Source organism: Haliotis rubra, unplaced genomic scaffold (genome assembly GCF_003918875.1).
Source record: "Haliotis rubra isolate DU_JTF1 unplaced genomic scaffold, ASM391887v1 Scf1706, whole genome shotgun sequence".
NCBI lineage: Eukaryota > Metazoa > Mollusca > Gastropoda > Lepetellida > Haliotidae > Haliotis > Haliotis rubra.
The window spans coordinates 58,145-123,884 of record NW_025765677.1 but is presented as its reverse complement, the minus strand read 5'-3'; the positions used below and the strand labels follow the sequence as shown (position 1 = coordinate 123,884).

General features: G+C 43.1%; 2 protein-coding genes across 2 annotated transcripts; one reads left to right on the top strand and one right to left on the bottom strand.

Moving 5' to 3' along the window:
• Window positions 1-16,436: 16,436 nt before the first annotated feature.
• Window positions 16,437-18,086, bottom strand: LOC124272583 (iduronate 2-sulfatase-like). Its single transcript, XM_046707786.1, has one exon. It carries the CDS (start codon window positions 18,046-18,048, stop codon window positions 16,498-16,500), a length of 1,551 nt encoding a protein of 516 aa, XP_046563742.1. The 5' UTR covers window positions 18,049-18,086; the 3' UTR covers window positions 16,437-16,497.
• Window positions 18,087-32,534: 14,448 nt separating this feature from the next.
• On the top strand, window positions 32,535-52,375 carry LOC124272582. Its single transcript, XM_046707785.1, has 5 exons — window positions 32,535-32,754; window positions 45,441-45,525; window positions 49,340-49,639; window positions 50,652-50,951; window positions 51,984-52,375. Exons 1-5 carry the CDS (start codon window positions 32,707-32,709, stop codon window positions 52,253-52,255), a joined length of 1,005 nt encoding a protein of 334 aa, XP_046563741.1. The 5' UTR covers window positions 32,535-32,706; the 3' UTR covers window positions 52,256-52,375.
• Window positions 52,376-65,740: the final 13,365 nt, after the last annotated feature.

The window sequence follows — 65,740 nt, the reverse complement described above, 5'->3', positions numbered from 1 at the left end:
GAAATTGCAATCTAAAATTTCGCGGGTCAAACACGAGCGCAATATTACCTTCTTAGAAGCGAAAAGACTGTTCTGCACAAGAACAGTCAGGTCTGACTTATGCTACCACCGTCTCTGCTTCTACTAAAACCTCTAAACCAAAACAAGTTCAATGTAATTCAGCTGATGCCAGACAGATTATACCTTGGGCTTCCACTCTGCTCCCACGCTGTTGTCTACTAAAATCCAGGTGAAGCCTTCACAAGTGACGTCCTGTTCCCAAACCATGTCTTCTCCAAAAGTACTATCATTCATTCCAAAGCATCTGAGATGGATACATCTGCATCTCTGAATCAATCATCTAAATCAGGGGACAACCGTGAAAAGTAAGTCAAAACCAAACACTGAACAGTCTAGAAGGAATCAGTGGTAGAGCCCCCAAAAGGTAAGAAAACCCTGATCCAAATCTTTAATAAGTTTGGATCCCTTTGACAACATGGATGTGTCCGAACAAGGCCATGGTAGGACACATAGCTTGTAGCCTTCAAGGAAGGTGAGGGGGTAGATCCCCAGTCCATCCTTTGAAGACATAATGTCCTCACACATAATACAATGGAATTGTAGAGGACTGAGGACTAATTTAGCCGATGTACAGTTACTTGTCCAAGAGTTTAAGCCGTCAGCGTTTTGCATACAAGAAACCCATCCGAAACAGACAGTTACTTTTGACCTCCGTCAATTCAATGCATATCACTGTTTTTCTCCTCCGGGTGATAGAGCTTCTGGTGGATCATCCATCCTGGTGAGGAACACTGTCATCCATAGCTCAGTTCCACTTAAAACAAATCTTCAAGTCGTTGCAGTTCGATTCACATTACAGGTTGCTTTTACTTTATGCCCTTTTAACATTCCGCCATCATCAGCTGTTCAACTAACAGATCTGCAAGCTCTTTATGATCAACTACCTAAACCCTGTATAATCATGGGGATTTAAATGGCCACAACCCACTCTGGGGTTGCACTTAATACAAACACCAAAGGTAAATTACTGGAGGATTTTATTTCAAATAATGATTTATGCATTTATAATGACGGTTCACAGACATATTTACATCCTGGCACAGGAACATATTCAGCTCTTGCTTGTCTATTACTGACTCTAACCTACTGAATGAATTTGAATGGTCGGTCCATGACAACCTCTGTGGAAGTGACCATTTCCCAACAATACTAAAATCCGTGAATCCATCAGATGTTCCTCCATCATCAAGATGGAATTTTAAAAAGGCTAACTGGCCTTTATATGAAGCTCTCTGTGCTGACAAACTCAAGCCTGAACTTTTTCATGATATTCCTGATGCCATAAAATGTTTTTCAGATGAACTAAATAACATAGCTGACCCGTGTATCCCAAAGTCCTCTGCAGTTCCTCACGTCCGAAAACCATGGTTTAACGATGATTGCAAACAGGCTAGTAGGCAGAGAAGAAAGCCGAACATTATTTCCGTCGCCATCCCATGGTCCACAATTTAGACAAATTTGAAAATTTGAACGCTAAAGCAAGGCGTACTTTCGAAGCAAAGTAAACGCCACTCTTGGCGAAATTATGTATCAAAATTAATTCGCGCACGCCCATATCAAAGGTGTGGAATATGATCCAGAAAATCAAGGGTAAGGGCTCTAAATATAGCATTCAACATCTAAAGATGGGAACCAATTATTGACTAGTAAATCAGGTATTGCAAATAAACTTGGTGAGACGTTGGCCAAGCATTCTTCCTCATCTAATTATGTACCTGAATTCCAAAAATTTCAAAAACAGCAAGAAAAGAAATCTATTAATTTCAAATCAGATAATGGGGAAGACTACAATGAAACCTTTTCGATACATGAGCTTCATACTGCTCTTGATCAGGCTCACGATACTGCTTCTGGAGCTGATGGCATACATTATCAACTCCTGAAGCACTTGCCAGAGTCATGTTTGGAGACACTCTTACAAATTTTTGATGACATTTGGACAACTGGAAAATTCCCTTCGTCGTGGCGTGATGCTATAATTGTTCCCATCCCTAAACCTGGACGTGATCATACTGATCCTTCCAATTATAGGCCCATTTCACTAACTAGCTGCGTTTGTAAGACAATGGAACGCATGATAAATAATCGACTTGTTTGGTACTTGGAAACTAATAACTTAATAACGGATATACAATGTGGTTTCCGTAAAAACAGAAGTACTCTCGATCATTTAGTGCGTTTGGAATCTTTTGTTAAGAATGCCATAATTAGTAGATAAACAACATGCAGTGTCGATCTTTTTTGATTTAGAAAAAGCATACGACACGACATGGAAACATGGAACTTTAAAAGATTTACATGACGTTGGATTACGAGGCCGTTTGCCTCAATTTATATCCAACTTTTTAAGTAACAGGCAGTTTCAAGTCCGAGTGGGTTCTACCCTGTCTGGTCATTACAATCAGGATCAGGGTGTCCCGCAAGGCAGTATTTTGTCTGTCACATTGTTTAGTATCAAGATCAACAGTTTATCCAAGGTTTTAAATGATTCAATCGATGGATCACTTTTTGTGGATGATTTTAATATTTCTTGTCGTGGTAAATATATGCATACAATTGAACGGCAACTGCAGTTGTGTTTAAACAAAATAAATAAATGGTGTCTTGAAAACGGCTTTAAATTTTCTAAATCAAAATCAAATTGCATACATTTCTGCCGTAAATATAAACCACATAAAGACCCTGAACTATCTCTAAATGGCACACCCATCACAGTTGTGAAGGAGGCCAAGTTTTTGGTGTTATTTTCGACTCACATTTAACCTTTCTCCCACATATTAAACCCCTTAAAGCTAAATGCCTGAAGGCACTGGATCTGTTAAAAGTTGTTTCCAACTCAAAGTGGGGAGGGGACTAAACTACCCTCCTTCACTTATACGGATCACTCATCCGTTCTGAACTAGATTACGCTTCCATCATATATGGTGGAGCTTGTAAAAGCAACCTAAAACTATTAGATCCTGGCCACCACCAAGGTCTAAGACTTTGTCTTGGGTCTTTCAGAACTTCTCCTATTGACAGTCTCTACGTCGAGGTTGATGAGCCATTTCTTAACCAACGACGTATCAAATTATCTTTACAGTATCTATCGGTTACACCTACTTGGGTTGCCGGTCCAGATTTGAAGAGGTCATCCTACGACGATTCCGTATTGGCCATTCTCGATACACACATGAGTATTTACTTAAAGGTGAGGATCCTCCATCTTGCATCCCTTGTGATGAGGGAATCACAGTCAAGCAGGACATGTATTGAATTTTCCATCACAAGGGATAAATATTTCAGTGTCAAAACAATGAAGGATCTTTTTAATAATGTACATTCTCATTTAATTATCGAAATTTTAAAAGAAATTGAATTATTGGATAAATTTTGAACAATATGTTTTGTAAATAGTTAATGTCATTTTATTATCAATGGTAGTATAAATTAGCAAACTGCGATTGTTAGTGGCTGTATAAATCTCCATTTTTCCCTGGATGCATCTTCGGCTCGGCCCGATGATTTTATTACCTCCCTTGGCTGGCTTTTTATCCAATCAGGTGTCATCTCTGGGAAGTTGAGCGTACCAATCACAACTCGCTTTCGCTTCTTAAATTATCTATCCGATTAAACTTGGCAACACAACTGATGCAGAGGTACTCTGAAAGAGGTAGAAGGAGTTGCATATATTTTTTAAAAGTGTCAATCTGTATGATTTTCCCCAAAATCTGAGTGGCACTGCGAACAAACCTTCGCGGCTGCGACCGCTATCTTTGTTGACACTGGCAAGCTCGGTTGTAACGGCGGCTTAGCTGATTGGCTACTGTGAGAATGCGGAGGTAATAAAAGTATCGTTCCGAGCCATATATGCATCCAGGATATTGTTGAGATGTATTAAAACGTAAACCTGGAGATTATCGAGGATGATATGAAATATGGTTAATAAAGTGTTTTCTTATCTGATATCTGCAATAATGTACATCTCCTTCATACTCGTCACCTGTCTGCAATGCATCAGATCGTGTTTTGTCATATTCAGACGTTTGTATATTAATACATCGGCTTCAAACCCAGCTTTTAACGTTTTTACAGTCCGTTTCATTTCATTTGAGACCGATGAATTGCTCTCCAACACAAATCTAATAAGTGCAACAAAACCAAAAACAGTCACATGAAACCGACAGACCAACTCTGATGATTTGTCTTATACATTTGGACACCCAAATAAAAATGTTGTTTAACAGACCATCATTATTTTGTTGTCACTTTTCGCTATGTCTTACGAGGGGGGACCACTTGCTGGTAGAACGGTTTATCCTCACTGTGAAAAAAGGAATGTCGTTTTTAATCCTAACAAAACTGAAAGCATATTATTTTCACGTAAAAGAACACCCACTAGACTTCCTGATCTTCACTTGAATAATATCAATATTAAAGTAGTTTCTCATCATAAACATCTTGGTTTAACATTGTAAAGCAACTGTAATTGGCATGAGCACATTAGCGACATAATCAAGAAAGTATCCCAGATGATCAACTGATTTAGGTCCTTGAAATATAGATTATCACGTAAGAGCCTAGCCACTATTTACAAACAATTTATTCTTCCTCTCTTTGACTACTGTTCTCATATCTGGGACTGAAATTTATGATAAATTCAAGTAAATTATATCGTAAGTATCTCCTCAGGACACATGCTAATGATGGAAGAAGTATATTTTTTCGAAGGATGTATCGGATAAACTTTAGAGACGTCTGCTCTCCTTCTCACACAGCTAGCGCCATGAAGTCACACATGCGCAGGGCAATATCATGGGACTTCCTCATCACGTGACTGACGGGATATAAACACCACACAAACCAACTACTGTCAACACCACACACAACTACAAATACGGCAATAGACCAGACCAACATAGAACATGGGTTTTGTGGGTTTGTTATTACATAAATGTCACCCGTGAAGATCCTGGTTAGAATTGATCTTCAGTAACCCAAATCTTGTCGTAAGAGGCAACTAACGGCATCGGGCGGTCAGGCTCGCAGGCTCATTGACACATGTCATCGGTTCCTAATTACGTAGATCGATGCTCAAGATGCTGATCAAATAACCTTTTATATCTCGAAAAGAGCTTGAACAGTGCAGCTGGTTAAAGGCCGTGTTGACCTCAGACGCGTCTATTAGGAAGAGCTCCTCTCCAGCCCAGCTGAAATTACCCCCATACTGCCGGAAGTAAGGTCCGATGCACCAGATGTGGCTTTTGTGCCAGGGTTAGGTCTGCTGGTGAGGACGGCTGTCCTGCTCGGATTGCATAAAGCCACTGAGACATAAGCTCGCTTGAGTAACAGGGATCTGGCAGGAAGCGCATCAAGATTCGGAGTGTGCATCTTTGGATGAACAGGAAATGGCATATCTCAGGTAGGCCCCAACATTGGGTATCATATCATCTGAAACCAGCAAGAAATCATTCTTCTTTGCATGAACACTTCCTAGGAATACCAAGTGCCAGAGCAATATCTTCATCATACTTCTCGATGACTGCCTCACGTACACTGAAACAAGCTTAAATCCTAATCAAGGACCCACTGAGCTGTTTGATTTTTATAGACTACATTCTGTGGTAGGGCTTGTTTATCTTTCTAAAGCAGTTGAGCTGATTAAATATCATTGGGTTGTTTTGATGGTGTTGGTCTTTATGATTCTAATTCATGTGGGTAAACGAATTTTAATTTTGACCATTGTTAAACGAAACTGTATGATTAGATTTTGCAAACCATACGCCAAGCAGATCAGCAAGCTATTGGTGCCTATGGGCATGTCTTCCATTTACCTAGATGCCCCAGCAAAAGAGTGATTCATGATTTTGTGAATGATTTTCAGATTTCGGTGGCTTGTTGCGTATGGTCCTTGTTTTAACTGACATAAGCTATACTGTTCTGTATATTGTGTCCTTGTTGTAACTGACATAAGCTATACTGTTCTGTGTATGATGTCCTTGTTTTAACTGACATAAGCTATACTGTTCTGTATATTGTGTCCTTGTTTTAACTGACATAAGCTATACTGTTCTGTATATTGTGTCCTTGTTGTAACTGACATAAGCTATACTGTTCTGTATATTGTGTCCTTGTTTTAACTGACATAAGATATACTGTTCTGTATATTGTGTCCTTGTTTTAACTGACATACGCTATACTGTTCTGTATATTGTGTCCTTGTTTTAACTGACATAAGCTATACTGTTCTGTATATTGTGTCCTTGTTGTAACTGACATAAGCTATACTGTTCTGTATATTGTGTCCTTGTTTTAACTGACATAAGATATACTGTTCTGTATATTGTGTCCTTGTTTTAACTGACATACGCTATACTGTTCTGTATATTGTGTCGTATTTTGATCATATTTTTTCTGATCATGTTTATATTTATCCTAGTACCTATGGGCATGTCTTCCATTTACCTAGATGCCCCAGCAAAAGAGTGATTCATGATTTTGTGTATGATTTTCAGAATTCGGTGGTTTGTGGCGTATGGTCCTTGTTTTAACTGACATAAGCTATACTGTTCTGTATATATTGTCCTTGTTTTAACTGACATAAGCTATACTGTTTTGTATATTATGTCCTTGTTTTAACTGACATAAGCTATACTGTTCTGTATATTGTGTCCTTGTTTTAACTGACATAAGCTATACTGTTCTGTATATATTGTCCTTGTTTTAACTGACATAAGCTATACTGTTTTGTATATTGTGTCCTTGTTGTAAATGACATAAGCTATACTGTTCTGTATCTTGTGCCGTATTTTGATCATAAGTTTTCTGATCAATTTTATATTTATCCTAGTCATTTTGCTCACCCACTTACTCTGTCACTACAATCATATCTTGGGACATTTTTCCGTCCTTCATGTAATGGTTATTAAGTAATTTCTCTTTATGTTATGTACTTTGGTCGAATATATCTCCTCTGTACATACATCTGAATGCAATACACCAATCATTTGTCTCTTTCAAATAATAATATCTTAAAATTGTATTCATTCAGACATTTGTTAATCAATATTTTGACACCTGAAAACAACTTTAAACATTTCTCAACTTTGAAGGGAATGTGAGAAAGTCAGTATCACTTTACACAACTTTTTTTTCGATATGAAGGCAAGAGTCTCTAGACATGGATGTTACACACACGTTCGTTTTTCACTCCTTTGCACCTGGTTAATGAACTATGTGTTTGTGATGTGTTTCAGTGTATGACAGTACGAACATCCCATGTACAAAATGTGAGCGAATATGTCTCCTGTGTTCAGTAACTGTGTCTCAAGCACAACAGCAGGACATTTCATTCTTAGAGTTGAAATGACAATGGTTCTCTTTACTATTTTTTATGGTTTTGTTATGACAAAAATAAAAGATTCAATGTTGTTGCAGACGTTCTAAGCACACTTCATGTAGAGTTTTTAAACCACTGATATTCAAAAAGCATCAAGAAGATGGTTGAATATTTTCTCATTACTTATAGGTTATCTTAAGAAGTAGAAAACTTAAGAAATCTGTTGAAAAATTAGAGATTCCAGATGACGAAGAAATTATGTACCTGACTTTGAAACTTTTCCATTTATGTGTTTAACGGTGGTGAGAAAAGGGAGGGTTTACCTTTCGTTAAGTGTCCTAGGGAGATGGAATGTTGATGAGTGGAAACTGTCTAAGGAGATGTGGACATACCTAAACGAACAGAAAGTCGATGATTAGCATCAGGATGTTTGCGATGATTATTGCCCAACTTCTTGGATTTTAGGGAGGAATTTACCGGGTTATGGATCATGAAAGGAACGTTTATCACCCTACTCTCCAGGTGTAAGATTTCCAAATCTGGTACTATGTTTGTTGAGAAAACAGTTCTACTCGTGGTGTTTTTTTTATGATTCGGCTGATTTAAAATCTTTGCTTAAAGGATTGCATATTGCCACTTTCAGATGCTATATCAGAGTGGTTTTTTGTTGTACTGGTGCGAATCTTCAGTTTGTGAATTTGAAGACGAGTTTTGTTTCTGGATTGGATCAGGTGGGTTTTCCGAAAATCTCTTTTTAAAGCGTATATTTGCTTGTTTTGAATTCTATGGCGGCGGGAAAATGTTTGGCTGCTCATTTTGTTTGTTAAGAACCCGACAATTCGTAAACTACTGAACATCCTGAAAAGGAAACTCCACGAATGTTTCAGTTACTTGTGTACTGTCTGTACAAATGTCTTCAGAAATGTTTTAAATTATGATTGGGCTAAACATTTTGTAGCTAATTACAAGACCTGTCCAAACTTTCAATAGAGTGTTCAACATACTGGCAATTTGGTTGTTGTGAAACCAGTTTTAGGTTGGTTAGTGTAGTTTCAGGGTAATAAACATAATTTCTCAAGGATACTGTTTTGATTAGGAAACAGAGTTGCCGAATAATCTTGCTGTTAATGAGTGGAAGGTGTTCATCAAATTGCTCTTCCAAGAACATATGAAAAATACTATTCAATACGTCATTAAACAAATTAAGTCTGGTACATATTGTAACACCCTTTGGGTGCTCGAGTGAAGACAAATAACAAAAGGAAATGAAGAAGTAGGGAAAGCTAAGTTTGTAATGATGAATGCCATGTCAAAATGAAAGCATAGATACTTAAAAAGTACCTTCCATTTACTGATGGCATAGCTGAATACGTTAGTCCGTAGTCAAACAATTCTGAAGTTTTTGCTAACTTCGATGTAAGTTATAGGCAAGATGCCATTTGAGATGATTTCAGCAAATGTCTCTTGGTGCTTCTTAAGTAATGTTCATGTGTAATCTTAGTGAGCTATTATGATATGCTTAATGAGTTAGCTAGCTGATCTATCAAAATAATATGTGTGTGGACGGGATGGAATTATATAATTAGTGATCTGTGATGGTTTGTTCACTGAGTTATGAGTGAGTGAGTGTCATGTAAAGCTGAGTAAGCTGTGATGATAAACGTAGTTAGTGAACTGAAATGCCATTATCCTCATTCAGCTGTGGTGATACGCTCAGTGAACCTTGGCACTGAAATGTTGCTTCCAGAAACGTGGTTGCGTGCCTTTCACTACCACCAGCCTCAGTACTGAGGGCTATAACAGTAATGTGATAGTATAATTTCTCATAATATCATGTTTCGTTTTTGAAAATTCACATTATTGGTTGTCAGATTATCGTTTTCTGCAGGTCCACTCAATACCAACAGTACTAGAATGTAAATGTATACAAAGAATATTGTCTTTAACGTAAAGTATTAGTCAGATCAAAACCGACTTTGAAACATTTGGACTTTTTGGTTGTTGGTTTGCTGTTTCGTACATTTAAACTATGATAAACAGATTAGGTAGCCGCATTTACCAGATGAACAGAAATTCACACTTAATTGTAAATGAAAACAACATAAGGAAAAATACATCTTTTCACAAGAATCATTTATATCTCGAGTCTTAAGTTTTGAACAGAAAAAGCAATTCTAGTTGGTGTGGATGACTTTTTCAATGGCGTCTATTAGGAAGCGCTCCTCTCCAGCCCAGCCTCAGGTTTCTAGACAGCTCAACGATGACGTCTTTGTAGGATGGATCATCTGCTCGGTTATAGTTCTCCTCTGGGTCTTTCGTATGATCATAGAGTTCAACTCCAAGCTGCTCGTCCCACATTGGTTGATAGAATGGCCTGCTCTTGAAGTTAACCCACTCTGTGTATCGATACTCTTCTGTCCTCATGGTGTATCCCATAACTGTCTCACCTATCAGTCAATTGCCTATTCTGGCATACTCAGAGAATGCTGCAGTTTTCCAATTGTCCGACGTCGGGTTTGTCATAAGTGGCACCATGCTTGTACCCTCTGTACACAGACTGACATTTTGAGAGTTTGGTGGACACAGGCCTACTTTAGGAAGTCCTGCAGCTTCAACGAGCGTAGGATACAGATCAACGAATTCTGTAAGTTTCTCAGTGACAACACCATGATCAGTAACTCCGGGAACATGAATCATCATAGGAGCATGGGTAGCATCTTCAAAGTTCGTCATCTTTGCCATTCACCATTTTCCCCAAATGCCATCCATGGTCACCCCAGAAGGATATTATGGTATTATTAGTCAGACCCTGGTTATCGAGCTCTGCAATGACCCTTCCAAGTTCATAATCTATGTAGCTTATGCAGCTGTAATAGGCTTGTCGCATCTCAAGAGTGAGTTGATCGGGAAATGTATAATTAATGCCACCAGCATCAACGTGGTAGGGTAGCATATCTTTATACCTTGTCAGATTATTGAAATTGTGCCAAGCAATTTCTGGCATTCCTACAGGAGCATAGTAATTTGGTGGTAGCCTCAGACTTTCCAGAGGGTAGTACTCCTTAAAGCGGGCAGGGAAGTTCCAAGTAACATGGGGTTTACGAAATCCAACAGCCAGAAAGAAAGGCTGCTCACCTGACTTAGCTTTTGGGGCCACCTCCTTCAGAGCCTGAATTGCATACTCGGCCAGAAGTTGATCCTGAAGTGGTTGAGCTTTAGCTCTTTCCTCTGAGACTGGTTCTATAAGGAGGTTGTCAGCTTTGAGGTAATCATCAGGAGCATGGGCGTATGTATCTGTCCATGAAACAGGATCGTCACCTCCGGAGGAATTTCCTGGATGAAATATTTTCCCCATTCCGATGGTCCTGTAACCATTTTGTTTAAAATACTCGGGCAGTGTAGTGAAATTACCCCCATACTGCCGGAAGTAAGGTCCAATGTCCCAAATGTGGCTTGTTCCAGGGCGCCTGCTGGTAAGGAGGGCCGTCCGGCTTGGATTGCATAAAGCCACTGAGACGTAAGCTCGCTTGAGGAGGAGGGATCTGGCAGCAAGCGCATCAAGATTCGGAGTGTGCATCTTTGGATGAACTGGAGATGGGTAATCTGGTCCGTCGTAGGCACCAATATTGGGTCTCATATCATCCGAAACCAAAACAAAACATTCTTCCTTGCATGAACTATTCCCAGGCACAACAAGACCCAGAGTTTCATCATGCTTCTCGATGAATACCTGAAGTACATGGATACTACGTGAAATCTTCAATGAGGACACATGCGATGTTTAATATTTATATGCTAGTTTCTATCTAACTAGAACTGGGTGTGCTTCTTTATCTTTCTGAAGCAAACATGTGCCTATTTTATCAGTCGTCTGTTAGTCAAGAAGTGACACCTGGCATTTTCCAAATATTTCAGATTGTATCACATTTTTCTTTATTCTGTTTCTGAGATTAACCTTTTCATGTAAACAGTGTTTAAATTTCTTCATTGGCATTTTGTCACATCCTTCAACTGAGTAGCCACCCGCGCCGTTTGATGTAAAGACAAACAAACAAACAAACAAACAAACAAACACAGGAACTTATAGTCCAAGTCAAAGTAGGGAATTGCATCAGGTATCATTTTCTTATGGACGACAATTTTAGAAACTTTTAAAAGCTTGACTGATGAAACATTGTTTAGTAAACATATTTTACATGACATTGTATGAAATGTGCCAACAAAGTGATATGATAGCTATGATAGGGTGTGCATTTTGACTCTAAAATGTGTTGTTGCTGGAATATCTTTTGACGAAAGTTCTTATCACTTTGAAAATGTGAGCCTTATTTTTCTTATTGAGTAGACATATATTCAAGTATATATTGTATGTTGATGAGTTTCGTTTTTGATCATTTTTTCTTATTGGTGTCACAGGTTGATGTGACAGATTTGCACATGTAGCACAGCGCCCCTGGCTCATTTCACAATTATTTTTGTCCCCAGCAGGCTGCCATACTGATGAGCTGACTGCCAGCAGGTACATCCTGGGCTCTGACACATTCTGCTTCTGTAGTCTGTGAAGCAGACAGACGATGGCTGTCAGGTTCATACAATTTATATATTACAAGTATGCAGTTGTTGAATGAAGTGTTAATATTTAAAATAGTTTCTAGTATATTTACTAGTCAGGTGTAACCCTGTATATTCATATAGTAAATATATTTAATATTACAAGTTAGGCTAAGTAACCATGAGCTTTGATAATCATGTAAACATGTATTAAATGTCAAAATGACAGTTTCACTGTAAACCTGCCATGTTGGCAATGACAGCCGGTTTTATGTGAGTTCCATATTATAGGTTAATGGCACAATAAGAGTTGTAACAGCAGACGAGTGGTCGAGTTTAAATCCTGCGACATTAATTCTGAAACAGTTATGGTTAAAGCAGGGACCTTGCTGCTGCTTCTGTTGTTGTTCCTATCAGGGTATTGAATTGCAACCGTTTGTACCTCCAAATACGTTACTTTACTCGTGTATAGCGGATACATTTGCACTACATGAACGTAGTGTATCATCACCAATACTGATGGTGATGATGAGCCACAGTCAAAGACATTCCTCACATAAGACGGCTTAGTTTCAGACCCAAAATGTTCAACGTGTCTTGCATCTTTGACGTCGAGTGAGTGTGTGAGTTAATATTTAACGTCACATCGGCAATATCTCAGCCATATCGTGACGAAAACAATTTATATAATACAAAAATGAAAACATTGTGAAGAGTTAAACCTGTCGACGATGGACAGTAAAAATACTAGAGTATCACAGATATGAACATAAAACTAGCATGTAAAACTAAAACAGTGTAATTAAAGAAGACAATACAATATAAAACACGGGCTATAGATCGCCAGCATCTGAAGGTAGATCACCATACTAGGAACCATGGGGACTTACATTACTTTTGCTACCTGCATGGAGCCTAGCTGGATTTACACCATCCCTTCAGCCGCTGGCGATTGTCGGAAAATTTAGCCGAAATGTAAAAGAACAAAAATACTACGTTTAAAAACTTGGTACGTGAAAATTTTACTTTGAAAGTTCTTGACGTCGATAATCGAATACCTGTGACAGCCACGATGCTGTCCATCAGACCTTTTCCACGACGCTATATTGACTTCTTTGGCATTTAAAGGTTGGTGTGATGAATAAGGGTTCCATGATAGTTCCTCATAACAATATATACTCACCAGCATTCTAAAATTCTCCATTCATCACGATGGATTTCAGCATGGATTTCAATGAATGTGACTAACATGAAGTCGAAGAGCATGTCTATTTGAAAAACAGTGTTAGAAACGAGATCCTGTTCCTGACTCCAAAACGTAAGAACATGCGCCCACGCCATGAAAAAAGCGAATTACGTTCAGAAATCGTGATAACTGTGACCTGAAACGCAGGTGTATGAGAAACGATTCTCATTGCTTCACTAACGATTATGAAACGAGGACAGAGATGCCGAGGTTAACACCTCAGGAAAACGCACGTGCTCTAGGCATGATTCAGGTTGGCACCAGGAGCAGGAACATAGATGTAGCCATCGTTAAGCCACATCAGCAGAGAGGCGGCACCCGTGACCTCCCACGACCTTGGCAACAACGTGTCACGACGCCCCGTCAGGAACGTCATATAGTCCGTGACCATATCCGTGATCGGACGCTGCCAACTGCCAGGATTGTTGCACTAGTTCAAGGTCGACGTGGGGTCATCAGCGCCGACACCGTGCGACGCCGTCAACAAGCCGTAGGGCTCCATGCTCGACGTCATTACATTGGACCAATTCTGACTGACAGACACATGAGTGTATGCAATGGGTTAACAGGCAGCATGTTCAATGGAGGTTACAACAGTCGCATGGTGTAGTAGAGTGCCTGCGTCAATCCATGCAGATTTTGAACAGTAGGATCTCTAGCTCGATAGTCACAACGATGTTCAATGGGATTCATATTGGGATTCTCCTTGCTGGCCATAGCGTTGGTCTACAAATGGGCATTCATTGCTGGAGTGAGTGAGTTTAGTTTTACGCCTCACTCAGCTAAGCACCATGAGTACATGAGAACCATATCTTTTTCAGATATTCTGTTCATTCCATATATGCTAGGGTATGGTCGTTCTTTGGACCAAAAATTAAAATTAAAATAAAATGGTACTTAATTAATGGTCATAAAATGAGGAAGGTAAGATACTTCATGAATGACAACTTATTCACTATATATAACAGTAGTTGTCATCCATAAAGCACCCAAACTTTCTGTTTACTCATCCACTTCTAAAATGCTATTCAAAAAAGTGATAATGCTTATGTGTACAGTTTACGCATTTTCGATCATGATGTACTAGTCGGTCCTGATAATATGACTCTAAGTGTGCTGTGATGGAAGACTTAATGCATTGCACGGTATTTAGTATTTTGAGTTAGTATTTTGAAATGATAAACTCGGTGAGCCCTTGGCAACAACTCCAGCCCAGGACAGATCAATCAGAACGACTGCACTAACAACTTGCAAACTACAACTCAGAGAGGAGAAACTGTCTGGGCAGATATACAGTACCAAAACTTAGTGCACATAATATACACTAAACGCCAAAACATACGTCACCCTCCTTCCTTAACAACGAAGGGACCTATCTTCAGCTGGCGTTGTGATGCGTGGATTCTTGTCTGTCTACGGTGACACCAGTCTGTCTGTTGCGCTGAATCAGTCCGTGATACGGTGGCATCCGAGGGCGTTGGCAACAGCATTGTATGTCGACCCCATCTGCACCATCCCAATGGCTCTTTCTCTCTCTTCAGCTGTTAATCATGGCTTATTTCTTGTACTTGTGTATCATATCATACATTCTAGTATCTCTTTATACCCTATAGAATCATTCTACACGTGGAATTTAAGCAAATAGTGCGTGGATATGTGCGCTATATAAATGTCCACTAATAAAATAATAAATAAATGCTGCCTGAATATAGCTACGTTTTGGCGATTGATATAGCTATGTGTAAACAGAAAATGGAAAAATGTTACTTTGCAAGCAAAAATGGTAAAAAAGATTATATTAGGTGTTCCTAAACACTTTTTCATAATATCAAAGACACGTTTTACTTGTTTTTCACTGATGCAAATCAGCAGGAAATGTTTTAAAATACTGAACTTGGTTGCAAATTACAACTCAGAGAGGAGAAACTGTCTGGACAGATGTACCATACCAAAACTTAATGCACACAGTATAAATCACCGTCAGTGGTGTAGGGAAGATCACAACTGGGATAGTCGAGATCGGTTTCAACTTGTATTTCCATATTAATGGAGGTTCACTCTTGATGACCATTACCGAAAGAATGGAGTTTTCATGGCGTCTAATTATCAGTCTTATGGACAGCAGCATCGTACAGCATGATCAGTTCGGTCATTGGTCCATCATGGCATGGGACGGTATCACATTGACTGGCCGAAGTGCCGTCTATATTGTCCATGGCACAGTCACAGGGAAATCCTATTGGGATGTCATGATCACGACTAATTGCGGTGCTGCAAGCAAGATTATGGTTTATTTTAACATTCATTTTGTTTGTTGTCTTCAACCCCGGACAAATCCAATGCTGTTCATGGCATCCCAATTGCTTAGATCGTTGCTCCTGCTCTTGGATTATGTGTTTTAGACTAGATTGTTTACAGACCACCTTTACATAGCTTGAATATTACTGAGTGTAGTATTACACAACGAACGAAATCAGTGTGTGGTTGGAATGAAATTTTACTCTGAAGTGTGAGTTCTGATATTTTGCCAGATCAAAACCCACTTTGAATCCATTTGAAATTATACCAATGTGTTTGTCACCATTTCACACAACAGCAGATGTCACCGCCACAATAGTAACCACAGACATATCAAATAAGGTATCAAAGCAATTCAAAATTGGACATTTTGGTTGTTGGTTTGTTGTTTTGTTAAATTAAAAATTTCCGTATACCGGGAAATTTTCAGGGTACTAAAATTTCAAGGTTTGAGACTCCCAGAGCTTTCGAGGTGATTTAAATTTCGGGGTTTGGGGACCAACAATATATAAACATTTTAGAGAATTTTAATTTCGAGGTTAGAAGAAAGTGGCCAGAAACATCACTTACCGGACCAATACTCACTGAGCTATCGGCAAAACTCCTAGTAGCCAGTGATAACTGCCGTCTGACTGTTATAACTACCGGTATACCAGTCCATGGCAGCAATAATAGTAATGAAAGCAAACGTTTGATCTTTTGTTGTGATAAATGACCCATGAAACACTCTGTCGGGAGAGTTCAAACATGACGCCATTTTTCTCTCAGTCGATATTGTTTTCTTAACAACTAAGCATGTATGCATGTGTCTCTGCTGTTGTAGATAGATACCTCGAAAATTTCCCGGTATACGGTAGGGTAACACTCTGTGAGTTTATGAACTTCTGTTCATTCTGACAATTGAAGTTCAGGATGAATTCACACCTAATTGTAAGTGGGAACAACATAAGGAAAATACACATATGTATTTGGATCATTTTTATCTCGAGAAGTTTCGAACGGTAACAATTTGCTGGTGATGACTTCAAACGCGTCTGTGAGGGATAACTCCTCTCCAGCCCAGCCTCAGGTTTCTAGACAGCTCAACCCTGAGGTCTTTGTAAGCTGGATCATCTACTCGGTTATAGTTCTCCTCTGGGTCTTTCATGTGGTCATAGAGTTCAGCTCCAAGTTGCTGGTCCCACAGCGGTTTATAGATTGGCATGGCCGTGAAGTTAACCCACTCCGTGTATCGATACTCTTCAGTTCTCATGCTGTAACCAATAACTGAATCCGTTTCTATTCCATTGCCTACTCTGGAATACTCAGAGAATGCTACATTTTTCCAATCGTCTAATGTCGGGTTTGTCATAAGTGGCACCATGCTTGTACCCTCCGTACACAGACTGACATTTTGAGAGTTTGGTGGACACATGTCGAGTTTAGGAAGACCTGCAGCTTCAACGAGCGTAGGATACAGATCAACGAATTCAGTGATTTTTTCGGTGACAACACCATGATCAGTAACTCCAGGAACATGAATCATCATAGGAGCATGGGTGGCAGCTTCAAAGTTCGTCATCTTTTCCCATTCACCATTTTCCCCCAAATGCCATCCATGGTCACCCCAGAAGGATATTATGGTATTATTAGTCAGACCCTGGTTATCGAGCTCTGCAATGACCCTTCCAAGTTCATAGTCGATGTAGCTTATGCAGCTGTAATAGGCTTGTCGCATCTCAAGAGTGATTTGGTCGGGAAATGTAAAGTTAATATGACCAGTGTCTGCCACGTGGTAGGGTTGCATATCTTTAAAAATAGTCAGATTAACGAAACTGTGCCAAGCAATTTCTGGTATTCCTACAGGAGCATAGTAATTTGGTGGCAGCCTCAGACTTTCCAGAGGGTAGTACTCCTTAAAGCGGGCAGGGAAGTTCCAGGTGATATGGGGTTTACGGAACCCCACAGCCAGAAAGAATGGTTTCTCACCCGATTTACCTTTTGGGGCCACCTCCTTAATTGCCTGGATGGCATACTCGGCCAGAAGTTGATCCTGTAGTGGTCGTGCTTTAGCTCTTTCCTCTGAGACTGCTTCTATAAGGACGTTGTCAGCTTTGATGTAATCATCATCAGCATGGGTGTAGGGATCTGTCCATGAAACGGGATCGTCACCTCCGGAGGATGATCCTGGATGAAATATTTTCCCCATTCCGATGGTCCTATACCCATTTTGTTTAAAGTATTCGGGTAGTGTAGTGAAATTACCTCCATACTGCCGGAAGTAAGGTCCGATGCACCAGATGTGGCTTGTTTCAGGGCGCCTGCTGGTAAGGAGGGCCGTCCGGCTTGGACTGCATAAAGCCACTGAGACGTAAGCTCGCTTGAGTAAGAGGGATCTGGCAGCAAGCGCATCAAGATTCGGAGTGTGCATCTTTGGATGAACTGGAGATGGGTAATCTGGTCCGTCGTAGGCACCAATATTGGGTCTCATATCATCCGAAACCAAAAACAAAACATTCTTCCTTGCATGAACTATTCCCAGGCACAACAAGACCCAGAGTTTCACCATGCTTCTCGATGAATACCTGAAGTACATGGACACAAACTGAAATCTTCAATGAGGACGTTTTGAATGTTTGACATTTATACGCTACATTGTATCTTACTTAACCTAGGTGTGGCTGTTTATCTTTGTTACAAATATGCTCGCATTATCAGTTGTGTGTGTGTTAAGAGGTCACACCTGGTTTTCAGCAAATGTTTCAGATTGTTTCACGTTTCTTTTTTTCCGCAATGAACAACTATGAATACACAATGCCATTTAGAGAGTGGTCAAGTGTAACATGCATTACGATCCGGTTCGAGTGTTGTCTCTGTTTGCCGATATCTTCCATCTGTCACGATGTCACACGTGTATGTAGCAAAGTCTCTGGCAATTGCATTCTGTGATTAACGCCTTCAATCATGATTTTGGGATGCAATGGTGTTTTGTTGGTGCTGCAAACATCACAAGAGAAAGTTGCATTCAGGGGCTAGTTAAAGTACCAACCTTTTCAACTGAGCTCTGTATTAAATCATAGATATATGGTAGTCTGTGACAGTTTAATACGGCGATCTGTTAATTTCGCGCCATGCGTAAGAGTTTAAAAAAAAACAATTACAATTCTTATACAGCTTCGATTCAACATACAAGGAAACAAGGTAGCAGGACAGTGTCAGGAGTTTTCTTGGAACAGCATCGTAGCCGCACTACTTCATTAGAAAGAGGTAGATCGAACTTCAAACAGAAAGTCCAACTAGAAAGCTAATTTGAGCAAGCATCGTTGTTCATGGTGGTATCGCATTTTCAGAAAGTCATTAATCTGAAAACGGCATTCAGAGGTGGCAAAGGTGTCTTGGATGCCAAGTTTGACATTTGTGGCGGATACCTATTTTACTAACTTTCAAGGACTCTGTGAATTTCCATCCTAGTTTTCAGTGTTTCAACAGGTGTTTGTTCACACGGCGCAGTGGCTTGTTGCAATGGAAACTTTGTGGCATGTGGTCGCGCGCTATGCCAGAGATAGCCAACACACTTACTGACGCTGAAGAAACTGTGGATTTTCTGATTACCTCACCAAGGTGGTGTGAAATTGTGCAGACATACGGCGGTCAAGGCAGATAACATGACTGTCAAGGCTGTTGTTAAAAGTTCAACTAAACTCCTAAGTCATATTTACGACACACTTTCCCGATGTATGGCTACACAAAAGTTGCCCCTTTAAAGCAGAGTATATATCAACTGGATGATCTGTTTTATTTGTGCCGATCTACGAGCTAGGATATAATGAGTAAGCTGTGATATACTCAGTAAGCTGTGATATACTCAGTAAGCTGTGATATACTCAGTAAGCTGTGATATACCCAGTAAGCTGTGATATACCCAGTAAGCTGTGATATACTCAGTAAGCTGTGATATACTCAGTAAGCTCAGACATTGGCGGATCCAGGGGTGGGTGGGGTGTTTACTAACACACACACACACACACACACACACACACACACACACACACACACACACACACACACACACACACACACACACACACACACACACACACACACACACACACACCTTTGAAAATTCCTGGATCCGCAGCCACAAGGCGCACCAAATTAATGTGACTTTCCCATCCTTACGAGGTACCCATTCACAGCTGGGTGGACTGGGACTCATAGTCATAGTAATATCCCAATACTCACGACGGAAAATTTAAGGAAACATTTGATTAAATATCGGCTTGGTTTGTTAGAACTTTTTGTAAATGAAGGAAGAAAACATTCCATTGCAAAATCGAAACGAATCTGTCAGTTATGCGATATAGAAATAGAAAACGAAATTCACTTTGTGTTCGTCTGTCCATTTTATAGTGACCTTCGAAAGAAATATATTAAAGATTATTTGATAGGATGCCGCCATTCATATATATAGTCCTATTTTCGTATATACGCTTCCGTATATATTTTAACGACTAAGAACGAATCCCATATATTAAACCTTTCACTATATATTAAACATGCACTAGTTAAAAGAAATGAACTGTTTAAAGAACTTGTGACTTCCTGTGTGTAAGAGTATGATGTGTATATACTCCCTTGTATATGGGTCAGAGGCCTTCTGTACAATAAACCTTTCTGACTTTTGACTCTGACACTCGGCTACCCTACCGCTTTTCCTCATTTACGTTTCCTTCCATCATTCGGCTTTTACCACGGTAACGATGGAGCCGTAGTATAATCTATTCTCTCTCCGTAAACATAAACTAAACATCAGCAATTACGGTAATGTATGACCGCATAAGTTATCTTCTCTCAGAGTCACACAGGACAACGTAAGTTATCAACTCACCTGGTCACACATGCCATATTACAATGTCAACGCATGGAGTCACATATAACAACAAACATTTTCGGATCACAGAGTCACTTATCACAATGTCGTTTGAGCAACACCGACACAGGTGGCCGAGTAGGCTAAGGCGCCGCAATTCCCTCTGCACATGAGCAACCCACTGGGTTTGAATTCTGGTTTGTCACTCCCGTGCGTTTCACCCACTCACACGTGTTAATCTAATTGTTATATGAGTTTAAAATGTCCCAGTCCAAAATAGTTCGTCCGTACTCTCCATACTCACTCACCCACTGTACTGCTCGTGAAATGTACAGTACACAATTACTGAGTGTAGAGCGTCGTGCAACACACCATGCAATCAGTAGCTGATAACGAGCTTGATAGAGAAACAGAGAACAGTTCCACGAGGAAGTAATTCTACCACCGTGATACTGTAACAATCATGGTCGTACAGCCACAGATACAGCCCTTTCAATACAAACCGATATGTTTGTTGTATGAAAAAAGCTAAATATATTTAATGATTGCCTCTTCAATCGCAATCGTTTCAAAACAGCTGCTGCAACTTCTACAACTCAGCTACAGCTACAACCATATTTGAATGTGATATCAGATGATGAATTTAACTGATACATCTGAGATGATAAAACGGGTCTTGCACAAATTGTCAAATTGAGAATCCACGGACAACTTTGAGTCAAAATAGACACCAATGTTTTTTTACTCGGGGTGAGAAATCTATAACAAAGTTACCTATCACAAGTTTTAAATTCTTGTCAGTTGACATCTGAAGCTGTTGCCAAGAGCCTACCAACACAGCCTCAATTTTCCCATCGTTAAGTTTCAATTTGCCTCATGTCATCCATGATTGTTTTTCGTACACTTGTTTTCTGAAGATTTAGCAACTTCTGAAAGTTCAAAACTATGCAGGACTTGAGTATCATCAGCATAATATGATTGGTGACCAAGATCATGTCGTTTTATGAATCCACCAAGTTGATTGGTATATATCACAAAGAGTAACGGACCCAGAACCCATCCCTGTGGTACTCTACATGTAAGATTGGCACAGCACGATTGTTTGTCTCCTGTGATAACATGCTGGCTTCGGCTGTCAAGATAGGATTGGATCCAGGTAAGAGGAACACCAAGAATGTTCATCTCGTCCTTATCTCGTTGAATGAGCTGTTGATAATCCACCGTGTCAAACGCCGCTGAGAGATCCAATAATGTAAGAGACGCCACATGGCCCTTGTCAACGCAATAATGCTGCCTCGGATAGGCAGACTGAAAGTAATCCAGCAGTTTGTTGTTCACCAGATGTTCTCTCAACCTTACAGTTGCTGCCTTCTCCAAAATCTTTGAAAGAAAAGTAAGATTAGATTCATGTCTATAATTACTCAATGAATTTTTAAAAGAGGTCTGATAACTGCCTTCTAGACAAGCTAGTGTTTATTATGTCAGTAATGGCCGGCAGCAAGTGAGTGAGTGAGTATGTTTTACACCGCTTTTAGCAATATTCCAGCAATATCACGGCGGGCGACACCAGAAATGGGCTTCACACATTGTACCCATGTGGGGAATCGAACCTGGGTCTTCGGCGTGGGCCGACATCAAGATGTCCAAATGAACGAAAAGCTGTTTGGTAGGAAGTGGGTCCAACAACAAGATCCACAATTTCACGAAGGGTATCACTTGTTGCCTTTGGAGGCAGATCCTCATGTTTAGACCTATACTTGATCTTTGCGGTTTTATCCTCAAAATAGCCTGACAAAGAGTCACTCACTGTTATGTGAACACCCACTGTATGTACTCACTGTGATGTGAATACTCTCTGTATGTACTCACTGTGATGTGAATACCCACTGTATGTACTCACTGTGATGTGAATACCCACTGTATGTACTCATTGTGATGTGAATACCCACTGTATGTACTCATTATGATGTGAATACTCTCACTGTATGTATTCCCTCACTGTGATGTGAATACCTCTCTGTATGTGTACCCCTGTCACTGTGATGTGAATATTCCCCTGTATGTACTTCATGTGATGTGTGAATATTCCCCTGTATGTACTCACTGTAATGTGAATGTACCTCTCGTTGTGATGTATGTACGTCGTGTGATGTGAGTATTTCCCCGTATGTACTCACTGTGACGTGAATACTCACTGTATGTATTCACTGAGATTTCAATACCCCATGTATGTACTCACTGTGACGTGAATGCTCCCCCCTCCCCCCTCGCCTTCCTGTATGTACTCATTGTTATGTGAATATCCTCTGTATGTATTCATAGGTTAAACGAAAATATTGTAACCCATTTGTACCGTGTTTTCCTTGTTTGAAATAACAGAATCAATGCGTCAGCTATCTTTATAAATCTATCCAATCATATACTATATATACACCCCAGCAAATTATTCACTGTAGCAAGTTTTTCCTCCATTCTCAGTTGTGGATTTGTAGTGAAGCCAGGATATTTTCACACTTGCTGTCAGATGTATGTATATCTTTCTTAATATTTAAACTTGTGAGGATCCGGGCTAGAATTGGTCTTCAGCAATCCGTGCTGCCGTAAGAGGGGACTAACGGGAACGTGTGATGACAGATCAGTGTGTTCAGGCTTGTTGACTTGTTAGACACATGTCTTCGTATCCTAGTTGCGTATATTGATGTTCATACTGTTGATCACTGGATTGTCAGGTCAAGATTGGATATTTACAGACCGCCGCCATGTAGCTGGAATATTGCTGATTGCGGCGTTAAACAACAAACAAAAGAAACATAAGTTTCATTTCAGTGTTTTCGCAGTATTTACAATTTTAACTAGATTTACTAAATACTCTTTTACTCTTGAGTCTGTTTTGTTTATCTTCCTAAGTGGGACAATAGATATTGGCTCATAAAGAGCCGGGTAAGAATTGATCTTCAGGAACCCATGCTTGTCGTAAAGGCGACTAACGGGATCGGGTGGTCAGGTTGCTGACTTGTTGACACATGTCATCGGTTCCAAATTGCGTAGATCGATGTTCATGTTGCTGATCACTGGATTGTCTGGTCCAAACGAAATAGTAGACATTGAGTGACATTAAGCAACTATCTCCGTGGACATATCACAACGATGAAATGTCAGTACTGTGCTTAACAATATGCCGCTCGTCTTTCGATAGGCGTCGACATCTTCCCCAGTACCTTCATCAACGTTTGGTGGCAGGCCTCAATCCTCAATTCGCTACTAACAGTGTGAACTTGAACGTGAACCCGATTTGCCATCCCATGTAATAACATTTCATTCCCGACACTGATTCTGATTCCTCAACAAAATATATCTCCAATGCTCTGAAGCCTGGAAGACACTCAGTTGAGTTTCCATGCTTCCACGTTTGGCTGGCCCGACCCTGACTCGGATAACAGGCCGCCTGGCTGATGATAGAGGCCTAAAACAACATGCACTCGCCTCACTGTTCCACTCTCGGAACGTGGTAGACTCCTGCTATAAAGTTACTACAGTGCCTACTACTCTGTGGCATTGCAACACATGTACTCCGAGAGCGGGGATGGAATCCCAGATGGGACTCAGCCTCAGATACTAGAATCTGTACTTTACTGCAAAAGCGTAACCCAGACACGATGTGTGATGCATGTGAACACTTTCTAAAAGGCATTGTGTATTCTGATACACCGTTTGTCAAATTCTCCCTTATCAGGTGTAGGGGCAGTGATAAATGACAGCTGGGACTTTCCTATGAATCACTATCAAATAGTGAAAACAGGAGTGTATCCCTCCTCCGCGTACACTCTTTTGTAGCAACAGGGACACGGGTGGCCGAGTAGGCTAAGATGCTCACTCACTCACCTCCCTACCCACCCACCCACCCACACGCACGCACGCACTCACGCACCCACACAGCCACTCACCCACTCTTGGTCTAGCCTTTGATTCATTTCCACATTCTCTACTACTCTTGAAATGTACACTGCACAATTATTTAGTTCAAAGGCGCCGTGTAACATGCGATGCAATCAGTAGCTGATAACGAGCTTAATATTCAGCCTTGCTAGAGAAAAACTCCGTCTGAAACACCAAACAGGTCCACGAGGAAGTAATTCTACCACCCTGCTACTGTTACAGTCATTGCTCGTACAGCCACAGATACAACCATTTCAGTGAGTGAACGAGTGAGTGAGTGAGTGAGTGAGTTTAGTTTTACGCCGCACTCAGCAATATTCCATTTGTATGGCGGCGGTCTGTAAATAATCGATTCTGGACCAGACAGTCCAGTGATCAACAGCACGAGCATCGATCCGTGCAATTGGGAACCGATGACATGTGTCAACTAAGTCAGCGAGCCTGCCCACCCAATCCCGTTAGTCGCCTCTTACGACAAGCATGGGTTACTGAACTCTTCGGGTACAACCATATCAATACAGGCCGACATGTGTGTTGTATGACAAACTTTAAAAACAACTAACGATAACCTGCTCCATCGCTACAACACAGCTGCTGCAACTTCTACAACTCAACTACCACTACAACCGTATATGAAAAACTTTATAATCCTGTTCCATCGTCTCTTTAAGTTTACTTTTAATGGATACTGTGTCTCCTTAATTGTATATCAACACCAACGTTATATTTTATTTACAAAATTACATAGGCCCTCAACAGGTATTACATGTACTAGTATGCACAGTCTGACCTTAACAGCCATGAAAACACGAAACATGACTGTCTTATCCAGCGCCTTTTCCGAGTACAGGAAGTTGAGCAATCCAACCCAGTTCCGCACCAAATGTCACCCGCTTGAAAATATTTGTGGTCTCATTCAATATAAGTCAGCGTGTTTAAAAGGACTGTACTAAATATTAAACAAAACATGGTCTGCTGTAATAATTGGGAAAATGAACATTAAAAGAATTACATATTTTTTCACAAAATCATCCAATCACAGCTTCTGGATGATACAATCTGCACCGAAGGCTACGAAAACCGCTTGCTAAACGACTGATTCTGATTTGGTGTAGTATAACCTATAATACACTCTAAGTCTGACCGGTCCCCAGCCTGAAACACGTCATTGAGTAAAAGTTAGGGTATTTCAGTGATCTAACACTATAAATTTGACACAAGTTGGACTCACTGACTCACTGACTCACTGACTCACTCACTCACTCACTCACTCACTCACTCACTCACTCACTCACTCACTCACCCACTCACCCACTCACCCACTCACTCACTCACTCACTCACTCACTCACCCACTCACCCACCCAAAGTTAGGTACGGCAGACAATAGTTTAAAACATATACTCATGCCAATAATGGTTGTCACCCACTTCATGTTTTGTTAATTGGAGAGGGGATGGGGGTGGGGAGGGTGTGAGTAATGTGGGGTTGGGTGGGGAGGTGTGTGTGTGACAACCCCTTCATCCCGTGTTTCACGGTTACAGATGTCAAACAGTCGCAGCCGAAGTTGTCGACATCAACATCCTACCATCTTTGTTTTCATCTGGATCACAACCGTCTACTGTAGGTTATATCCCTCAAGTATCATATATTGTTACTTTCATGGAAGTATATATAATACATTACAGGCCGCCTAATATCTACCGTCAAGTGTCGTCTTTCCTGAGTGTAATGAAGAGTAAGAGACTGACTACAGGCTTAGTTAAGGCAGACAATTGTTTAAAACATATACTCATGCCAATAATGGTTGTCACCCACTTCAATTGTTTTAATTGGAGAGGGGTAGTGGGGTGGGGGTGTGAGGTCGGGAGGGGGGTGTGATGAGGGTGTGTGTGTGTGACAACCATTATTGGCATGAGTATATTTGATCAACATGAAAGGTCCACTGGATTGGGCAAAGGTTTTCAAACTTGGGACGTCTTTCCGTAAACATATATGCAGACAGAGGACAAATGTGTGATTGTTGAACATTGAAATAAAAAACATGGCCCAGACCACAAATCAGTTAAGCAACGCTGGTTACGGAGAGTCCTTGGATGGGTGACTGTGTTTGGCAGCTTGGCTACTGAGAGTTTCTAGGACTTCACTCCTGTCCTACAAAAGACATGAAGCATGTCTCACCTTAGGCTAGTAAGTTTGTTCAAAATTTGTTCCGTTCACCTGCAGTGAATGGGTACCCGGTAGTTTCAGATGGTCTAATGACTGTTAATCTTCTAGCTCCTCGGATGCAGCTGCGTACAAATTAGTGTCACAAAGCGCATCTTGTAGGTGGATATTGGGAGCTCTCCAAATGTATTGATGTGTAAGAGTAGTATGCAACAAACATGACAATCTAATCCCTTTGTTGACATGAGGTACTTTTCACACTTTTCAATATAAATAGATGTGCTATGAAATAATGAGCTTAGAGAATTGCTTGGATCGACAATTGACTTACAACTGATAACGTTTTGCTATGTAATGTAGTTCTAATGGCATTGTAACTGACACATACGAGAAACACCCATGAAGATCCGAAATAAAGCTAGTCTTTTGCTATCCATGCTTGTCGTAAAAGGCGAGTAACGGGATCGGTTGGCCAGGCTCGCTGGCATGGTTGAAAAGTATCATCGTGTCCCAATTGCGTAGATCGATGCTCATGCTGTTCATCACTGGATTGTCCTGTCCACACTCGACTCCCGACCGCCGTCATATAGCTGTTTTTATAGCTTAAAAACATACAAAACATACAAGAAGTTGGTGATTTTCACATGGATTTCAACAAGGGCATGTATTCTGACATGTTGAAGTTTGATAGACAATGCACATGGTAATTGGAACGTGTTATCTAACCTGGGTAAAACCAAAATCAGCTAATCATTTCAGTTATTTAATATTTCGTCAACATAATATTTTGTGACTATTTTGGATATCATTTTCATACAGGTACATCCAAGTTTCACTGCCCACAAATGGTTGAAATTGGCTTGCCAGTGAATCTGACTTGTTACGTAGACTCTACATCAGGGGCCCACTCCTATACAACACCTGGTAGGACGACTGCCGCTACGTGTGATCTGTCGGACGGATATTGTATAATACCTGGTACCTTCACACCGTCAGTCATCAACACTACAACAAGTGTCCTCACTATACCTAAGACACTAAAGACACATGAAGGTGTCTGGAAATGTGTGGATGACGCGGATGATGACCCCGAGACTTGTCATATGTCTGTTGTTAGTAAGTATGAGACCCGTGAAGATCCGGGTCAGAATTGATGTTCAGCAACCCATGCTTGTCGTAAAAGGCGACTAACGGGATCTGGTGGTCAGGCTCGCTGACTTGGTTGACATCGTATTCCAGTGGCGTAGTGGCGCAAAAAGTCAAAGCCAAACAATAACGAGGCTCGAGCACCTGAAGTAATGCAGATGTTGAAAATAACCGTCGACTGACGTGTTGAACTTTGATCAGACATTGACCAGACGTTGTAATTAAGCACCTCACAGCCTCTTATTTCACGCTGATAGTCAGACATTTCATCACGTTCCATAGGTTCAGCTAAAACCTCATAATATATCTTGTGTCTTCACTAACTCACTGTAAGGTGTCATGTACCAATGGATGTGAATTCATTGAGAGGGAAGTGTAACCCACGATTTTAGGGGGTAAATGAATGAACACTCGAATAGCATAATTAAATCAAAATGTGGCTTGTTTTGATATATTGTTTATTTCATCAACTTTATAAAACAACCAGCCAGGATTGTGTTATCTCATTTGACAAAGCACATTAAACTTTCATCTACTTTGCAAAACACATTAGAGAAAGATGAACTGTGTAACTATTTTAATAAAGGTGCCATAGGGTAGCTTAGTGGTCAAAGCCTTCACTCGTCACGCCTAATACCCGGGTTCGATTCTTCACATAGATACAATATGTGAAGTCTAGTTCTGGTGTTCCCCGCAATGATATTACTAGAGTAATGCTATAAGTAAACGATTACCTGCTCCCTCATTCACTCCCTTACCCACTACCTCACTCACTCACGATACCTTTGTAGTGATGTGGCTATACGCCACTGTGGTTACCTGCTTGCAAGATCGACTCGCTGACTTGGCATCTTGGATTTTCCGTATCCCGATGTCGTAGATAGATCTTCATAACGTTGATCACTGGATTGTCAGGTCCAGATTCGATTTTTGTACAGGCCAGGCATACAATAGAAATATAGCAAGAAGAATGTAGCATTAAACAACAAACACACAGGATGAAGCATTACGATCTATTCACCGCCGTTGATAATATAAACATTCATTGTAACAAGTTGTCTCGTTCCTTTCATTGTCTGCTTTGTTGGGATTCGTTGGTATTCCGTTGTATCTTGTCGCTGGATGCATTATGCAATAAACCGACTCATAACTTCCCAGTCATGTGATGTTTTTATGTGTCTACGTGTCTACCACTAACACAGACTTGATTATGCCGTAATATGGAAGCGTATTATTCAGTCTATAATATTACAATCTACGTACATGATACTTAGATCTACTTTCATCTCTGCAGATCATACCTCCATTTACGGAGATGTTACTTTCATCTCTGCAGATCATACCTCCATTTACAGAAATGTTACTTTCATCTCTGCAGACCATACCTATATACGGAAATGTTACTTTCATCTCTGCAGATCATACCTCCATTTACAGAAATGTTACTTTTACCTATACATATCATACCTATATACGGAAATGTTACTTTCATCTCTGCAGATCATACCTTCATCTACAGAGATGTTTCTTCCATCTCTACAGATCATACCTTCATCTACAGAGATGTTTCCTCCATCTCTGCAGATCATACCTTCATCTACAGAGATGTTTCCTCCATCTCTGCAGATCATACCTTCATCTACAGAGATGTTTCCTCCATCTCTGCAGATCATACCTTCATCTACAGAGATGTTTCCTCCATCTCTGCAGATCATACCTTCATCTACAGAGATGTTTCCTCCATCTCTGCCGATCATACCTTCATCTACAGAGATGTTTCTTCCATCTCTGCAGATCATACCTCCATTTACGGAGATGTTACTTTCATCTCTGCCGATCATACCTTCATCTACAGAGATGTTTCCTCCATCTCTGCAGATCATACCTTTATGCACGGAGATGATATCTTAACCCATGGAGATGATATGTTTCACCGATTTACACACGGCTATATCATTCATGGAGATGCAAGGAGATCAAAGTATAATCTTCGTGGACGGTATCGCTAATAGGTATTCATATCGTACTTACATGTATACAACAGTTACATTACTTCAACATAAACAAAACCAACCCATTACAAGACGAACAAAGACAGAAGGCTCTGCTCCCTACACAGCAATGTGTTATATAATGTCATGTGAGCATATTTGAACCTTTTGTAAACTATTCCCTCAAAATCACAATCAAAATCAAATCCGAAGCACAGCACATGTGTTTCCTGGTATATGACAGAGACTTCCGTGTCACGAGATATCAGTGGATGTGATATTTATAGATGAAAGTGGTGGCATTTACAAATGAATGATGTGTACGAGGAAACGTACAAGTCAATTTAATGCATTTATGTTGTTACAAGAAGTTAGCATAATAAAATTATCAAGACTGTGGTTAATAAGTGTATATGTCTAATATCTTCATATCTCTCACATATTGAGATATTGATACAGAAATGCAGGCACAATGGTAACATCATATTGAACATGCTTACGTATTAGTACTGTGAATATAATGAATTACAGATTGTAATATCAGGTTTGCTTTTTACTTTCTTTATATGACAGAGGAGACGTCCAAGACAAAATAAGATGTGTGTGTTGTTACAAGAGATTAGCCTAATAAAGGTATCAAAACTGCGGTTAGCAAGTGTACATGAAGGAAGGCATTCTTGTCTAATATCTTCATCTCTCTCACATATTAAGAGAACATGGAATTCATCCTCCACCAAATGTAAACCATTACTACGACAATAAGTACCAATCCTGTCAGCATAACTCATGTTTTTGTGCCTACCGAGCTCAACCGCTAAACGGAAATTATTACACCTAAATTGAGAAATGAATGCTTGTAATAATATTGAAAATCGACTCTTAAGTATCTTTCTACATTCAGCAATGACTTAAATTTACTATATACATTACACTTTGATGAATTAGATATTACGGGATGCCAGTCTTGACATAAACTTTGTTTGAAAGTGAGCATAAATACATTTACATTACCTATATCTTGGGATAACCATATAATACCAAAACCAAACTGATACAAAATGTGTTTAACAGATGTAGCCCAAGTATTTCTACCAGCTTTATCCAATAACATAAGCATTTGATAACACTGATACGGCAACCTGTGAGTATTTAACTGGAGCAATCTACACCAATATTTGACACATCTAGACATGTCCTGATATTGCAGTGGAATTCAATTCCACATTCACCCACGCCATAACATTGCTAGTATATTAACTAACTTTCAAAAACCTTTTACAGAAGTATATTTGCAACACTTCTTCGAAGTTGCATGTCCATATGAATATAAATAAACACATTCCAGTGTGCGGAACGTGATTATTACGTTTAGATTTGATTATTCCATAAATAACAAAAATACGGTTTTCATGTTGAAATATTTACTGTGAGACGCACATAAAATTGTAATTTACACACCATCTGTAGCCGAGATAGATAGAACGTTATTTATCAGACACGCGCGTACGCTGGTGCAAGGACTGCAAGTTCCATGCGCTTGAATGAAGAGTTATAACAAACTCGGTGCTTTAAAACACACACACACACACACGCACGCACGCACGCACGCACGCACGCACGCACACGCACACTAACATACACACGCACACGCACATACACTAACACACACGCACACACTACCACAGATACGCACGCACACACTAACACACACACGCACACACACTAACACACAGAGGCACACGCGCACACACGCACGCACACGCACGCGCGCACACACACAACGAGTTATAACAAACTCGGTGCTTTAAAACACACACACACACGCACTCACGCACACGCACACTAACACACACACGCACACACTAACACATACACACACGCGCACACACGCACACACATACGCACGCACACACTAACACACGCACACAGAGGCACACGCGCACACACGCACGCACACGCGAACACGAACGCACGCACGCGCGCGCACACACACACACACACACACACACACAACGAATGTTACTATAACCACAAGTCCCAAACATCTCTAGAAACCTTCAGCCTTGATGTACAGCTTCTCATGTAAGCGACGAGGACACCTTTAATGATGATCACGTATATGTATTGTGAATGTCTGTTCACGTTCAGTCAATGTTCAGTGTGACTCCAAAGGGGTTAAAGTTAGGACCAGCCTAACAAGAGCTATTCCGCCCTGTTAAGTGTTTGTGATAGTTTCCACTTCCCCTCAAGATTCGTAAATAGAGCCATTGTGCACATGTTAATCACCTCGCTATTTCCTCATGCTCAAACGACAGAACCCGAAAGGCAAACTCATGCTGACCATACATTAAATGGACAGTGACACTGGTGTACGTGTTGGTGGAGCCTATCAGTGGTTTCACTGTACATGTATCTCAAACGAGTGACGTCATAGTGACATGAGTGAATGAGTATGGATTTACAACTCTTTCAGGAATATTCCGGCGAGGGACGCCATTGTTGAAGCACATTGTACCCATGTGGGGAATAGAACCCTGGCTTTCGGCGTGACGTGCGAACGCTTTACCCACTAGGCTACCCCCACCGCCCCTCATAGTGACCTGAAACCAGTATGCTACATAAAGGAAAATTATTTGATTAGGCATACATCACAATGTAACATTACATAGAGTTGGGTTAACATCTTGAAAATTACCATCTTGCAGTCATACAGAATGTTTGGTTAACATTTCATTCATACAGAGGTGGGTTAACACGCGCAGACATACCAAGAGGTGGGTTAACATCTCGCAGACATACCGAGAGGTAGGTTAACATCTCGCAGGGTGGGTTACCGTCATGTCTACACACAGAGAAGTAGGTAAACACTTCAGGGATGATGATACTCAGTGATCGGGTATTGTCTAACCAAAAAGCACAAAGTTATTACCTAGTGAAGAAATGACAGACAAAAAACCGACACAAAGTATTCAATGCAAAAAACATAAAAACGCACAGTCGTTTAACAAGTTTTAAACTAATATTCTTGAAAGCGATTAGCATATTTATGTTTTGGAGTTGAATACTTTAGCTTGCCTCGTTAATATACATGTCATGTGTACTTGAAGTGCCTGACTCACACACCAGGAAGAAGACCATGTTTCGTGATGATGATGCCAGTCTCGTCAGGGTCTAGCGGCTGCGTGGGAGTGAAGGTATGTAGACAGCATGTTGATGTTGGTGTTTCGGGCAGATATTCATTGATTCTACGTGCCTTCGTGTGTCTTCAACAGATATTCTAACAATGATTGTACATTATGTTCCTTCGTTGTTCTAACACTGATTGTACGTTATGTTCCTTCGTTGTTCTAACTATGATTGTACATTATGTTCCTTCGTGTGTCTTCAACAGATGTCCTAAAACTGATTGTACGTTATGTTCCTTCGTGTGTCTTCAACAGATGTTCTAACACTGATTCCACGTTATGTTCCTTCGTTGTTCTAACACTGATTGTACGTTATGTTCCTTCGTGTGTCTTCTACAGATGTTTTAACACTGATTCTACGTTATGTTCCTTCGTTGTTCTAACAATGATTCTACGTTATGTTCCTTCGTGTGTCTTCAACAGATATTCTAACACTGATTGTACGTTATGTTCCTTCGTGTGTCTTCAACAGATGTTCTAACACTGATTGTACGTTATGTTCCTTCGTGTGTCTTCAACAGATGTTCTAACACTGATTGTACGTTATGTTCCTTCGTGTGTCTTCAACAAATGTTCTAACACTGATTGTACGTTATGTTCCTTCGTGTGTCTTCAACAGATGTTCTAACACTGATTGTACGTTATTTTCCTTCGTGTGTCTTCAACAGATGTTCTAACAATGATTGTACGTTATGTTCCTTCGTGTGTCTTCAACAGATGTTCTAACACTGATTGTACGTTATGTTCCTTCGTGTGTCTTCAACAGATGTTCTAACAATGATTGTACGTTATGTTCCTTCGTGTGTCTTCAACAGATGTTCTAACACTGATTGTATGTTATGTTCCTTCGTGTGTCTTCACGTGTGTGAGACGAGTGGTTTCGTGGTTGATAGCCGATACCACTTGAGGTAGCCGCGCTACCCATTCCGTCGATCGTCTCCCCAGGTTGGCCATCTCTCTCGCATACTGATGCCCGAATAAGCGCTCGACCAAAGTCCGATTGAATCTCTGGACTATGGCTTGACTGCGATGAGCCCTGGCCATGCCACGCCTAACTTGGACGCCATGCTTGTCTAGCAGTTGTGACACGGCACCCATGAACTCCCGTCCGGAGTCGACTTGCAGCTCTGTGAGCCATGTCAGCGGACTACGCTTGTATCCTCGGACTACCTGGGCCGAGTCGCGGTTAAGGGTTCGGCTTCTTTGTAGCGGTTGGCCACGTCCACGATGGTTAGGGCATACTTGTACCTCTTGTCGTGGGGTAGGAACAGGAGGTCGGCCTGGTGAACGCTATTGGGTATGTTAATACCAAATATCCTTCTAGGCACGTAGCGTGGTTCCGGTAAATAGATCTGCCACAGGGCTTGTTTTTCAAGCCACGCTTTGGCCTCGTTTGGGGGTACTCGCGCCATTTTAGCCAGCTTATGTACACGCTAGCTCCTTTCCAGTACCCACGTGGGCTGTAGTAAATAGCCTCAAACATTGTCTGGTTCCGTGACATCGTATACATACGTCTATGTGTTTGGTTAAATTTTCTCATGGCCGTATGCGTACGTGTTGATTCCATCGGCGGCTATCCACGCTTCATGTCCATCGGCGACATGGACGTCATATATCCTGTGTCCTTCGCTTCTCAGCGTGTTCATCTGATGCTTGAAGGTGCGGGCCCTGAACAGGGCCTTCTTGAACCTGGCATGTTTGATGTGTTGTTTCACCACGAACTTCTTGACCCCGTTTCCGGATCTCGCCGTTGTCGGCCTTCAAGATGGAGTACATCTTGGGCCTCAAGTGCGTGCGTAGCGTTTGGAGGCCATGGAAATCCCACCTCGCAATCCTTTCTCGATGAACAGGTGAATGTTGTAATCGGTGAGGAGTTCCAGCTTAACTCCGGTTTTCCCAAGAGAGACCGGGGCTGGTGTAGTACCATTCGGGGTCGAGTTGATACTGCTTGAAACACGTCTTTCTGAACGTCTCGAACACGTCAGCCAGCAGGAGTACGTCCGTTCTCAAGTACAGGTCGTGGTAATCACCCGGGTTCCTGCAGCCCAGTCTCTCCCACACATTCTGGGCGTGGTCGTAATCGTCCTGGGTGATGGCCGAGTCGGTCAAGTTGCTGTCTCGGCGAACTTGGCCCAGCCATCCATGTACTTGTAGGGGTAAACACACTTCCTCATCAGCAGGGGCCGAGTCTCGGCATCGGTGTAATGATCGGTGATGGGGAAGGTATCGTTGTCCTTGACCAAACCGTCGAGAGACGACAGCAGGAACTGAACTGAGTCTATGAACATCAGGCCGTTCAGGAAGAAGGAGATGTATCTCTCCATGTTGTTGGGGATGCACGTCAGGTTGCCGTCAACCCTCGCGATGGCCTTGTGCTCCTGCGTTTTGTGTGTGTTGGCGGCCGGCCCGATGTCAACGGGTTTGATGAGGGCCTCGAAGTCTGCGTAGATGATGTAAGGTACAGACATCTGGTTCTTGTGATTGTCGAATTTTAGGGTGTTGTCGCCTTCCTTGGGCATGTCGATTCGTATGGCCGTCTGCCCACGCCTAGGCAATCCTCCAGGTGTGATTCCAGCAGGTCGGCCCGGGTGAAGCCGTGCAGGCACCGTTCGCAGAAGTGTCTCTTCACTCTGTGTGCCGGTTGGTCGTACAACAGCCTCCTGAAGTGTTTTATCCACGCGTAGTGATACTTGTCACCTCGCTGGATCATGAACATATTGATCACGCGAAGACCCTCCATTGTGCTGATCCTGTGCAAGATCGTTTTGTTGCCTTCGTGCCCAAAGTCGTTGATGGCAATGGGGTTCTGCTTCTTGATTCTGGTGACCTGGGATATGGGCTTGGGTTCGTCTATACCGTCCCAGTTCAGCCCGTCGTCTTGGGGATAGCTCGAAGGTCTGTTCGAGTTAACATCGGTCGGAAACAAGGCGGACCTGATAGCTACCCTCATGCAATCGTCCCCTCTGTTCTTGACGTTGACCATGGCTTGTTTCTTCTTGAAGTAGGGGGGTAAGTCTATTTACGATCTGCCTCTGAACGGTACGTAGTAAGCTATGTCTAGATAGACCTTATCGATTTTGTCCACGGCCCACCCGGACCCCCTGTGCGTGTAGTGTTCCAGGTACTCTCGTATCTGCTGAAGTGAAGTGTCGATGGACTCGTCTACCGTCTCGGGTTGAGTCGCGACTTCTTGTTTACCCCGGAAGTAAGGCTGAACGTACTCAATGGCACAGTCCGTCTGCTGTTTATCAAGCAACATCTTTGCCGTGATTTGAAACTTGAGACTTCCCAGGTCGTTCAGTTCCTCATTGACTTTGTCAGCGATCAGAGGCTTGATGTCGCTGATGTCTATGTTCTTGTCTATACTCATCCGCCAGCCTCTCAGGTAGTTACCTACAGCACGTTCAGTGCACACCAACTGTAGATCGACGACTCTGTGCTGATGCAACAGTTCGACGAGATCGGGTTTCCTCATACGGGAATAACCTACCAGGCAAAGCTCTCTCGCTTGGAGTTTGAGTTGTTTCACCGTGGGAGGTCGTTGTACGGGGGCGTGCAACAGTGAGGCTAGCCCCGCTTTCCCCAGGCGGGAATAACCCACCAGCCCCAGCTGCTTCGCTTGGAGTTTGAGTTGTTTCACCGTGGGAGGGGGTTGTATGTTGAGTAAGCTAAACAGCTGGGGTTTCCTCAATCGAGAGTAACCCACTACACCTCGTTCTCTCGCAATCTGCCTGAGCTCTCGGACAGTAGGCATTGTTATACTCAGGTGTATACAATCTCTAATTGAGCCACCGGAAAAGGAGGTAACTCCTCCAACCTTAATAAAAAAATAAAGGAGGCGCCTTAGTGGAACTTTGCCGTGAGCAGGTGGAGGGCTGGTGCCAGTAAGTGCACTTCAGCGTCGTAATCGGCTATGCTTAGGTAGACCGTTCTGCACTCAACCCGCTCGGGGAAGCTGTCCAGGTAGTCTTGTATACCTCGTAATGAGCTGTTGAGATACTTGTCTAGCTCAGGTTGAGTCGCGATCTTTCGCCCACCTGTGATGGGGAAAGTATACCTGACGCCCCCTTCCCCCCATGCCATTTCCAGTGTGAACCGAAATTTGAAGCGCCCCATCTGTTCAAGTATACCGGTGATCAGAGCATTGATGGCGGCGATGGGTATGCTCTTGGTTTTGTTCATCCGCCAGCTTCTCAGGTAACCTTTCAGGGTTATGGTACGCATGAACGCAGGCATCATTATACCTAGGTGTGCACAGTCTTTAACTGGGGCTCCGGCCTTACACTTCCATCCTGAGGAGGCGCCTACGTTCGTTTATGTAGTCCTTTTTCCTCTTGTAGATAAGCTGGTGCCGGACGACGTTTGTCCCGTGGGCTTTACATAGGCAGTAGTAGCATTTAACTCCCATGCCCGCACACGGAGTACGTGTAGGTCATGAAACACCTCCTGTGGAAACAACAGTACCCTTCGGTCTTGCATCTCCTACCGCAGGTCTCGGTCTTCCCCATAAGCATGTACTGGCATCGATACGTGGCAGTTCTCTTCGTATACTCATAAGGGGACCTAGTTTAATTGTTTTGCGATCAATATAGTCGCTGCTAGGCCTATCACGACGAAGACCAGTTCTCGGTCCTTTTGCCCTGGGAGGGTGCGTAGTACTGGGAGAGTGTGGGCTCATCGAGGGGATTTGGGCTGTTTGCCGGTCAGCAGGTAGTATTCTTTCACGGCGTCGTCGACGTCCTTGAACATTCGAATGGCATGGTTCTCATGCTCGAGTCGTTCGTTAATGTAATCGAGTCTCTGCATACGTTTCTTCACGTACTCGGCTTGCGCGGCTTGCAGCTGCTCCACGGCTATGTCATGCCGTTTCCGTTCCGCTTCTACCTCGGCCGCGTTCTACCTTGGCCCCGTAGCTTCGAGAACAGGTAACTGCTCCCGGAAAATGCCAGGGCATTGACTAAAGCTCCCCCGATCATCATAGCGATCGTAGCCAACCTATATGTACCTATACTTAAATTATTCCCCGGTATGATCCCTTGCTTCACGAGGATGTCCTTGGTGGCCATCACCCAGGTTCATGATGAGCATGCCCATATCCTGCAGGTCGAAGTCGAGCTTGATAGTCGGTTGTTTGAGAACCATCTTGGTCAACCGAGCATATGCTATGGCTAGGCCGGCGACCACGGTGGCGTGGTATGCTTCGTTAACGAACGTTTTCCCCTCAGGCATGATGTATATAAGATATATATGTAATTATAACATAATATGGGGGTTGACCTCTAATTGGGGTTACAGGGTTGGTGCTGGTTGTGGCCTATTATATAACATGAAGAGACCCGCGGCAGCCGCATCAGCTGCGCCTGCAACCCACATAGTTACTCTTATGGCGCTTGACTAGGCCCCCTTTTCTACCGGCGCCGACTCTCTTAGGGTTCTTCTGCTTAGTGACTTGTGTCGGTGTCGGTGTTTCCTCCTCTGCCGGTATTTCCTCTGGCAACGGGGTTGTCTGGGCAGGATCCATCTTGTATACTATTACTATTACTGTTCCCCTCTTTAAATTGACAATGCTTTGCCGTGATGATCGCCGCCGTCACCGGGGCTAAGAACATGCCATATTTGTGGTACAGCACACAGCTGACAGTGCTCAAAGCGTGTTCGATGAACGGGTCCTTCTCGAGGTCCTCCCACAGGTAAAGCCAGCGTTCCGGGGGAATGGGGAGGAAGTACGACGCCAAATTGGTGTAGATCTGCGTCATGGTCGACCCTATAGTCTTCATCATCTCGGCCCCAAGCCGGATTTCGTATCTAGAGTACAGCTTATCGACCTCATCGGCGGGTAGTTTCTGAATCTTATCGGGAGCGTAGTCCCCAAAGTATTGTTTGGCATTGCCGCCGATTGCCAGCGCTACCAGCTCCTCCCGCTTGTCATCATCCCCCATCTGTATGGGCACCAACAGCTGTTCGAGCAGGTCGTTGCACTCCATCCTATAATGTAACAAGCGATTCTTAACTCTAATGATATAATAGCAGATGCACGAGAGACATAGCGAGATGAAGGTTAAGTTACACACGATGAGCACTTCACAAGCTGACATATAGAACTGTAACCTTTAATTGCTAAGCCTTTGCTGGCAATGCCTAGCACTCGTTAAGCCACGGGTTGGTCGGTCTTGAGCACGAGCTTAGCATGCTTCGTCTCGGCTAGCTGCCTCTTCACCCGTTCCCATTCTAGTTTGCTCATCACATCGTTCTCCCTCAAGCACTCCTCGAACGAATCCCTGTCCTTGCAGTGGAATAAGGCTACCCATCGCGTTTGTTCCCTGAGGCCTTTCAGTACCGAGTTGAACTTCTGCGTTAGCACCCAGACGCTGTGGTTTGCATGCTGGCCGGAGAAGGCTAGGTACGATATCATGTTTCTCTTCTTCGTTATCTCCTTGTTAGCACTGCAGTCGTCCAGGATGAACAGCCTCGACTCCCCCTTAAATTTCTTATGGTAAGCCTTCAGCCAGTCCTTCAGGCGTGTTTGTGGGTCGACTCTGTGCACGTCCGGGTCCGTCATCACCCAAGGTCTTTCCGTGTACGTCCTGTTCATATGCAGAGTAGGGCACATGATAACGATGTTGTTGAACACATCCTGGTTGTACCCCTCCAGCATATCCAGCACGAAAACGGTCTTCCCACTGCCTGTCTGCCCAGACACTATGGCGCAGTGCGGGTCGCGGGGTAGATCAATAGATGGCTTGCACGAATCTCCCATTGTCTATATTAAGCTGCGCATCCATAATTACGTAGGTATATAACTTCAACTTGCCCGCGGGTTGAGCCTTCTTGGTGATCTATATGGTTATCCCCTCGCTGCCATTGTCGATGCGGCGTCCGCTGGATCACATGTCCAACCACAGCACGTACTTGGTGGTCAGGTATTCCCCGATCTGCGAGGAGGATAGATCCAGGTCCTGATGTGTGGGTGCCGGGTGCCGGGTGCCGGGTGCCGGGTGCAGGTTGTGGGTGCCGGGTCGGTAGCTTCATTATCTTGTCCCTTCAGAACGGCTCGTAATCCTCCACAGGAACGTTCAAGATCCCTTTCATCGATCGCGCCGGCACGTTCAAGTTGATGTTCCACAGCGTGTCGCTCTTGTCCCGTACTATCGTCCGGTGCCACAGGACCCGGTCGTACAGGATGGCCACCTTCCCCGAGTACTGGGTTCGAACCTCCCTGGCCAGCTCCGGGCTAGTGACCATGTCTAACTCCAGAGGGATGTTGTCGATGGTGTAACTACCAGCATCACCGTTCGGCGTACGCACGACTTTGCTGTAGTCGTTGAACGTGAGCTCGCATTCAAGTTTATCACTTGAAATAAAACAGCGCATGCCCAGTCGAGCGACATGCAGAACCTGTTCCCATATGCTTCAGCGATGGCCTTTTCACCAACCGGGATCTTGTCGAGCTGGTCTGCAGTGAAGCCGTACCCGACGCGCAACCGGGTCGACTTACTGATGCATTGGTACACGTCGTTGACGCGTTCTCCCTCGCTTTTCCATAGGTCCCTGTAGCAGTGAAACACGTCACTGTCGTCGATGCTCAGCACCTTGTTGCCGCTGATCTTGATGGTGGTCTTCTTGATGATGGCCTGACCTACGTTCCGCACGAGCTCGCGTTTGTCATTGTCGGAGGCTAACGTGAGGATGAATGCCAGTAGAACCGTGCCGGGCACGATGAGGTCGTTCTCACCCAGGTTGGGGAATCGAACCAACAGCATTTGGTTCTGGTCTATCTTGCTGGGATTGTTGGTGATGGTCACCGATTGGCGCACGCCTCTGACGCCTAGAGGCTCCCTTGATCTCCGGAAAGGGTCTAGCTTCCTACCGTATGACTTTGTTATATATACAAAATATATAAATTTAATATAATTAATAGAATGGCCGAAGGTGGTTACAATGACATCCAGATGGATGACTTGTGGGATGATAGTGCCCACTCGGTCGGAGAGGAGGAAACCTCGTTCTCGCAAAGCAACCGACTCCTGAAGCAGACCATCGACGAATACTTCGACGCGTTGAGGTGTAGGCACCACATCGAGCCGTTGGGACGAGACTATTCCAGGTTCGCCCTCGACGAGAACAGCACGCTGCGATTGAAGGCTAACCCAGAGATCAATATCATGAACGTGCGCACGAGAGAACCGCTTGCCTTATCGACACTCATCAGTCGCCATGGTGAGCAACTGATCCGCGGTGAACTAAACCTCATAGATTACAGTGGCGCAGAGCCCAAAGAACTTCCCCCGAAGGTTGTCCAAGATCTGCAAGCTACCAGGGCCGAACTCAACGATGAGCCCCAATGTGCCATCGAAGAACTGTTGGCCACGTACCTTAACAAACCCTTACCCGGGCTCAAATTTATCGTTCGGGAACTGCGAGGGCTGGACAAGGCTATGCAAACCATTTGTGGGTCACTCGTGGACAACACGGCCAAACCGGATGCGGGCCGAACCCTGGGGTCCGGGGATGGTATGACTATGCCCGTTTCACCGGCCGTGGGGGGTGGGACGTCACTCACGTTGATACCCGGGTTGATACCCAGCTTCTGGTGGGCCGTGGCTATGACTATTTCGTTGTTGTAGCCCACCACTTTATTGATTCTCAGTTGCATGTCACTCGGGGCCATGTACAGTCCCACGTTGAACACGTAGTCGACTTTCGACCGGGCGTATTCCAACACGTCTTGGTAGCGTCAGATGGCACTCGGCAGATAGCATCCTCGACATTGACCACGAACTGTTTCTGCGCGTCGTAAGCAGTCGAGTCTTTCAAGTGTTCGGTGCCGGCATGAGTGAACCCTCTCGACGTGTCCAGCATGAACTTTTTCCAGTCATCCGCGGGCCCCTGCTCGAACCTCCAGACTCGGTAATCCTTGGTCGGTGGGGTAGCCTAGTGGTTAAAGCATTGGCTCGTCACGCCGAGGACCCGGGTTCGAATCCCCACATGGGTACAATGTGTGAAGCCCATTTCTGGTGTCCCCCGCCGTGATGTTGCTGGAATATTGCTAAAAGCGGTGTAAAACCAAAACTCAGTCAGTCAGTCAGTCAGGTAATCCTTGGTGTCGTCGAAAGCCATGTAACGGTCATTCCACTCGTTCGTCGTGATGTGATGATACGACTTGTACCCCCATTCTTTCATCTTTTCGCTGACTTCCACGAGGGGCATGTTGTGAACGATGGGGATACCCAACCCGTAGTTCGGCCACGGCAAACCCCAATCCGTCTTTGGGTCTAGTTCGAATTCGTTGCAAACACGTTCGTAGGCCCGTCTGTCGTACGGGTTGTTTACCACGTCCCGTGCCTTGTGCTGTTGGAGCGGAGCGCTGATCTCTTTGAGGATATGCCTGACCTGGTAGTACACGTGGAACGTGAACACAGACCTACTCAGCGGGCCCCGCCGAGTGTCGGTCAACGTCAAGCCGCACCACATTGTAGCGCACCACACGGCGAAGTTGAGTTGGTTCTGCCAGAACTGCATCGGGTTGTTGAACCAAGCGTGGACTGCCTTGACATTTGTCACCGAAAGCCTATACCGGTCGAACACATCGATGAACTGGGCTCCGAAGTACAACCCAGCCACATCGACAACGATCTTCATGTTCGTGAAGTCTATGGCCATCTTAGGGTAAAACACTCCCGGTGTGTACATTTTGAAAGTATTATATAGTGGTATATATACTCTAATATGTACGTGACACTTCCAGGAATAACGTGCGGTGAGTCCGTTCAACTGATGCACGTGTTCGATAACATGTCGGGTCACCTCGAAGCCGCACTCTGCGATATCACCTACCTGCCGCGGTGGACCAACATCAATGACAGCAACAACAAGCTGTTCGTCAGTGGCGTCCGCAACCACATAACCGATGGCTACTACAGCATGTGCTCGCTAAGCGATGAAGTCTTCAAGCCCGTGGGAGCCGAACTCAAGATGAACGACTCAGACGGCACGGTGGTGTTAACCAACAATGGAATGAACCCCTTGAGGTTCGGCAAACCATTGGCGAGGACCCTCGGGCTGCCGCCGGACGAGATAAAACCCACAACCACCGTCATGGGTATGAAGTTACCCGACCTAGTCCTGTACCATGAGCTGTGCATTCATCTCGATCAGCTGGGCACGACGGACAACTTTCGGGTCGAACGCCCTTCAATGCTGCTGAGAGCCATACCGGGTGAAGACGGAGAAGTACAACGACGGCAGAACCGAGTCGTTTTCATCGCAGCAGTACAAGAGGTTATTTCGGGGCACCATCGCAGAGTTGGTTATATCAGTGTTAGATTTAAAGCATAATCCTGTGAATATAAGATACTTCAGCATAACGCTGCACATAAGATGACTAGCGCACAAGGACCCGGAATGAGGTTGAAAAAAAGCGTCAATGTAGGGATCTCCGCCCTCGGGGACACACGTGGGTTCAACGACCCCAGAGTAGAGGGTAGGCTGTATGCCTTACAGCTTAAAAACAGCTTTACGAACGTGTTGAAGTCCCCTCAAGCGGTAGTACCCTAGGTGATATAGTTGATACCTCAGGAGTGGCCCTCAACACTCGGTTCGACCTAGTCCGCATCAGTGATAATGGATGGTCGGTATACCCATTGTTCGCGGCAAACTGTTCGACCTAGAAGATGTCGAGAGCACGACCGTTGCCCAAAACAAGCAGTATGCCCTCGTCTTCACCGACGATGCCAAGTGGGTGTTGTTACCTTCTCAAGTCGACTGGTTTCTCAACATCACGCTCAGCTCCCCCTACGTGTTCACGGAGAACAAAGACAACGACCTAAACAAAGTCGTGAATAACGGAACCCTGCTCGTGGCTTACGTCCCAACGCAAAGGCTTAGTGTAGTCATCAGCCCAGTATGGCAGCCCACGAAGCACGACGAGATCAGGGTCCTGGCCGAAGCAAAGCTGAACACGGTAAGTGACCACATCTCCACCGCACTCACTGACAGTAAAATCTCCGAGGAGGAGTTTCGTTTGGTCCTCTCTGAACTCTCCAAGTACCACGAGATGAAGCAAGAGATCCGGTCCAAGTCTCGTAAGAGCACTGTCATCAGCGAAGACGAGAAAAAAAAGTACATAGAACAAGGGTAAAACAAGCCCGGCAAGCCTTCGTTACGAAGACCAACTAGATCATAGGGGATTCATCGAGGTCAACATGATGTAGGTTGGCCAGGAGGTGTTGGTTCGCGGTCATAGTGACCAGGAAGTTGGTTGGGGGATTCAAAAGTGGTATATACACTGGGGGAAGAGATCGGGGACTGATAAAGGCTTTATCTATGAAATAAAGCTTTACAGAGGCCTTTGGCAAAACTGATCTCGTACCCCCAGTGTATATACTACTTACGTTATGTTCCTTCGTGTGTCTTGAACAGATATTCTAACACTGATTGTACGTTATGTTCCTTCGTTGTTCTAACACTGATTGTACGTTATGTTCCTTCGTGTGTCTTCAACAGATGGTCTAACACTGATTGTACGTTATGTTCCTTCGTGTGTCTTCAACAGATGTTCTAACAATGATTGTACGTTAATGTTAGTGAGCAGACTTGTGTCAAGACTAAAATACAATACACTGTAATCTATACTATACACTATAAATCACGAAATGTTTGAAAGTATGATATTTTCGCGAAAATTGCGAATGATTAGCGGCAACCTTTAACATGTGATTGGATTTTCTTTAGGTAGCTCGCCCACCATGGTGGGCTAGCTGGCTTAGGCGCCAGGCTAGTGATCCAGCAAGCTTGAGGTGCCGGGATCGAGCCCACCTGTGACCGGGTGTAAAAACTTTGGAGTCAACTTTGTGTGTAGACTCTTTCAGTGTTGTCACAACCCCTAGTGTACAGTACACAAACCTGTGCACTTTAAAGAACCCACGAATTCGCTGGTAAATGACCAGATGGTGGCAACATGAATATGTGCAAACACCTAGTTGCGGGTACATCAACTTGCAGTAAACGCGGACAAAGTACTGTGACAATGCGTCCCAGTCCACCCAGCAGTGAATGGGTTCCTCGTAAGGATGAGAAAGCCACACTCACTCGGTGTGCCTAGTGTCTGCAAGAGTTGTATGATCCCCAGGGAGTTGAGATTCATAATACGACGTGCCATTGCAATTGACATCCAGGGAAAAACAAAGCGCCTTTGAGCAGCTGAGCTGGATATCGGCGCTATACAAATTATTAGCATAATAATTTCAGTTGTGATATATTTTTCAGAATTTTCAAGTTACAAAAATACCATGACACAAAAACGTCTGTTGGTCGCCACTCGCAAAAATATCGTCAGGCAAAACTTTCATGATTTACAGTAACCATTATTAAAGGTGTCCTCCTCTCTAACATGGGAAGTTGTATTTCAAGGCTGAAAGTTTCTAGATATGTTTGGGACTTGTGGTTATTGTCACACTTTGGGGGGTAAAGCAGCGAGTTGTTTAACTATTCAGGTGCATGGGATTTGGAGCCTTTGCACCAGCACCATGCGTCTGTCTGATAATGACTTTCTATCTATCTCGGGTACAGAGGGTGGGTAAATTACAATTATATGTGCATCTCTCAGTAAATGTTCCAGTATGAAACCGTATTTTGTCATTTACGTAATAATCTTTTATCGAACTCTGTTAGGGACATTTGTGGACTTGTTGTTTCAGATGTTCGTTTCAAAATCGACAAGTTTATATGCAACACGGATGTATGGATCTGTTCTGCTGTACCTGGTGGTGGTGGTGTCCTATAGTATGTTACTTAAACGTTTTCATTGGAATGCCCTTCTATCAATGTAGTTATATGTCAAATTTATTTCACATTGCCTGTTTAAATACTGTCCAAATATGTCCACGTAGAACAAGAATGGTGCTTGTTAAACAATGTCTAACTATACTAGCCACATAAAGAAATTGTGCATTGTCAAAATATTATCCCAGTTGATAAGTATGATAACAATGTCAAAGGTACATATAAACTTTAATGGAGGGATCATGAGACCATAACAAGTCGGGAGAATTTCAATTGAAAAGTCAATCACAATGACGTCACGAGTCCACAAGCGGGACAGCGGTTAAACGACCATGTCACAAGCCCATTGGCATTGGGAACAGCAGTGCATCGACGATGCATAGAGCCTATCAAACGTACAAGGAAGGCTTGTGGGATGTCACGCCAGATTCTCTCAAGTTCTGTTGCAAGGTCAAGGACGTTATCTGGCGGATGAGGAAGATGGCGTAGACATCGATCCATCTCGTCCCAAACATGCTCTATCGGGGAGAGATCCGGTGAATTTGCAGGCCAAGGCAGTAAGTCAACGTTGTGGTGTTGCAAGAAATCCATAGCAGCCCTTGCCGTATGAGGGCACAGGCATTGTCCTGTTGGAATGTTAACCCAGGGCCATGACTTTGCAGAAAAGGAATTGCCACAGGTCGAAGAAGTCCTGGGATGGTTCGGGCAGTCATCACTGCAGTCTGAAACCTCTGGCGAAGATGGGTCACCCTTATCCATATGTCAGGTCTTGGCGTTGTTACACGTGGACGTCCAGAACGTGGCCGATCGATGACGTCATTTGTGTTCTGGTAGTGTCTCACCAGTGCAGAAATGGTGTTCCGGTGGCAGTGGAAATGTGCAGCCACTTGTCGTTGAGACATTCCCCCACGGACCATCCCAATGGCCTCATGACGTTGTGCAGACGTGAGCCTTGGCATGCTATGCGTTTCAATAGCCGTTTAATTTTTTGAACGTTCGCAAGGGCAGGGGTTGAGCTTTCCAAAGTGACAATATTGTGTGGCATTCATTTGCTCTGTTTCTCTTTCCCGGAATGCACGTGCAATAACGTATTGCACGTCTCAAGGACGAACCCACTGACGTCACGGGACGTGGCACGTGCATGCATGTTGGATACATGTCACTAATCTCTGAGTTTAAATCCTTATGTGTTTACACAGGTTTGATAAATTTAGATTTTAATTTTGTGTATGCACAGTTTCTTTATGTGCCTAGTATATGTCCACACAAAACAGGAACATTACTATTCATACACTGTCTAACAGTCTCCACAAAATAGGGACAATATAAGTTGTTCACTGGTCTCGAGGGGGACATGGGCTGATGTACCCTCGATGTTTGTTTATGTTCCCGAAGGGCTCAGGGAACATAAAGAAACATCGAGGATACATCAACCCATGGGCTCCGAGGGACCAGTGAACAACGTATTTATCTTACCGAACTGTTTGAAGTTTGAATAACAAATTTAGAGTTATCTCCATTCATTCGATTTGCATTCGCAAAACATCGGTAATTTCCGTACATCATACGTGATTCAATGTTATTCGAAATAAAGAACTACTACTACGAAGTACCAACTGAGTTCGGCATTCCCAGCGAGGTACATAGAAAATGTTACTCGCTTGTAAGCGGGGTACATTGAAAATAATAGATGAGCGCTCAGACAATCAGAAACGAACATTTATGTGTGAGGCAAGATAATGTCCATTGACTGACAATCTCTGTACTGACAGACAGGTCAGAGTATCGGAACATGCCTACACGGAAAAGGCACACTGCTATTTACATAGAATCTGACAAGGTCTGTACAAAAATAGGAACTGAAACAGAATTACTTTCCCAATGTCAGACCACTGACCACAGAATCACTGCTACATCGAAGTAATTGGAGTACAATCCCCAATAGCTGAAGGGATGGTGTAAATCCAGCTAGGGTCCACACAGGAATCAAATGTACTGTCTACATGGTCCCTAGTATGGTAATCTACCTTCTGTCGCGAGCGATTTATAGCTCGTTTTAACAGCGTATTATTCTCTTTAACAATATCGTTCATGATAACATACTGGTTTAAGCTGATATCTCTGATATACACTGGCCCAAAAAAGAAACGCATAGCTGAATTCTGATCTTCAAAGTATATTGTTTCAAAAAATATGGCATAGAATGACTGTCAATGTTAATATTAAGTGTGAATATAGCCCATACAATTATCCAACACACGCAAAAAACAACCTTTGGTGATTTTACAGCACCTTGAAAAAATCCCCGTATAATCTGCATGTAGAAAAATCTGAAAGCATGATGCACGTGCAAATACGGGATCTGAATCTTGATACTGATGGGTATAAAAAAGCCAGCAGTCCTGTTGCGATTCATTCTCCGAAATTCTGTATATGCGACCCTCAAGATGCCACGACTAAACGAAGAAAGCAGAAACAGAGCCATTGGACACTTGGAAGCTGGAGAAAGCCAGTCATCAGTTGCCAGACATCTAAACGTGAGGCAGAGTACAATTTCCCGTCTCTGGCAGCGCTACACGCAGCACAACTCGACCAGAGATCGTCCTAGGAGTGGGAGACCAAGGGTGACAACTCCAGCGCAAGACCGCTTCATCCGGGTGTTTCATCTGCGAAATCGGACCGTCACTGCAGCGTACGCCGCCGACAATGTTCCTGGGCTGCGTCGAGTCTCTGCACAAACCATCAGGAATCGCCTAAGAGAGCATGGAATCCGACCGATGCGACCACATACAGGACCTGTTCTGCGACACCACCATCGTCTTGCACGTCTTCAATGGAGCAGGAACGTTCGGCCATGGACCCTCTTGAACTGGAGGAGGATCTGGTTCAGCGACGAGTCGCGGTTTATGTTGTATCAACATGATGGCAGGATGCGGATTTACAGACGTCGAAATGATCGATATGCTCGACAGTGTGTTCGTGAGGTCGACAGACACGGCGGCGAAGGTGTAATGATGTGGGCGGGCATATCTGTGAATGACAGAACAGACCTGGTGCATGTCCAAGGGAATTTGAATGCTGTGCGCTATCGTGATGAAATCCTGGTACGTCATGTTATTCCCGTAATTGACGCTAGAAGAGAAATTTTCCAGCATGACAACGCAAGACCGCATACAGCACGCATTACAACAGATTTCCTTGCCATCAACAACATTACAGTTCTTCCATGCCCTTTAAAATCTCCGGATCTTAACCCAATTGAACATTTGTGGGACCAATTGGATCAACGTGTACGACGCCGACAGCCGCAACCACAGACACGTCAACAGTTTGTTGATGCGTTGCAGGATGAGTGGAGAAGAATCCCACAACGGCGGATCCGACGTCTTATACAGTCTATGCCCAGGCGATGCAGAGCAGTGATCGTGGTGGTCACACCAGATACTGACTTTGTGACCGTGCCATCAAAAACAGAGACTCTCAATACCACTGTGAATGACTGTATGTTTTTGGATACACATGTCCCAATACCTGTGTGAATTTTTATTGCTCTATTATCATTACTTTTTGTGTAATTTAAGTTATTAAAGCATCACTGATAACACTGGATTTTCACCTATGCGTTTCTTTTTTGGGCCAGTGTAGATTAATGTTTATCGTCAACAGGTTTTTGATTTCTAATTATATTGTTCTTTAATATGATAATTAATTGTTCAGAATAACTTCTCAAGTGTCAAAACATATGTTCACTGTATATAATCTCTCCCCCAATGCCTGACATGTCTACTAGTAGTACTACATCGTTTTGTTTCAGATTCTGGAGAATTGCTGTGTCCCGAGATCGCAGAACTTGGCTCCACCGTCAATCTCAAGTGTATAAAAGGAATCGCCACACGAGCCCATTCCTACTCAACTCCTATTGGAACTGCCGCTGCAACTTGTGATTTGTCAAACAGATACTGCATAAATCTTGGTGACTTTACAGCATCGGTCCTGAACGAGTCCTCTAGTTTCCTCACTATACCGCACCTACTGGAGACACACGCTGGTGACTGGGCATGTGTTGTAGATGCAGATGACCCAAACCCCGATACGTGTAATGTAACTGTGCAAAGTAAGTACACTATGTTCTTAAACGGTTAGGGATTTAGGATAGCCTGGAGGTTAAAGCATTCGCTCATCACGCTAGAGACAAGGAGTCGACTCCTCACATGGGTACAATGAGAGAAGCCCCTTTATGTTGTCCCCCGCCGTGATATTGCTGGAATATTGTTACAAGCGGCGTAAAGCTATACTCACTCATTGTAGGATATTTACGAATAATTATCAAAGTCAATATAGAGCGTCTCTGTCTTCACTTTAAGTCTCATTAACTGAGTGCTGCCAAGGTTGATGTGTTAATGATTACCTGTGCCACGTTATCGTATTGAAATTGTTGTGTACTTCTTGTTTGCATAATATAACGATATACATAGCACCAAATTGTAAAATTATAAAGTAATAAAGTCCTAATGAAATGTAGATTCTTCCCAAACCCTTGGTTGGGGCGATTTATATAAAATATTTGAAATGAAATAATTTTTTGGGAAGTACAAAGCAATTATTCCCTGGGCAGTAAAACATATCTAACAAAGTTAACATGAACATACACAACAGCTGACAAAGCGATGACATTTACCTTATTCCCAATTCCTTACTCAGTTTGGAGTGTCATACTCGTGATATCATACCCGTGAAGATCCGGGTCATAATTGAGCTTCAGTAACCCATGCTTGTCGTTAGAGGCAACTAACAGGATCCGGTGGTCAGACTCACTGACTTGGTTGACACATGCCATCGTATCCCAAATCCTAGGATCTATGTTCAAGATGTTGATCACTGGATTGCCTGGGCCCAGTTTCACAAAGCTCTTGTAAGCCTAAGCCATACTGTAAGATAGGAAGTTCGAATGCTTCGAGGAAAGTTAAGAGATCTTAGGCTTACAAGAGCTTTGTGAAACGGGACCCTGGTCCAGATTCGATTATACACAGAGAGATTCCTTATAGCTAGAATATTGCTGAGTGCGGAGTTAAACAACAAACAAACGAACAAGCTTCAATGACATCAACGTGTATCCATTGTTTCAGAGAGTCCATCATGTCGAATAACAAGCCCACAGAACACCAGAGCACTCATTGTTGGTGAAGAACTTTCACTGACAGTCTACGTGAGAAGCTTCTACTGCTCTGAGTCAGTTATCATTGGAGTGAAGACGGGGAATATCACAAGTCATCCTATCAAGGAAACTGTTACCAAGGTGACGAACAGCACTGAAAACGTAACATTTCACATGACGGCATCCCACTTTGGAAACGTGACCCTTGTGTTTTCCTGTGGCACCAAGAACCAGCACGTGCTCTGTGAGGGCATACAGTCTCTGGTTGAAGGTAAGAATCAATACTGCACACCCACCCGATCCAGGAAATGTTACACATAGCGAGCACCTCTCTGTTGGCAACTGTGAACAGCTACTAGCACTTACAAAGATCGCTGTTACACCCAAGAGACAGTTATTGTTACAAGCCCTGTAAGACTCGCGAGGCGCTACTTCCGGTACTAAGCTGGTTCCTGTTTTGAGATATGCGAGACGGAACCCAACTTACTTCCGGTACCTGTGTCCGGTGACAAGCGTATATTCAAGAACCAGTTTCCATGTGTGGAGCAGCTTCAAGTATATTTCGAACCTTTGTAAGTGCAAGTATCGGTTCAAAGTTGCCAGAAGAAGGTAATTTTGCGGCATCACGTGATTGATAACTGCAGGATGAAAACCTTTTCACAACAGATACCGATGTTCTGATTTAAGAGTTTAACAGATAATAACTGTGTCAACTATTTTAGCATTTTGTAATTTCAGCATGAAGGTTTTTCTAGTACAAACGTAATGCTTTTTGAAAGCAGTATAGTAATTCTTGTCTTTGCAGTTTAATGAGTATAACAAAGAGCAACGTATTGCTCTAATCTGATAAAAGACAGCGCATTGTGTAATCGGGGCGGTGGGGTAGCGTATAGGTTGAAGCGTTTGCTTGTCACGCCGAGGACTCGGGTTCGATTCCCCACATGGGTACAATGTGTGAAGCCCATTTCTGGTGTCCCCGTCTTGATATTGCGGGACTATTACTAAGCGTATAATGTTAAACTCACTTTAGGGTATTTATATACCATTCACACTTTGCTAAGGATCAAATCATGGATTCAACAAACAACTATGATGTGGGGTCAAATTTGGTTTAAATATCTTGGCTTATTGTAGGCATGGATCCTAGGTTTCAGTATGTCATTTCATCTTGTGCATCAAATAACTGCTATGCATAGTTTCTTCTTCCACTAAACATTTCAAATAACACATGTGTTTCTAAGCCTCTATGTCACCGTAACATTAAGTGGGTCGTGGATCATTGTTTCCTATTACTGTCCTGCAGGTAAACAGGCTAACATCACGACAACACCCACACAGCCCACAGGTCACCCAACAACAGATGGACAGGATACAGATAGCTCTCAATGTGGTGTCGAAGGTTGCATAATTCCTATTGTTCTTGCTGTCTTCCTCTATGTCGTTGTCGTTGTCGTCGTAGTCTTCATAATCAAATTTGTATGCAAACGCAGGAAAAATAGGGAAGAACATAGAAACAAAGAAAACGAAGATGACACTGAAGCATCCGCGCTAAGACAGGAAGAGGACACACAGTAACAAGGATCAAGGAACAAGACAATCCAGTGAGTAACATCGTTCGAGAAGTTTCTGAATGGAACTGCTTCTAGGAGGATGGAAGTACCTATAGTGTAGCAACAAGAGCACGGATCTAGACCTGTCAAGCAAGTCAGCAAACCTGACCGCCCGATTCTGTTAGACACCTTTTACGACAAGAATATGCTGCTGAGACCAATTCTAACCCGGATCTTCAAGGATCCAAGGCTGGAAGACTACCACCAAATGTCAAGTACTGACCTGACATCATCCACATAACTCGAGTTTGCATTTACTTGAGTTTCATAAGTTAATGAAACAAAATATCTTCTATTCATTAATAAGGAAACACCGTACTATTTAATATCAAATTTATTTAACGCTTTCTTTCTGACACCATTACACTACTTGCCAAATTCTCCGGTATTCCCATGTATTATGTCCTTATGCACATTCCGTACTAAAGTTCGGGCTTATAATTTCCTGGTCGCAAGTTTTGATTGACCTTATGTCAGTGTATGTGACAAAGTGAGTGAGTTTAGTTTTACGCCGCAATATTCCAGCGTTCGGCGGCGTTCTATAAATAAACGAGTCTGGACTATACAATCCAGTGATCCACAGCACGAGCATCGATGTACGCAATTGAGATACGGTGACATGTGACAAAGTGTGAACCAACCAACTGAAATATTCATACAATTCGGACAATCAATATACAAGCTTTTGGTCTCATGACATGACTGTTTTTTGTTATGTTATTAATGTTCTGCAATATTCTAGTTTAGCCGGGGATGTGTTAGTGATCGATTAAATAGATCATAATAAAGTGATTGACAGCATGAGCATAGATCTACGCAGTCGGGATACTATGAAATATCAAACATGTCAACGAGAATGAATACACGATGTCTTGGGTAAGGTCGTATTACGAAATAAAGATATCTTTCTAGAGTGAATGAGTGAGTTAGGTTTTACGCCGCTTATAGCACCATTCCAGCAATATCACGGCGGGGAACACCAGAACTGGGCTCCAGATTTCGTATACTTGTGAGGAATCGAACCCGGGCCTTCGTCGTGACGAGCGCACGCTTCAACAACAAAGCTTACCCCCACCCCAAACCCCCACCCCGACCTTATATGCCTGAAATAGAGCAGTTGTTCATCCATATATGGTTATCCTGCCTTGAACAATTAACCGGTATTCCCTTATTTCCTTGTATTATGTCCGTATGAGCATTCCGTAATAAAGTTCGGGCTGTGAATTTCCTGGTCACGAGTCATGTTTGATCTGGCAACGTGGACACCATAGAAATACAATATTTCCGTGGTGATATAATTGATAAAAACATCTGCTTATGATCACATCCCCGTTAAAAAATCAATTCATACAATTCTGACAATAAATATATAATTCTCGTTCGGTCTCACGCCATGGCTGGTTGTTTCGTTCCTTATTTCACGCCCAATTTACCACAATTATATAATTTTAGTTTGGACGGGGTAATTAAGTCAGCTAACCAAGAGATCACAAACCAGTGGTTGGTAGCAGGAACATCGATCTAAGCGGGACTCAATGACATGCAGCTACCAAGTCAACGAGCCTGTATATAGATGTATAGAGTAGCTCGTTATAACATATAAAGGCCTCTTTCTTGAGTGAGTTTAGTGAGTGAGTTTGGTTTTACGACACTTTTAGCAATATTCCAGCATTATCACGGCGTGGGGCACCATAAATAGGCTTCAGACAGTATACCCTTGCGGGGAATCGAACACGGGCCTTCGACTTGACGAGCGAACGCTTTATCCACTGGACTACCCCACCGCCCCTCTTTTATTAGAACTTAGGAGCATCTTAATGAGAATGTGAAGCAAACTTTGAAACGAACAGTGCAGGAAATGCACATTGCCGTGTGAATATGACACATGATGACCAGTCACTGACCGGTAACGTGGAGAACACGTTATTGGATGCTTCGACTGAAACTATGGAATTTCATGTAAGAGTATTTATCCTCTTATGATGTAATAATATTTACGTTAATGAACGATTCAGGACCAGGCAAACCAGTGGTTGACATATGGAGCCATGGTCAATGTGTTTGGATGCTATATATCAACCGACCGCCTCCGTGGTGTAGTGGTTAGAGCGTCCGCCCGGAGAGCGGAAGGTCGCGGGTTCGATCCCCGGTCGCGTCATACCAAAAGACGTTAAAATATGGTACTTTTTTGGTCCCTACCTGGCGCTCGGCATTAATGGGTACAACAAGGACTGGTCGGCTCCGAGTCAGTATAATGTGTCTGAGTGGGGTATTCATGCTTCACTGCGGCATGGTATCTCAGTGGGCTAGCACTATAAAACACTATAAGTCTGGGCTAGTATAAGCAGCCGCACATACACATACACACGCATGCACGTCGTCATATGAGCAAAATATTCTCAAAGTCCGACGTAAAACCCAATTTCACCTCACCTCACCTCACCTCACCTCACCTCACCTATATATCAACCACGCAATCCCGTCTCATCTGATGATAAGTATGGACAGCTGTTGATTCATTCAGACTGGGACATTCAAGGAGGCCATTATTTGTGGGCACTACGAAGTAATGAATTCATGTCACTGATACCATTGTTTAACATGGATCCTCCTTTGTATAATGCCGAACAGTGAGTGAGTGAGTTGGGTTTTACGCCGCTTTTAGCAATATTCCAGTAATATAAGGACGGTGGACACCTGAAATGGGCTTCACACACTGTGCGCATGTGCGGAATCGAACCTGGGCTACCCCACCGTGTGAGGGAGGGAGGGAGGGAGGGAGTGGATGGATGGGTGTGGAGTGGGACACCAGAGATGGGCTTTACGCATTGTGCCAATGTGGGTCAGTGCCTGTGAAGTTAATCTACCTTTCGCTTCAAGTTATTGTTTCAAAATCATACGCTATACGCTGTTGAAAATGTGTTAAATCAAGTCGGTGCCAGTTGATGAATATAGGCAATATATGATGTCAACGTGACACTGTCTGGCTTGACACTACTGTGATGTCAACATGACACTGTCTGGCTTGACACTACTGTGATGTCAACGTGACACTGTCTGGCTTGACACTACTGTGATGTCAACGTGACACTGTCTGCCTTGACACTACTGTGATGTCAACGTGACACTGTCTGGCTTGACACTACTGTGATGTCAACGTGACACTGTCTGGCTTGACACTACTGTGGTCTGTAAAGGATTATAATACAATTTCATCAAAGCCACATCTTGTATATCACACGACCGATATTTCCAGATGATAAATACTAAATACGTACAACCAAAGTAAAAACGGTGAGTAATCACGTGTTTATTTAGGATACAAGCATACTGTGTTGGAAAATCCAGTGATTGATATAATGAGCATCGATCTACAGCAGCTGACGGTCTTACAGAGTGTCCATCCGAATACCAGAAACAAAACTTTTTGACACCTCTTGTAGCAAAATGTATCTGTAAGACTTTAAACATCCTCTTTCATTACAAATGTGCTAAACACCAATTCTAACCTGGATCTTCACGGGTGGAGACAAGCATAGGTGGCTGAAGACCAGTTCTAACCCGGATCTTCACGGGTATAGCAAGGGTTGCTGAAGACCAGTTCTAACCTGGATCTTCACTGGTGGAGAAAAACATGGGTTGCTGAAGACCAGTTCTAACCCGGATCTTCACTGGTGGCGAAAAACATGGGTTGCTGAAGACCAGTTGTAACCCGGATCTTCACGGGTGGAGAAAAACATGGGTTGCTGAAGACCAGTTCTAACCCGGATCTTCACTGGTGGAGAAAAACATGGGTTGCTGAAGACCAGTTCTAACCCGGATCTTCACTGGTGGAGAAAAACATAGGTTGCTAAACACCAATTCTGACCTGGATCTTCACTGGTGGCGAAAAACATGGGTTGCTGAAGACCGGTTCTAACCCGGATCTTCACGGGTGGAGAAAAACATGGGTTGCTGAAGACCAGTTCTAACCCGGATCTTCACTGGTGGAGAAAAACGTGGGTTGCTGAAGACCAGTTCTAACCCGGATCTTCACTGGTGGAGAAAAACATAGGTTGCTAAACACCAATTCTGACCTGGATCTTCACTGGTGGCGAAAAACATGGGTTGCTGAAGACCAGTTCTAACCCGGATCTTCACTGGTGGAGAAAAACATGGGTTGCTGAAGACCAGTTCTAACCCGGATCTTCACTGGTGGAGAAAAACATGGGTTGCTGAAGACCAGTTCTAACCCGGATCTTCACTGGTGGAGAAAAACATAGCTTGCTGAAGACCAGTTCCAACCTGGATCTTCACGGGTGGAGAAAAACATAGGTTGCTGAAGACCAGTTCTAACCCGGATCTTCACGGGTATAGACAAGCAAGGGATGGTGAAGACCAATTCTAACCCGGATCTGTACGGCTGGAGACAATCATGGGTTGCTGAAGACCAGTTCTAACCTGGATCGTCACGGGTAGAGACAAACATGGGTTGCTGAAGACCAGTTCTAACCGGGATCGTCACGGATAGAGACAAGCAAGGGTTGCTGAAGACCAATTCTAACCCGGATCTTCACGGGTAGAGACAAGCATGGGTTGCTCAAGACCAGTTCTAACCCAGATCTTCACGGGTGGAGTTAAGCATGGGTTGCTGAAGACCAATTCTAACCCAGATCTTCACGGGTAGAGACAAGCATGGGTTGCTGAAGACAAGTTCTAACCCAGATCTTCACGGGTAGAGACAAGCATGGGTTGCTGAAGACCAATTCTAACCCAGATCTTTACGGGTGGAGACAAGCATGGGTTGCTGAAGACCAATTCTAACCCGGACCTTCACGGGTAGAGACAAGCATGGGTTGCTGAAGACCAATTCTAACCCAGATCTTCACGGGTGGAGTTAAGCATGGGTTGCTGAAGACCAATTCTAACCCAGATCTTCACGGGTAGAGACAAGCATGGGTTGCTGAAGACAAGTTCTAACCCAGATCTTCACAGATGGAGATAAGCATGGGTTGCTGAAGACCAATTCTAACCCAGATCCTCACGGGTGGAGACAAGCATGGGTTGCTGAAGACCAGTTCTAACCCAGATCGTCACGGGTAGAGACAAGCATGGGTTGCTGAAGACCAATTCTAACCCAGATCTTTACGGGTGGAGACAAGCATGGGTTGCTGAAGACCAATTCTAACCCGGACCTTCACGGGTAGAGACAAGCATGGGTTGCTGAAGACCAATTCTAACCCAGATCTTCACGGGTGGAGATAAGCATGGGTTGCTGAAGACCAATTCTAACCCGGATCTTCACGGATGGAGATAAGCATGGGTTGCTGAAGACCAATTCTAACTCAGATCTTCACGGGTAGAGACAAGCAAGGGTTGCTGAAGACCAATTCTAACCCAGATCGTCACGGGTAGAGACAAGCATGGGTTGCTGAAGACCAATTCTAACCCAGATCTTCACGGATGGAGACAAGCATGGGTTGCTGAAGACCAATTCTAACCCAGATCTTCACGGGTAGAGACAAGCATGGGTTGCTGAAGACCAATTCTAACCCAGATCTTCACGGGTGGAGATAAGCATGGGTCGCTGAATGATGTTACAGTAAGCTCGGCAATCACCTAAAATGGGTATTCGATTTTTTCACAGTGTCTCACTGCTAGTGTCTTCCTCTGAAGCAAGAGGTGCATCTTTGTACCACGTAGTGCCCGCATCGCGCTCTCGGCTTCCACTGGATACCGCAGGGTCTGCTTCATGCACGTAGTGGACGTCAACCTTTGTAGGTTGGGTTGCGTGGTTGTGCCATCGTCTCCACACCAGAACGACTACGGTGGCAATGAAGACACTGATAGCAATGGGGAAAATCACCACGCTGATGAGAGTTAAATAATCTTCTTCAGTTGATCCTTTCTCCGTCGTGCTAGTGTTTGTGACGTCAGTTTCTGTTGTTGAGATACCTGTAGGAATTAAAGAGATGGTTAAACATGCAGTGCAAGATAAAAATTATTCACACGTGTTCGATGAAAGGCCACAGTGTACTACATTCACACTAATACGGCGCGATGAGATAGCCTAGTGGTTAGTGCGTTCGTTCGTCCCGGTTTGATTCCCCACATGGGTACAATGTGTGAAGCCCATTTCTATTGTCCCCCGCCGTGATATTGCTTGAATATTGCTGAAAGCGGCGTAAAACTAAATTCATCCACTCACTTACACAGTCCTCCGGTCTGTTTACGTTTGTATGGCACTTACGAATATGTTAGCGCTAAGATAGCTTTGAAAATCTAGGCTGTGGTTCCCGGTTCGCTTTGCGCGCTCCAACTTGCGATATGCGAGACGGGGCCCAGCTGCTGGTTTAAAATTGCGCAACCCCCAAAATATGACTTTACTGGACCGGACCAAGTGTACAACCATGCTTGGCTGTCACAGCTGTTGATAGTCGTATTAGTAATTTGGGGATGGTTAGATCGGATATTTGTTATTCCTGCAAGGATTATCGGCTCCGTATTGTCAAATGACGGCCATGAGGCCATTCGAAAAGGCATGAAACGTTGTTTGTTACCGGAAGTACTAAACAACGCAAGGTCTCGCGAAGTTCTGTGACCTACTTACGGGTCCTATAAGGGAACGGGTAGTTTTGACTCTTACTCTGGACAAGTGGCTGTGCGCCTTCACAGGACATCACCTGACTGTTGCTGCCACACGAAAACACAAGGCCCACGTCTCCAAAGTGGGATGTCGTGATGTTGAATGTTATGTTTACAGTGCTGTCCGTCAGTGCGGTAACAGTTTCATTCAGAAGAGCGCTTGTTATTCCACCCGTCTTCACCTGGACGTGGGCTGCTTCAGAACAGTAGTACCCTGTTAAGATGATGGTCAGTGATAATTCCTCGCCCAATCTCACTGTCCTCTTGCCCTGTTTGCTCATTATTCGACAAGCCGGGCTTTCTGAAACAATGGATGTGCATTGACATATTTGATGTGTATAACAATGTGTGTGAACTTTCGTTTAAGTTAACTGTCCTTGAGATGTCAACTGTGAAACTTGTGTGTCGAGTCTGTCGACCATACGGTACTCTCGAAGTAAAGACTTGGTAGCTGCATATCCCTTATTTAGTCGAAAATTTGGGGTTGACCTTGGATAACTCGAATTATTTATATAGGTCCTCAAAAAGCTATAGGTCGACACGACGGTGTTCGACTGTGGTACATCACATGTTGTAATCATATGGTGCAGTGAGTGAGCTTAATTTTACGCCGCTTTTTGCAATATTTCTGTAATATCTCGGCGGGGGACAATAGAAATTGGCTTCTCTGGTTGTACCCATGTTTGGAATCGAACCCGGGTCTTCGGCGTGACGAGCGAACGCTTTAGCCATTAGGCAATCCCACCGCCCTCATATGGTATGACTGGACCGTTTCACTACTCATGGAACAAATTATGATGCAGTCGGAATTGTTGAACAAACCAACGTGAGGAGAAATTGAGAACCTGAAGAAACTCTAGACTTCCTTCATGCAAGGCTTCACTATGACTCGGTGGAAGGGATTGGTATATATATTCCAGCTAAGTGGTAGCGAATCTGGGCCAGACTATCCAGTGATCAGCATCTTGATCAGCATCTTGCGTTTTACGCAGTTGGAAAATTTGACATGTGTCATCATCAGTGAGCAAGTTTTTATACCATCAACTCCCTGTCTATATGCAGCTCCTCCACTTCATGTATCACTCTTTCTTGACAACGGTACAAGAATCTGTATCGAAACGTCGCACTCACGAAATAAAGAAGTTGTTATCCATAAAAACTTGTTCCATATTGTACGTCTCAACTTTTAAAATGCCACTCAAACAAGTTATGTAGACAAGGTCAGGCCGTGTTCCCTTTCTGTGTATACATGGTCAGGTACAGTTTGAATGTCATGATCGGCCGGACCGTCAATAGTTCTGTACGTTTCTATGTAGACATGGTCAGGCCGTGTTCCCTTTCTGTGTGTACATGGTCAGATACAGTTTGAATGTCATGATCGGCCAGTGCGTCAATAGTTCTAGACGTTTTCTCCACTGTGAGTGTTGTACGTTAACGTACTCCACTGTGACTTTTGTACGTTAACGTACTCCACTGTGTCTGTTGTACGTTAACGTACTCCACTGTGTCTGTTGTACGTTAACGTACTCCACTGTGTCTGTTGAACGTTAACGTACTCCACTGTGACTGTTGTACGTTAACGTACTCCACTGTGTCTGTTGTACGTTAACGTACTCCACTGTGACTGTTGTACGTTAACGTACTCCACTGTGACTGTTGTACGTTAACGTACTCCACTGTTACTGTTGTACGTTAACGTACTCCACTGTGTCTGCTGTACGTTAACGTACTCCACTGTGACTGTTGTACGTTAACGTACTCCACTGTGACTGTTGAACGTTAAGGTACTCCACTGTGACTGTTTAACGTAAACTAACATCAGTAAATGGTTTGGTTAACCTGCCTTCTGACACTGCCCTCATCACTGACCCTGCCTGCCTGACACTACTGACTGTCAGAATTGATGTTCAGCAACCCATGCTTGTCGTAAAAGGCGACTAACGGGATCTGGTGGTCAGGCTCGCTGACTTAGTTGACATCGTATTCCAGTGGCGTAGATCGATGCTCATGCTGTTGGTCACTAGAGTGTCTGGTCCAGACTCGATTAATTAAAAAACGACGTCATATGGCTGGAATATTGCTGAGTGCGACTTTAAGCAACAAGCAAAAGTAAATACGAACAACTGAACCATACCAAATTGGCGTCTCAGTTGAACCATAATCTTGAACCATAAAGTAGAAACTCAGGATGATGTATTAAAACAAGCATTACGTAAATAGATAAAAGGGAAATACAATGCTTAATTAAACATTAAGTCAACGAGTCTTACTTGTGAATAAATAAAATCATTTGAACCATAATCTTAGTTGAAACTCAAAAAGATGCAGGATTGTCACAAGCATCACTTAAATACATAAAAGGCAAATACAACGCTTAATTGAAAATCAGGTCAACGAGCCGTACCTGTGAATAAGCAAAATCACTGGAACCAGCAAATCCTGATCTCATAGAGACGACTTTTAATTACGAATGAGAAATAGTTTATTTAACCGTAGCTTTGTTACGTCCCAAGTATGTATATACTATTCCAAAAAAGAAACGTATAGACGTTTTGCATTTTAAAAAATCTATTAATTACCTTTTGTGTTCAAACAATCGTCAAAATATGTAACAGAAGTGTTGATAACATGATTTTACACAATTGTACAAGTAAAAAGTCAACTTTACCTAAAAATGTTGATTTTGATGAGATTTCTTACAAGGATTAAAAATGCATCGCCACATTGCAACAGAAATCGCCTTCCAGTTGAGATTGTGCAGCAAAAAGCATGCACTGTCTGGCTATAAAAATCTAGATTACTTTCGGAAATCGTTTTGAAGGAATTTTAAGGTCATATCTCTACGCCACGTCTTGACGCTGCGACTAGGAACATCGTCCTAGAAAGAATGCCACTCTTCTCTTGCCAGGCGTCTGAAGGATATCCGAGCACGATATCACGGCTTGCAGCGCGTTACAACCAAACAGGTAAAACAAATGACCGTCCCCGTACAGTCAGACCTCAAGTCACCACTGCAGCCCATGATCGGTACACCCGGGTACTACATTTGCGTGATCGTACTGCCACGGGGGAGAGCACAGCAGCCAGGTTGCCTGAACTTCGGAGGATATCCGGTCAAACTGTACGGAACAGGTTGAGAGACATTGGCCTGACAGCCAGGATACCAGACGTCGCGACCGTGCTACGTCGTCATCATGGCGCTCAACGTCTCCGTCATCTAAAATTATCCACTTGGTTATATAGCCATTTCCTTCTTCTAACCTGATGTAAAAATTCATGTACTAAAGTCTATTTGTGGACGAGTTATACATGTTTGAAAATACAACATTTTCGCAACAGATTTCTGGGTTGTGCGTTTCTTCTTTGGAATTGTATACATCTGCGTATGGGGGCGGGTCGTGTAGATCCGCCTTTGCCGACTTTTACATTGGGTTAAAAATTCCCCTTGCCCACCGCAGGCACCTTCTATGCATGTCGCTGTATATTTAAACATGAATAACCCACTCAGACACATTATACTGACTCCGAGCCGACCAGTCCTTGTTTTACCCATTACTGCCGAGCGCCAGGCAGGGACCAACAAGTACCATATTTTAGTGTCTTTTGGTATAACGCTGACCTATGCGTTTATTTGTTTAGATAAAATATAAAATTGAGGATGTATAAAGAAGATACACAATTATTCCGTAAAGAAATTATTTTGTTACTAAGAGTTTATATGCTCCAGGCTTTGCCACAATCCTTGATTATGTGCATCATGATATCATAATGTATCTGCTCCAGATTTTACCACCATTCGTGATCTGCATCCTGTTTTCAGTGATGCAATGGCGTATCTCCGTTAGGTTCCGCCACCATTCTTGATTATGTGCACCCTGATTTCAGATGCAATGGTGTATCTGCTCCAGATTTTACCACCATTCGTGATCTGCATCCTGTTTTCAGTGATGCAATGGTGTATCTCCTTCAGGTTCTGCCACCATTCGTGATATGCATTCTGTATTCAGGGACGCAATGGTGTATCTCCTTCAGGTTCTGCCACCATTCGTGATGTGCATCCTGATTTCAGTGATGCAATGGTGTATCTCCTTCAGGTTCTGCCACCATTCGTGATGTGCATCCTGATTTCAGTGATGCAATGGTGTATCTCCTTCAGGTTCTGCCATGATTCTTGATTATGTGCTTCCTGATTTCAGAGAGGCAATGGTGTATCTCCTTCAGGTTCTGCCACCATTCGTGATGTGCATCCTGTTTTCAGTGATGCAATGGTGTATCTCCTTCAGGTTCTGCCACCATTCGTGATATGCATCCTGTATTCAGTGATGCAATGGTGTATCTCCTTCAGGTTCTGCCACCATTCGTGATATGCATCCTGTATTCAGGGATGCAATGGTGTATCTCCTTCAGGTTCTGCCACCATTCGTGATGTGCATCCTGTTTTCAGTGATGCAATGGTGTATCTCCTTCAGGTTCTGCCACCATTCGTGATGTGCATCCTGTTTTCAGTGATGCAATGGTGTATCTCCTTCAGGTTCTGCCACCATTCTTGATTATGTGCATCCTGATTTCAGAGCTACCAATGTGTGAAATAACCAGCGACCAGAACATCAGCTCACTCAGTGAGGGTGCCAGGCTCACATTATCAGTCAATCTTACAAGGAGTTTCTGTTCTGGGCCTTTTCTGATTAGGTTGATGACTGGAAGAGTCAACACCACTCTCATCAATGGTACAGGTACAGATACCACACCTGAGGTACTGACCAAAGAGTTCACTGTAACAAGCTTCCACTTCGGTGACGTCCGAGTGATGTACACTTGTCGTAGTGACAGTTGGAACGTGTCATGTCAGGGTGTAAAACAGCTGGTTGAAGGTAAGCACAAATCTGATCAAATGAGAGCATCAATAGGTGTCTGTATCAATAATTAATGATAATATGTGTAGGTATATCTCGCTGAATTCCATACGTGCATGTAATGTATGCTCAAAGCGCTACAATATCAAGAACATACAAATGATTAAAGACAGTTTTCAGTGCACAAATGAATAATAAGACTGAAGATTTACGTTAACTTTGTGGTATTTTCTAAAAAGGAAGGTTTCTAACTTTTTCATCAGATGTCTAGCTCAAATAGCAGGTGATTCTAGAGTTTTGGAGCTGATTGAATGATCGGGGACCACAGAATTTGAATTTTCGACGCGGAATTGTCAATAAGTATTTATCTGTAGACCTTAGAGTTTGGGTTGTGTGCATCTCTGGTGTTTTTGTACTTTTGTCTTCATGTATTCAAATGATTAAAGACAGTTTTCAGTGCATAACTGAATGAATAAGTCTAAAGATTTAGGTTAGACTTTGTGGTATTTTCTCTGTTTGAAATGCTTCTCAGCTCTGCTCAAATGGCAGTTGGTTCCAATGGTTTGGAGCTCTAAGCTGAATGATCGGGGACCAAAGAATTTGAGTTTTCAATAATTGTCAATAAGTATTTATCTGTAGACCTTAGAGCTCTTGATGGGTTGTGTGCATCTCTGGTGTTTTTGTACTTTTGTCTTCATGTATTCTTCTAATTTGGTACCATGCACTTCGCGTGGTTTACATAGTGCATTGGGTATGCTTTTAAATGTATCACTATATCTTGAAATGGGTATTTTCAAAACGACTTACTCAAATATATCGGTAATGATGCTCGGAAAGACAAGTGCCTGCATCTCGGATATCATTGTCGGTTTTCATCATGCACTTCATTTTGTTTACATAGTGCATTGTGTATGCTTACATGTGTATCATTACATCTCGACATTTTCCAGCAACGTATACATTTATATCGATGCCACGATGCATCATCGTGATATTAAATCCACCCTGAGTAAAGACTCATTGTTCGTGAAAGAACCGTGTTTCCTATTCCTGTGTTGCAGGTTCAATGTCCGGCGTCACGACGTCTTCCACAGCATCTGACTCGTCCACAGCTCCTTCTTCATCAGATGGACCTGGCAAAAGACATCTGACTTCTGACTCGTCTTGGCAAAGTTATTGTTGGGATTACAGTTCCCATTGTCTGTCATCATCATCGTCTTCATGTGATGTACAAGAAACGCAAAAGTCAACGCCAAACAACAACGAGGCTCGTGCACCTGAAGTAATGCAGTTGTTGAAAACAACCGTCGATTGACGTGTAGAACTTTGATCTTGCTTTTGGTACACTGGCCAGACGTTGTAATTAAGCACCTCACAGCCTCTTCTTTCACGCTGATAGTCAGACATTTCATCACGTTCCATAGGTTCAGCTAATACCTCATAATATTTGTTGTGTCTTCACTAACTCACTGTAAGGTATCATGTACCAATGGATGTGAATTCATGTGTTTAGTCATGAGAGTTTCACTACTGGTATAGAGTGGTTGACTCATGAAATTCCCTTTTTGTCTGATAATTAAAAGTTTAGTTCAGGGGTATCAATAGTCCAATTATGTAACATTGAGAGGGAAGTGTAACCCACGATTTTATGGGGTAAATGAATGAACACTCGAATAGCATAATTATATCAAAATGTGGCTTGTTTTGATATATTGTTTATTTTATCAACTTTATAAAAAACGAGTTAGGATTGTGTTATCTTATTTGACAAAGCACATTAGACTTTCATCTACTTTGCAAAACACATTAGAGAAAGATGAACTGTGTTACTATTTTAAAAAAGGTGCCATAGGGGAGCTTAGTGGTCAAAGCCTTCACTCGTCACGCCTAATACCCGGGTTCGATTCCTCACATAGATACAATATGGGAAGTCTTGTTCTGGTGTCCCCGTAATCATATTACTAGAGTAATGA

Bases quoted from the DNA above. Each gene is read 5' to 3' on its own strand.
- LOC124272583 (XM_046707786.1), bottom strand. From the start codon at position 18,048: ATGTACTTCAGGTATTCATCGAGAAGCATGGTGAAACTCTGGGTCTTG.
- LOC124272582 (XM_046707785.1), top strand. From the start codon at position 32,707: ATGATGATGCCAGTCTCGTCAGGGTCTAGCGGCTGCGTGGGAGTGAAG. The intron at 32,755-45,440 runs GTATGTAGACAG...TTGTTGTTTCAG, and splicing joins GCGGCTGCGTGGGAGTGAAG to ATGTTCGTTTCAAAATCGAC. The intron at 50,952-51,983 runs GTAAGAATCAAT...ACTGTCCTGCAG, and splicing joins CATACAGTCTCTGGTTGAAG to GTAAACAGGCTAACATCACG.